Below are 72,089 nucleotides of genomic sequence, written 5' to 3'. Positions count from 1 at the left end.
TTGGTATGAAATAACTAAAATTTTGAAACAAAAAGTCAAATTAAAACATGAAACTTTTCATTTAGAAAATGTCTAAAAGTCCCATTTTGACAATTCAGAAACTTTTTTCCCCCCAAAATTGTTTCAAATCAGAACAGTCCAACCTGATCTATTTCCTTAAACCATTTCGATTTCAACAAATTGGAATTTTCCAGTGAAAAAATGTCTAGTGAGAAAACTTGGACCAGATCTGGGCCTGATGTCTGTAACTGATTAGCAAAGCACCAAGCTCTGTCTGCTTTGAAAAGCCTCCGAAACTTGCCAGCGTACTGTCCTCTCTGTTGCTGCCATGGCAACAGAGCTCAGGTTGACAACAAGGAGATGCACAACCACTGTTTAAAAAACAAAACCAAACAAGTCCCTCCCCCTACAACCTCTCCCCCTCGAACCCCGTCCCTCTTTTTCTGTCTCTTTGGGCCAAACTTTTAAGAAGCTGCATTTCATTTTGCATCTTTAATTTAGTAGGTGTAAATAACTGAAGGCATAATTGGTGTCACTTAGACAGCTAGCTAACCAACCAAGCCTGCATGTTAGGTGGGGGTGTGGGGGGTGTTTCTATACAATTGGTTTCTTGTCCTTGTGCTGTACCTTTAAATTGCTGTGTCCAGCAGCCATTTTGTTCTCCGAGTGGCTGCAGCTTATTGCAGAAGAGATGCACTCCGTGTTCTCTTTTTAAAAACGAGTTAAGGGACAAGAGGTGCCTTGGGCGCGGGAGGAGGACTGCCGCATGGTACAGAGACAGAACTCCTCCCTTCTACGTGTACAGCGTCCCTCTGCATCACCAGGATGCCTGTGGTGTGTAAAGTACAGTACTCTGGGGTCTGTCAGAGGGAAGGTGCTTCATCCATGGAAAATAGTTATATTGACCTTTCTGTGTGGGTGCAATGCAGTTACTTGCACATACAGGTATATGCATGTGCAAATATGTGGGGGGTGTCATGGCCTGGCAGGCCCCTTTAAGGGGAGCCAGGGCTCAGTCTACTTGCCACAGGCTTCTATAGGGAGAGTGAGCCCATTGTGGCCCACCTGGAAGTAATTAGCTGCCTGCATGGCTGATTGGCAGCTAATTGGCGAATGAGCACCTGGACCTGATAAGAGACCATCAGAGCAGGATTTGGGTGGGGGTAAGGAGAGGAGCTTCCAGGGAGAGTAGCCCAGATAGCGGCAGGAGGCCCTGCCTGTAAGGAGCTGTGCCCTGTTAGGGAAGCTGAGGGGACTCTGCATCAGACGCAAGCTGACAGGAAGTGGCACAAGGAGCCAGACCCTCCAGAGAGAGCCGCTCTGTGAAAGAGGCCTGGAGGCAGAGGAAGGAGCCAGTGGCCCAGGGAAGCAGCCCTTAGCTTCTCAACACAGGGTCCCTAGACCAGAGCCCAGAGTAGAGGAAGGACCTGGGGTCCCCAACTGACCCCCAAGGAAAGGGATGTAAATCCTTCCCCCACCCCCTGCAAGGAGGGACAAGGACTGTCAAGTCCAGCGTGGGGCTGAAGGCTGGGGTAAGGTCACTAGACTGCAGCTCCATTGGACTCTCCATTACTCTGGAAGGGGTGGGGTTTGTAAGCGGCCTGGCTGGAGGGCTGAGCGGTGAGACAGGGCAAAGCACCACGGGCTCGGAGGGACCGTCGAACGGGGCACCAGAGCGGAAGAGGCTGCTGCACCATGCCTGGCCACGAGGGAGTGCACTGGCCGGTGAGTGACTCCTCGGCCGTTGGGCATGTGGAACTGTTGGGCACTCGACGCCAGCACAGCATGAAGAGGGGAAGGGTGTTGTTGTGGCTAATGCCCAGGACACTGAGTCAGGATGCCTGGGTTCTTTCTATGACTATCACGGACTCTCAGTTCTTGGGAGCCCGGCCTTAGATCCTCAGGGCTTGATGATTCAGAGTCGCCGAGCACCTGCAGCTCCTATCGCCTTCAGATGGAGAGGTGGGTGCTTGGCCCTTGTGAAAATCAGGCCTTGGGTGTCTAAACATGGGCATCTGAAACTAAGACACAAATTTAGAGGCTGCTGTTGAATATTTGGGCCTTACCCCCTGAGTCTCAGTTTTCCAGCCATAAAGTGCAGATAGATATTATCTCGAAGTGTGGTGAAGCTTAATTCAGTAATGCTGGGAAAAGTACTTTGTGAGTCTCAGATGCTATAGAAATGTAAACCCTTCTTATTATTGTAGTTAGATTTACCAGCTATCTGCCCTTTTTGGATTGCTGATGGTATGGAGTATAAATATTATGAACTGAAGTTGAGGTCTGTAGTAGAAAACTATAAACTAAAAGACTTCCACTCTGCCTGTATTTGATTGTTACATAGAGAAGAGAAATACTGCAGTCTGATTGGCTAAAAACTCACTTTCAGGTACCTCCACTGAGGCCACGTTAAGCACGTTTGTCGACTCCAATGGTACCAACCATCTGTTTACACATAAGCCAGCAGGTTCAGGGCCAGAGTGATACACCCTGGGAGCTAGAGAGAACCACAGGGTGTGTCTGAGTCTCATATTCATTATGACCAAGGCCTGGCTCTTTTCCCTTGGGAGGAGCCCAGGGTCTCCCATCTCTGCTTGGTTATGTTCTTCCGTCCTTAGTTGATTGATGCTTAGAATTTGCAGAACACAGGGACTTGTCATAGTCATGGTCAACTCTTGCAGAATTCAGTATGAATGACGCTCTAGTCTAAGGAATCATGGCAGGTCCGTATGAAAAAATAATGGAAATCCGGTAAAATTTAATAGAGTGTCTATAGATACTACTCTAGGAAAGCACAACAGATCCCTGTGGGAAATGTGTTTACAGAATACTGAGGGGATCTATAAGATATTTTTAAGTACCTTAAAACCTGCTTAGTGACGTCAATACAGAGCACCTGCCTTTAACTGAGCCCATCTTTGAAAACGAAGGTAAAACAACATTGTAACAAAATAGGACATGACTTCATAGCTCTATGCTTTCTGAAAGGAAAGATGGACATGTGGTTGAATTGCTACACTGGGACACAGCAGATCTGAGTTTGAATCATAGGTCTGTGGCAGGCTTCTTGGGCAAATGGCTGAATCGCTGGACCCTTCCTCATCAGTAAAATGAAGATAATACTCCTTACTTTGTCTGTTTAGATGGTAAGCTCTTTAGGATAGAGACCATCTCAGATTGTTATCCTCTATTTTATAGCACCTAATGACTTCGAGGCCCACCCCGTAAGCACTGCACGTGGGCGCACTCATGTGTCTTTGGGGTGGCCATCTTGTAATTATTGCGCTCTTCTACATCACCCAACCGAGGGCACCACTTGGGCCTTATTGTTTGGTAACAGGCAGTGTCTGACTGAAACACCCCACCCTGGTAGCAGGTGTGGCTCTTCCCATGTAACCCTTATGTGGGTTCCACTGAGTAAGGTGACTTGTTAACCAGCCTAGATCTGAGGGAGGTGGGAAGGGATCACTGGGGAGAGAGGACCTAGGGTGTGTGCTGTGCAGTCCTGAAGGAGGAGCCCTAGGAGCAGGCAAGCCTGGGGGAGGAAGAGCGTTCAGCTCAGACTATTTTATTGAGTAAAGCCAAACCCCAGGAAGGGGGTGAGTTTGGACTCTAGACTGCGTGCTCACTTTGCTGAAGAGCAGGTTGGAAAAGAGGCCTGCTCCCAAGACATCATGATTATTATTTGGTAAATGCAGACAACGCGCTCGGTGCTGTTCAGAGCACAAACCAAAGACCATCCCCCGCCCCAAGGAGCTTACAGTCTCCACCACAGACAAGGGCGGATGCATTGCAAAGCCCAGAGTGGGAAGAACTTGGGGTGGTGGTTGGATTTTTTTTTTTTTTTTTTAAATGGAGTAAATCACTTCTTGAAGGCAATCAGGATTGAGTTTTGAGGAGGGTCACGGGACTTGGAGGAACAAGATGGGGGTGGGCACTGCAGGGAAAATGCCTCTCTGTGCAGGTGCTCATCATGGGGCCAAGACCCCATTAAGCCCCACTTACACTCCATAAGGCCTAGGCCCAGGCCCAGAGGGCTGAAGTGGAATTTAAATGGTGTCTGAGCCTCATGTTGGGGGGGGGGGGGGAGAGAGAGAATTGGGCATCAATATTTGCAGCGTTGGGAGAGCAGGCAGGATTATCCAGCGCTTGGCAAGCACTTAGGATTTGGGTTCAAGTCCTTGCTCTACCACAGACTTCTATGACCTTGGGCATGTTACTTATCCTTCCCATGCCTCTGTTTTACAGATGGGGAACAGGGAAAAATAACACTGCCCTACCTCACAGGGGTATTGCAAGGATAAATATACTAAACATTGTGAAGTGTTCAGATATGGCCGTGGTAGGGGCTAGGTAAATACCCCTGATCGATAGGGACTTTCTAAAAGACCATTTCTAAGGTGTTTATAGTTTAATAATTTGAAACCCCTGTTAAATATTAACACCAGCAAGTCATTCATTGTATTTTCTCACATGCCAGCAATGCCTCCCACAGCACAGGATCTAAAACTGTCCTTATCTACGTCTGAAATCTGCCGTCAGTCATTTCACGCCTCGATCCAAAGCAAACCGCTATGTTGCTCTCTGCTAGCTCAGTACTAACGTGCCATGCTGCCAGACAGCTAATGAATTCACTGGTCGCATCCTCCTTCTGACGCCACCTGCTAACTGCACGGCTGGACAATAACCTGTTTGGGATGGGAAATACTGCCTGACGTGGGATACGCAGGATGAGCTACGTGGGGATAATGGGGAATGGCTTTGCTTTTCCATTCAGATTATTGCAGGGTATCCTAGTGTAACCCACACACCTCCTGGGTGTGGTGGTCTGTCCCTCTAGTGGCACTGAGACCACTTTAGAGCTTAATGAGTCTGCTACAGCCTTAGCGACGAGCCATGTGGCTTTTAGCTCATGCAGTAGAGGCTCACGCATTTAGCTCCAGAGGTCCCAGGTTCGATCCCGCCCGCTGACGACTAGGATCTGTCGGTGTTACACTAGCACAGCTCAGTCAGGGCAGAAAGAGACCTAAACAGCTGCTCTCAAACTTTCAGATCTGAATGCAAATTTCCTGGTTTAGGGCTAGCACCCTAATGGGTCAGAGCTTCACTGCAGTTTGGACTTGGTGTGCTGGTCTAATTGGGATCCAAACTCTGTGGCTTAGGCCCATCCTTACGGGTTCCCCTTTTCCTTGGGAATAACAGAGCATATTTACCATACAACTGAGCATTTTCTCAATACTGGGCATATATTGCACTCAGAGGGGACCAGGATTCCATGGTCGCTACTGTGTTGCACATTGTGGCCTTTTGAAACTTCATGGCAAAGGCGGGGACAGTGCTCAGATCCCCCTGCTGCTACAAATCACAGATGCTGATGCTTGAGCCAACAGAGAATCACCACTAGCTGTCAGCAATATAGGACTTATGACACATGGGTAAGCAGTTCTGATTCCATCCAGTAGAAGGGAGTGGAATGTATAGGCCAGGGGTTCTCAAACTGGGGGTCGGGACCCCTCTGGGGATCATGAGGTTATTACATGGGGGGTCGCCAGCTGTCAGTCTCCACCCCAAGCCCTGCTTTGCCTCCAGCTTTTAAATATATAAAACTGTGTTTTTAATTTATAAGGGGGGGGTCTCACTCAGAGGCTTGCTACGTGAAAGGGGTCACCAGTACAAAAGTTTGGTATAGGCAGCACATTACTCTATGAAAATGCACCGTCAGAAGCTTCCACTTGGTCTTCAGACCTGTGACTTATAATAAGAGGAATTGCCATAACCAGACCCGACCCATGCTCCATCTAAACCGGTATCCTGTCTCTGACAGGGGCCAAGACCAGCTGCCTCAGAAGACTGGACAAGAAGCCCTTTCAGAATGATTTGCAGCAAGAGGCAGCATCTTGGAAGGATGTTGATGTGGTTAAAGAGCTGCCCTGTGACTCAGGGGACTCAGTGTGGGTACTTAGACAGGCTGCTTAACTTCTCTGGGTAAAATTTTCAAAAGCACCTAAGTCCCACCAGCATCCAAGTCCCACTGGGCAAGGAAGGATGGTCCAGGGATTAGGCCCCTGTCCTAGGCTGCTGGAGATGTGAATTCAATTCCATGGGCTGCCTGTGTGACCCTGCCTGGGCCTCAGTTCCCCATCTGTGAAATGAGGAAAATAATGGTCACAGGGTTTTGTGACGATCAATATATTAAAGACGGTGAAGCGCTTTGAGATCTACTGATGAGAAGTGCTACGTAAGAGAGAGGCATTGGTATCTGCCAATAGAACATAGACTCGATCACTTACAGGCTTTTTTCAAAATTTGACTCCGCCCACCTTTCCCGTCTGTGGAATGGAACGACAATCCGTCCTTTGCCTTTGTTTATGTCGACTGTAAGCTCTTCCGGGATGGGCTGTGTCTCACTGGGTGAACAGCTCCCAGCGCAGTGGGCCCCTGATCTCAGGTGGAGCCATTACGATATGAAGAACAGTAACACATTGTTCTGTTGTTTTGCTAATTTGCCCAGTTTCAGGATGGGGTGGGGCTGAAAATCAATGGCATTTGGATGTTTCACTCCTTTAGTTGCTATGGCAAATCCCAGTCCTTTAGGGTGACCAGATCAGAGGAAGAAAATATCGGGACACATGGGGGGGGGGTCGCCAGCGGAGCAAAAACCCCCACAAAATATTGGGACAAACCCCTAAATATTGGGACATCTGGTCACCCTACAGACCTTTCCCCAAACTGCCCCATTCTTCGGGTTATTGCCCCTCATGCTTCCATTTTCCCAAAGGCTTGGGAGCCTTCTGATGAAAAAACCAAATACAGAAGGAAGACATCAAGATGTTTCTGAAACTCTGGATTGGGACCTGCCTTCCCACCGCCCGCCTCCCCATTGCCTCCTTGATTTCCAGATAGCTGCCATTTTTCAGCAACACTATGATTACATATGGTGACAACTTCTCCTAAGCTCCCCTCCAGGTGTGCAAAGACAGACCTATTTAATGATGATAGAAAGGAGATCCTAATGTGCGTTGCAAATACTTACGGTGATTTGAAGCGTGAAGCCGCATACCGTTTTTGAGATTTGAGTTCCCAATCTGTTCGGGCTTGTTTAGACAGTTTCTGCGGTTTATTCCCTCTGTGTTTTTATCTGCTTTCTAGCACTTGGGGACTTCAGAAAGACAGGTATAAAAATAATTGTGAAAAGGTTTTGACAACTTCATTCTGTTCAGTGCACAGGAGAAAAAAAAACAACCCTTTACTAATGTCCAAAGCGCAGGTTTAGGTGAGGAGGGGAAATGGATGCGAGGGGATCCAATTAGCTCTCGGTGTGGCCACTTGTCAATCCCTTTTCTTATTTTTTCATTTATCTCTCTCATCTCGCTGGGTTTTATTGGTTCTCTTTTAAGGAGCGTGTCTCTTCCTCTGGCGTTGGATGATGTCGTTTCTGCTCATGGTGGATTCCATCCCTTCTGTGTAGTGGAAGTTTCAGTGTGAAATACAGATAGACCCAAAATAAAACCCACAGCTGTGACACCCCAGCCTCCCCCCTCCGCCACTCCACATCTCCGCTCTGCATCTGGTTCCAAACTGTAACTGTTCCCTTATCTTTAGAATGAGCCAGGATTCAAACAACCTTGAACTTTGGGAAAGATTGGCTCAAGATCTGAACTTTGCTGTTTAGGTCCATCTTTTAGGATAAAATTTGCTCCTGGGCAGAGGATCAAGCATAAATGGTGCATAGACCTAATTTGAGGGTTATATGCTGCAGAAGCCATGGGCTAATTCTGTGCACAGGAGTGAATGTCTCTTTACGTCACAGTATAGACTTCATTCCCTTCTCCCTTCTGCTGTGTAAATCAAGGGGCTCTGATCCCTGTACAGTCATTAGGTACTACTGCAGTAGAAGATAAATGGGAACCTGTACCCTCTTGTGCCACAGGAGAATTGTCCACTACAATCCAATTATTTATGAAGCTAGTCAAATTTCACCTGTATAACTTCCCCTGCTCTCCCCCTCCCGCCACCAAAGCAGTGGGGTCGCACTGGTGTTTGAGAAGGCCTCCTGTAATAGGTTGCATATGTTGGCCAGCAGCACCTTTGTTGCTGGTGATGGTGATCAAGAAAACTGCCTGGGATCTGAGAGTCAAGCTGAGGCCTTCTTCCTTTCATCTTACTTGTAAAGTGAGCACAGTAGAGTCGGAAATCATTGCGAGACCGTAAACATGGAGCCCTACTTTGTCATACTTAGAGTCACTTTTCAGGGCACAACCACAGTCTAAACCGCTAACCTTACAGAGACTGAGGTTAATGCACTGGCTGGGATCGCAGAAAATCTGGGTTCAACGAGACTGTGGTTAAAGCACTGGGCTAGCACTAAGAAAGGTTAGGCTCAATTCCCAGCTGTACCACAGACTGTGTGACCTTGGGCAAGTCACTTCCTCTTTCAGTTCCTCGGTTCTCCATCTGTAAACTGGGGATAATACGTTCATTACCCATCTTTGCTTAGCATGTAGAAGCTCAGTGAGGCAGGTGCTCTCTCTCTTACCATATGCATGTACAGCACCTAGCACAGAGAAGCCCTGATCTTGGCGAGGGCCTCTAGGCGCTACTGGAAAACAATAACAAAAGGCATTATTTTAACCCAGGCAAGGAAAGCGTGTGGTGTGTTCTTTTTTTTTTTTTTAAAGAACACGGTTTATTTTAACTTGGCAGTGTCCCTTAAACGACAACCAAAGATAGCAGAAGGAGCTGTGCTTGAGTCACTGCTCATCGTCCAGAACCCAGGCTCCGAGGCGCCAGCACCTGAGGCTCTGAGCACTGTGCCGCTTCCCGTTTGGTTCAGAATGCTGACATTCAGTGGCCTGGCAAGGAGCTGTCCTTTATGTAGCGTGAGTTCACCAACACCTCAGAAGACTCCCGGTTCCTTTTATTTGCTGCTGTTACTTCTCAGACCCCAGCTGGGGCCTATTGTGCTACACGGCTGCTTGCTAGCAAGGTTACGCTGGCGGGCGGAAGGCGGGGAGGCCAGCGTTTCAAGTCTAACGAGGGAGGACACTTTGTTTCGAGCAGAGGCTCGGCCTGCCTGGCGTAGCGCACAGAATGGAACTGCCTGTCGTCGGGAAGAATGAAGGACACTTTTACAGAGAGGCTGCCAGCCCCTTTTCTCCTCCCTAGGAAGTCCTCGAGTTCCTGCCTTTCAGCTCGTTAACTGGAGGCAGGAGGAACAGCTTGGTGGGTTTGTGTGTGTTCAGGATTAAAGCCCAAACGTCACGTCTCAAGGCATTGCTTAAAAAAAAGAAAAAAAAAATTCAAGTGGCGAGACGAGAGTGTTTCTCAGACCTCCCTGGAGTGGTTTAAAAGCCGATTCCAACTTTTGAACTCGGTGTGTTTCAGGCTAGCTCTCTGATAATGGTCTCATCTGATCTGCTAGATAGAGGAGGAGGAGAGAAGAAGGCGAGGAGTGCTAGAAACTGCTCCCATCTAACCAAAGGCAAGCAGTAGAGATGGTTGCTTCTCCCCCGTTCGCTGCTGCTACTGGGAGATTTTGCACACTAACCTGCCCACGGGTTCATTATGGCATAGGTGCCGACTCCATGGGTGCTCCAGGGCTGGAGCACCCCCGGGGGAAAAAATAGTGGGTGCTCAGCAACCACCCGCCGATTAGCTGCTCGGTGGGCCCTGCCGATCAGCTGTTCGGCGGTGGGTGGGAGGAGCAGGGGCGGAAAGAGGCTCAGCAAGGGTGGTGTTTTGGGGGTAGGGGCAGAATGGAGGCAGGGCCTTGGGGTGGGGCACCCACGCGGAAAGAAGAAAGTCAGCGGCTGTGCATTATGGTACTAGATGTACTCCTCCATATGATGACCATGCGGTCATGAGTGCCATATAAGCAGACTCCCTTCATTTATTCTAAACAATTAAGAGGCTTGACCAGCCCTCTCTCCTAAAACACGCTCTTCCACGCAGTCTGTCATTTGTGCAGCTTTGACTAGGAAAGATGGTCTGGTGATTTAAGGCATTGGACGTGGACTCAGGAGATCTGGAATCGGTTCCCAGCTGAGCCACCAACTCCTTTTGTAACTTTGGGTAAGCTGTTTGAGCTCTTCGGGCCACTATTTCCCAGCTGGCTTGATGCTTCCTTTCACTCACCCTTTGTCTTGTCTATTCAGATTGTGAGCTCTTTGGGGTAGGGGCCTCTCCCACCTTGAATTGCACTATAGACATCACGAGGGTGTGATTTGGATAGACACATTCCTGCTATCACTCCCCAAAATAGCAGCATAGATGTGGTGGCAGGGGCTTCATAGAATGTCAGGGTTGGATGGGACCTCAGGAGGTCATCTAGTCCAACCCCCTGCTCAAAGCAGGACCAATCCCCAGCCAGATTTTTTGCCCCAAATCACCCCCTCAAGGATTGAACTCACCACACTGGGTTTAGCAGGCCAATGCTCAAACCACTGAGCTATCCCTCCCCCCTTCAGGAATGGGAATATGTACTCAGGGTTGCAGGAGAGTTGGTACAGCCCATGGTGCTGTATCTAAACTGCTCTTTTAGGAGTGCTAGCATGGCTGTGTATATCCAAGCTGCACTCACCCCTTGGATTGCAGTACAGACACGCCGTAGGTTCTGTGCAGCAGATCCTGATCCGTGTGGCGGTGTCATTTTAATTTAAGTAATAATGGAGACCTGGGACTTTGCCCTGCCTCTTTAAGCCTCTGCTCAGACACTGCTTCATGTCTTTTTCTGGCTCCCGGTGCCGCTTCCCTTAGCCTAGCCACATTTCACATGGCTTCACATTCCCTCTTGTTTCTCCTACACCCTCACCTTTTTCGTCTCAGCCCAATCATAGTATTGAACCCACAAAGCTGACCCACTGGACTCCCTCACTAACCCTGACCTAGACATGCTAGCATAAATGTTTTCTCTTATACATGGGTATATATGGTAATTCATTTAGGGGAAGAGTCCTCCACACATGCACATGGGATTTTCATTGATAAAAACGGGGATGCTTTCATGAGAAAATGCCAGAGTGATTTCACTGAATGGGAAATCAATAGCACTCCAATATTAGTTAGTGTCTGCAATGGAGGTGGCCATTTACATAAAGCTGAATGAAGCTTTTCGTTGTGCGTCGGGTTTGGGATTCATCTCAGCTCATGGTGCCTCTAGCTCTCCTGTTGATGGAGGGCGGGAGGGAAGTAAAAAAAAAAGCAATCTCCCCTTTTGCAGCTACTGGTTCTTTCCCCCCCTCTCTTTCTCTGGGCGATGTGCTTTAAGGGCTCCCCTCGCTTCCAGAGAGCGCAGGCAGAAACATGCTATGTGTTGGTGAAGGTCATGCATACTGCGGGTTTAAGATTAGGTGGCCTCCTGGGAGTAAACAAAAATTAACCTTAAATTAAAAACGGTTGTAATCTTTGATTACCCAACTGGTTTCGCGATGTGCCAAAGCCCATTTCGTTTCTGGTTTCCTTGGAGATTTCATCCTCCCCGGCTACGTTCCCTTTTTTTTTTTTTTTTTTTAGCAGGTTTAAAAACAGCTATTAGCAGAGCCTGTTAATCATGTGCACCAGCCTGCTAATAGCACTCCGGCCACGGTTAATCATGGTGAGCTGGAGAGATGCTTACATCTGCTTTTAGCAGATGTAATCTCCCCCCCCAACCCCCTTTTTGGCAGGCAGTTCTCTTATATCCTGGTGGAGATCTTTAAAGGCATGATTTTTTTTTTTCTACATTGACTTCTCTTGCGATGACACCTCTATGCAATCAGGGAAGGGCTGTGCCATACAGAGCCTAATTTGCATGGCAGCTGAAAAACAACATCCCTTTTTATCTCTGGTTGTACGGTGCAGGAGAGAGAGATTCTGGCGCTTAGGCCCACGTACCTGGAAGTGGCAGGCATGTGCCCCTGAGTAAAGAATTCTCAGGAGCCTTCCTAATTCCAGGCTGAGCCTCCGAACTTTGCTTTAGTTCGTATTGCAAGAGCTTCCTTGTATTCATCGATGTTCTTTTGTTTCGGCTCTGTGTTCAATAAAGCCGCCTGCTTGCCGGGGGGCAGTCTTGAAGTAGCACTCATGTTCCTGGGCCAGATTTGTTCCCAGCGTAACGCCACCGACTTCCGTGGCATCTCTCCAGGTTCTCGCCGATGTAGGTTTAGGCAGCATTTAGCGCCAAGGCCCCAATTCAGCAAAGCACGTCAATGGGACTTAAGCCCTTCCCCCCCGTTTTTTACCATTAAAGACGCTTCAGTGCTTTGCTGAATGGGGCCTAAATGTGCAAACCGGGTGTGATTTCCATGCTAAGGGAGCAGAGGGAACTGAAGTTTGAGGAGGAAGGTTGTCTCAGTAAAAGCAACTAATTGGATCGTCCTCCTTCAAATCCCTCTTTAAAACTCTCCTTTGCCATGATGCCTGCAAAAACCTTGACAGTGGTTAGGCTAGTGGGGGCCAATGCCAATAATGAGAACATTGGTTAGTGTCAGAGGGGGAGCCGTGTTAGTCTGGATCTGTAAAAAGCAACAGAGAGTCCTGTGGCACCTTGTAGACTAACAGACATATTGGACTATAAGCTTTCGTGGGTGAATACCCACTTCGTCAGACGCATGTGGTGGAAATTTCCAGAGGCAGGTATAAATATGCAGGCAAGAATCAGTCTGGAGATAACGAGGTCAGTTCAATCAGGGAGGATGAGGCCCTCTTCTAGCAATTGAGGTGTGAATACCAAGGGAGCAGAAACTGCTTTTGTAGTTGGCTAGCCATTCACAGTCTGTTTAATCCTGAGCCGATGGTGTCAAATTTGCAAATGAACTGAAGTTCAGCAGTTTCTCTTTGGAGTCTGGTCCTGAAGTTTTTTTGCTGCAGGATGGCTACCTTTAAATCTGCTTTGTGTGTCCAGGGAGGTTGAAGTGTTCTCCTACAGGTTTTTGTATATTGCCATTCCTAATATCTGACTTGTGTCTATTAATCTTTTTACGTAGGGACTGTCCAGTTTGGCCGATGTACATAGCAGAGGGGCATTGCTGGCACATGATGGCGTATATTACATTGGTGGACGTGCAGGTGAATGACCCAGTGATGTTGTGGCTGATCTGGTTAGGTCTTGTGATGGTGTCGCTGGTGTAAATATGTGGGCAGAGTTGGCATCGAGGTTTATTTATTTATTGGTCAGCATGGTTGTCTTGTGCTTCTCCATCTGTCGGTCTGTACACGTCTCTTGTCTTATACTTCGATTGGAAGCTGATTGGGCCAGCGACCATCTTTTCGTTCTGTGTTTGTGCAACGCCGAGCCCAATGGGGTACTGGTTCATGCCTAGGACTCCTAGGTCCCATGTGTGACCCTAAGGGCATCCCTGTGCCAGAAGGCAAGAGACTGATATCCAGCAATGAGTGTCAGCTGACCTGACCCGCTCAGTGTACCCCAACTCACTATAATCTGTATCCAGGGTGGATAAAAATCAATGATTTAAAAAAAAATCTGATTTTTTTTTTATTTAAATCGGATTTTTTTTGATCAAATGCTTTTTGAGGAAAAACCCTATCTAAAGATAGTTTTAATTAAGATACATTATAGCTCAAAGATGTCTCCTCATGGAATAGGGATTATTAATTCTATAGTATGAGACAATATATTCATGTAATGTTTAAGACAAGTTTTGTAAATGAGTTCCAATAGTTCATGGATTAGGGACCCAATCTTATGGGGTTCCAGGGGCTTCTATATAGATTATTTAGGTTAATCTTTCTATCTACCCAATGGGACTCAGTGCTCAGTCTAGAAGATACCATCAGAGATGCTTAGTTTTGCAGTTCTCAAACTGTGGATTTGTGTCTCCAGAGATAACATGCTTGTTAACAGCAACAATGTTTTTAAATAAATAAAATAAATAAATAAATATATAGAGGTGAGAAATAACAGACCTCAACCCTATTGTCCCGCTGCAAATTTGTGTACACAGAGTCAATCCCACTCATTAAAAGTGCAAAGTTTCAAAAAGTTCAATGAATAGAAGATTGGTGGGGGTGGAATAGATCTGGACAAGGAGAAGAAGTCTGGAGATAAATGTGAGAAGGGAGGGACAGGCAGTAGAAACACAGGTGAAACTGTTTGAGCAGCATATTCCAGAATGCACTTTCATGTAGAAATCCATGATTAATTCGAGTCTTCCTGATTAGTGATTTAAATCAATCAATTTGATTTAAATCCGATCCACCCTGTCTGTATCTAAAAGGTGTCCTGTAATATGTCTTTGGAAAACTAATAACTCACCGATCATTGAATGCTTGCATGATGTATGCATGGTCAGTACACAAAGGTTTATACAGATATGCTGGAGTTGTGACTGAAATGTGTTTAAACCAGGCATGTCAGGGGAAGTTCATACACAGTTGTTCCTTTTTCCAGACAAAGGAATGTGGTTCCACCTGCTTGAATGTGTCTCCCATGTAAGTTGAGCAAGCTGTGACCAAAGAGAAGCATATTTGCACGTAGGGTGACCAGACAGCAAGTGTGAAAAATCAGGACAAGGGGTGGGGGGCAATAGGAGCCTATATAAGAAAAAGACCCAAAAATCGGGACTGTCCCTATAAAATCGGGACATCTGGTCACCCTATTTGCGCGCCAGGCAAACACAACCGTCAGGAGACCAAGGCCTGGTCTACATGAGGCAATTTGGTTGGTTTCTCAGGGTGCCCACACCCCTGAGCAGTGCTGCTTTTGTCATGGAAGAGGTGCCAGGGCTCAAGCAACTTTTTTTTCTTACATTCATAACTGATGCAGCAAGCCCAGAGGCGCCGGGGCTCAGGCCTTGCAATCCCTGGCACAAATTAATCATTGCCCCTGAGTGGTGCTGTTACACCGACCTGGAGTAGACAGCGCTAGGTCAACAAGAGAATGCTCCCGTCAGCTAACTACGGCCTCTTGTGGAGGGAGAGTACCTATGCCAATGGGAGACCCCCTCCCGTTGGCATAGGTAGCGTCTTCACTAAAGCACAACAGCTGCACCACTGCAGTGTTTTAAATGTAGACAAGCCCCAAGTGTGGGGGGAAGTAATCACTTAACAATCTCAATGGCGGATGATGACCGCACCTTCAGGAAGCCGCCTTGCCTCTTGAAGCAGAGGCCATGGACTTTGAGAGAGACTTTTTTTTTTTTTTTTTTCAAGGCTTTACTCAAGTATAAAGGGAGGGGCAGAGAACCACTATGTTATCCATCACCTGAGGAGCCAAAAAACCCCCAGCACCTTGGACTCTGCCGGGATCCTGAACAGTCAGCCATTGTGGAAGAGGACGACGGGGGAGGAAACTACTTTGAACAAAGACTGCAGCTTGTTAAATTAGGTCTTCCCCTTTAGAAAGGGGATTTTTACTTGTGTTTGTTTGTAACCCTTTCGATCTCTAACCCTCATACCTGAACTCAGTTAAAGCCTTTTTAATTGAACAGCCTTGTTTTACTTTTTAGCTAAACCGACCCAGTGCTCTGATGGCACTGAAGTGATTGTTAACTCCGGTCAAGATAACAAGCTGCTGTTTCTATCTCTCTAAGTGCGCTCGCTCCTTTAAAGCTTACGGGAGTGTTCCAGGGGAGGACTGCAGGGAAACCGCATTGTGGAAATTCGGGACTGGGGGTGGGTGGGTGCTGGAGTCACTCTGCAAATGGAAACTGGGCAGTGGATGCCAGAGGGTGACCTGTGTGCAGATCTGTTGACTCTTGGTGTCTGGGCGGTGAGCCACAGCATCTAAGGCACCCAGAGTTGCAGGGCAGGTGATGACACAGCCCCTCCGTGGTCTGGGTTGACCCCCAAAAGTGTCACTATGGCAATCCAAATAAATAATAATTATAAAGCAGACTCCTCCCTACTTTAACTTCTGTCACATCCTCCTCCGAGCTCCTGGTTTTAAATGCAGTTCTGGCCTAAGCCTAGTTAACTCCATGGGAATGATATTGTCCTGTTAGTCTGCGCTCACTGCATATCAAATTCTACCTATTTTGCATTCTCCCCACTGGGTAAAAAATCGGTGCAACTTACACAACTCTACCTCACTCCGTTCTCTTGCACTCCACAGGTCTGATCCTCCTCTGCCTTGCCCCTAGTGTCACTGTTTACACACCTGTGGAAGGTGAGTGCAAGCAGCTGCCAGATCTGAATTCTGTTCACTTTTACACCGGTGCTTGCATTTCCCACCCTCTTTGCACAGATGGAAATGCGGACACTGGGTGCAATTCAATGGAGCATCAACCTCAATGTGTGACTTGCGCCATCGTTTGTGTCTCTGCTGTGTTTAGCCAGAGAGCACGATTCTGCTCACACACGCTGGCGTAAATCGGGAGCCATCCATTTAAGTCAATGGAGCAACACCAGTGTAAAATCACGGTAAGTTGAAGAAATATCAGACCCTGGGTTTAACTTGTGTTGCAGGGGCTTCCTTCCTGTCCAAGGTGCTGAAATACAAGGGCGCGTTCATGGTTGTTTCATGGAGCCCAGACAGCTGCTGTGCTTATCTTGTACTCTTATATGGTGATCCCATTTAGAGGTATTTTAACAAGGCCACCCACCTGCATGTGTGTTAATTGTCGTTCTGGCTGTTATTGCTCAAATGACAGATAGGGGAGAATTCTGCTGGTTGACAATAATTGTTCTCCTAATTACAGCAATGACATTTACTGGAAAGCCGCTGCAGTCCCATTACCTTCCGATGCTCAGTTCGGTGACTTTAAAATTACATTCTCTCTCTTAGCTCTGCTCATGCTGTACCCTCCACGCAGAGGTTTACTAGATTTCTAATCAGGCACCGTAATGTACAGCACAATCGTACCCTGCGAGAGCAGACTATTCACTTGAGTTTTACGTAGGCCTGGAAGGGATCTCCTGGCTCACTGAGTCCAGTCACCGGCTACTGTAGGTGCCCCTATTTTTTTTGCTATGATCCAAATTCATAAAGCCTCATTTTCCTCTCTGATACTGGTATAAATTCAGAGTAACCCCACTCTCTGAGTTCTCACTGGTGTAAAAGCCATTGAGAAACCAGCTCAGATCTTCAGTAAGCACCATATTATTGGAGTGTGCCAGACTCTGCTCTTGTTCCGGGGTACAAAATATAGCGGAAGGACAGAAGAGGGGGGTGGAAGTGGCACTATATGTGCAAGAAAATGTAGAATCAAATGAAGTAAAAATCTTAAATGAATCCACATGTTCCATAGAATCTCTATGGATAGTAATTCCGTGTTCTAATAAGAATATAACAGTAGGGATCTATTATCAACCACCTGACCAGGACAGTAATAGTGACGATGAAATGCTAAGGGAGATTAGAGAGACTATCAAAATAAAGAACTCAATAATAGTGGGGGATTTCAATTATCCCCATATTGACTGGGTACATGTCACCTCAGGACGAAATGCAGAGACAAAATGTCTCGATACTTTAAATGACTGCTTCTTGGAGCAGCTGGTACAGGAACCTACAAGGGGAGAGGCAATTCTCGATTTAGTCCTGAGTGGAGCGCAGGATCTGGTCCAAGAGGTAACTATAACAGGACTGCTTGGAAATAGTGACCATAATATAATAACATTTAACATTCCTGTGGTGGGAAGAACACCTCAACAGCACTGTGGCATTTAATTTCAGAAAGGGGAACTATGCAAAAATGAGGAGGTTAGTTAAACAGAAATGAAAAAGGACAGTGACTAGCGTGAAATCCCTGCAAGTTGCATGGACACTTTTCAAAGACACCATAATAAAGGCCCAACTTAAATGTATACCCCAAATTAAAAAACACAGTAAAAGAACTAAAAAAGAGCTACCGTGGCTTAACAACCATGTAAAAGAAGCAGTGAGAGATAAAAAGGCATCTTTTAAAAAGTGGAAGTCAGATCCTAGTGAGGTAAATAGAAAGGAGCATAAACACTGCCAAATTAAGTGTAAAAATGTAATAAGAAAAGCCAAAAAGGAGTTTGAAGAACAGCTAGTCAAAACCTCAAAAGGTAATAAAATGTTTTTTAAGTACATCAGAAGCAGGAAGCCTGCTAAACAACCAGTGGGGCCCCTGGATGATCGAGATACAAAAGGAGCACTTAAAGATGATAAAGTCATTGTGGAGAAACTAAATGAATTCTTTGCTTCAGTCTTCACGGCTGAGGATGTTAGGGAAATTTCCAAACCTGAGCCATCCTTTGTAGGGAAATCGTGTCTTACTAATCTATTAGAGTTCTTTGAAGGGATCAACAAACATGTGGACAAGGGGATCCAGTGGACATAGTGTACTTAGATTTCCAGAAAGCCTTTGACAAGGTCCCTCACCAAAGGCTCTTACGTAAATTAAGTTGTCGTAGAATAAGAGGGAAGATCCTTTCATGGATTGAGAACTGGTTAAAAGACAGTGAACAAAGGGTAGGAATAAATGGTAAATTTTCAGAATGGAGAGAGGTAACTAGTGGTGTTCTCCAAGGGTCAGTCCTAGGACCAATCCTATTCAACTTACTCATAAATGATCTGGAGAAAGGGGTAAACAGTGAGGTGGCAAAGTTTGCAGATGATACTAAACTGCCTGAGAACGTAAGGGGGTTGGGCCTTTGGAGCTTGGGTTGGGCCTTTGGAGCTTGGCCCAAGCTTTTGTTGCTTGAAAAAGGCTTCTCATGTCATCCTGGTCTACAAAACCCTGGATCTCAGACGCCTTCTCTTGCACGTAGCCGACTTTGGCTTTAAGCAGGTGATAGGCCTCATGTTCTCATTTGTTAGAGGAATCATTTTGCCAGTTACAAAATGCATTTCTTTTCTGTTGAATTAATGTTAGGATTTCCTCGTTGTTTTCATCAATCCAGTCTTGGTGCCGATGAGTGGAATATCCTGTGGTTTCAGCACATGCATTGTGAATGGTGTTTTAAAGTTGATCCCAGTGCTCTTGAATGTCAATGATGTTGTCCGGCAGGCTAGAGAGTTTCTCCAACAAATGTTGCTGGAACGTCTCGCAGCTGGCTTGGTCTTGAAGTGCTTTGATGTTGTACCGCTTTCGCTTAGTCCTTGGGTGTTTGCGATGTGGTACAGCGAGCTGCAGGTACATGACTGATCTTACTAATCAATGGTCTGTCCAACAGTGATGGGTACCTCTCATAGCTCATGTTATACGGATGTCGGTGTAGTCTCGGGCTCTGACTATAACAGAGTCAAGGAGGTGTCCGTGTTTGGACCTAGGATGGACTTAAATTTGTTGTTCTGCCTAAAGATGGTATTTGTGATGAGCAGGTCATGCTCCACACACTTGCTGAGGAGGAGAATACCATTGGGGTTTACATTTCCCACCTCTTCGTTGCCTATTGTGCCTCTCCAGGGTTGGGAATCCCGTCTGACTCTGGCATTGAAATCTCCCAGGAGGATGAGTTTGTCTGCCTTGGGTGTGGTTGTGAGGACTGCATCGAGAGCGCTATAAAACTGCTCCTTATTGTCTTCCTCGTCATCGAGTGTTGGGGCGGATGCGCTGATGACTGTGGCATATTGGTGGTTGCTGAGCTTGAGCCGAAGAGTCTTGAGATGCTCGTTGATCCCCACGGGAAGCTCCAAAAGCCAACTGGCGACCTTATTTTTGATGGCAAAGCCAATCCCATGACTGCGTCTCTCCTCATGTGGCGTTCCTTTCCAAAAGAAGGTGTAGCCACCTCCATCCTTTTAATTGGCCCTCATTGGCCCGGCAGGTCTCACCAAGTGCTGCAATGTCAATGTTGAATCTTTCTGCCAGTTCTTCTTTCTGGGCATTCACCGTGCTGAGAGTCCATAAGGGTGCGGACTTTCCAGGTGGAGAAATTCGTTGTTTTGTAGCTCTTGTTTCGGCCGCGGAGTAGAGTGATCCCACTGGATATGGCCATCCAGTCGGAAGAGTGTGTGAGAGCCTATGTTTGGGGCACCTTTTTCTAGCCCCTTCCCCATTTGGGGTGAGCAGAGGGGATCCTGAAAAGGCCCTGCTCAGTCACAGTTGCTGCTGCCGAAATGCACTTCAGTTTCAACCAAGCCCAAGACGACCATCCCGCGGCTGCTGCCTGCGTGCAGATTTGTGACTAAAGACTCTCAGCGATCACTGCTCCTGTCTTCCCCGCCACTTGTCTGTCACCACAGGACTTTGTGGGGGTGTGAAATCATTTAACCTGAGGAAACCGGTGCGCAGGCGGTAACCACACGAAACTTGACAGGAGGAAAACCCTGACCCAGTGGCAAGGAGATCCAAGACAACCAGGGGTCTCCCTTCTGCTGCAGCCCTCATCCGCCTTCGCGGCCACAGAGCACTAGAAGGTCCTCTGTATGCGCCCGATCCACCGCTGGGGTCTTTTGAAGTTTGGACCATGGCTAGTTCGGAGCCTCGCCTCAGATCCGCTCGCCAAGGGGGACTCTACTAGGAGTATAAAAGCTCTGGACGATATAGCTCTGAGGGTCTTCACCACGACAAGGTTGCGGTCCATCAGAGGACTTCCATACTAGGGTGGCTATGGAAGATATGAGCTGATTTCTCAATGGGTTTTACACCAGTGACATCTCCTTTTGGAGACTGGAGTTACTCCAATTTCTCAACCATGTGAGAGGAGAATCAGGGCCATTGGGTTGCCAGCTGGGAACTGAGGGAACCCAGCTAACGGTAAATCCTCTAATTTCCAATCTGGCTGCCAAGGAGCACGACCTGCTGCATTTCCACTGTCTGTGCGGAAGAAGGATTGGCGAAGGCTGCAGAGGAGGGGTACACTCCCTATGCACTGTAGAACCCAGCTTTGGGCATGCCACCATGCAATGGGGATTTGTGGGAGAGGCAGGAGAGGGGCCAGTTAACACCCTGTTGTCGGGATCCCTTTTCCCTTCCTTGGCTTAAGCTGTGGCAAGTCCAGGACTCATGCTGGAGATACCGCTGTGAAATGGCTGCACTGATACTCCAAGACCTGGCTGGCATGGGGAGGAAGGAGGATCCTTTATCCATAACCTGCAGGACTTCCTCGAGTATAATTTGGCTCCTTAGGCTGCGCAGTGGGACCTAGAATTTGACCCTGGTGTTTAGCTCTGGTTAACACGTGAGGTGATGAAGGCTCCGTTTTGTGCTGATTTAAGGGCTGGATTGTGAAACCCTGATTCGTGCTGAGAAGCAGCTTACTCCGCAGAGCTTAGGTGACCAGATGTCCTGATTTTATAGGGACAGTCCCGATTTTTGGGTCTTTTTCTTATATAGGCTCCTATTACCCCCCCACCCCCCGTCCCAATTTTTCACATTTGCTCTCTGGTCACCCTAGCAGAGCTTTCGTTGATTTCATGCAGATCCAACTCAAGCTAGGGCGTCCAAACCTGGCCCTTAGTTCATGGGTGGCAACAGGGCCTTGATCCTGTCCTGGGAACTTTGGCTACGGCTGCACGGCTAAGGTGGGTGATTGGCACCTGGGTCAGCCTAGCCTGGGGGTGAGCATCTGCTGGGTTACCGAGTCCTCGCTGTTCCTGCCTCCCCTGTGTGTGCCTGGGGGCATGTCCCATGGCTCTGTGCACTAGGATTCTTTCCCTGTCAGCTCTGGGAGAATTCAGGGGAATTGTGGAGGGCACTGAGTAGTTTAGCTTGTATCCTCACTGCAAAGGGAGCAGGTCCCAGCCTGAATTAAAGCCGAGCCCGGGTCTAACCCACACCTCCAGCCAGGTAAGCGATCCTTGGCTTAAAGCACCTCCAAGGCCTTTCTGTGGACAGTAGCGGGGTTAAGGCTAGAGCCGAGGTTAACTCTGCAGTGTGGACATGAACTGTAGGTGAAATTCAGTCCTGGACAGAGGAGCAGCGTAGTAGGTCTCTGCCCCAATGAAGTCCAGCGTTGGCCCTGTTTTGAGACCTTCAGTGGTGCCCCGGCGCTCTGCACAGGAGCGAATGTCGTTGCAATAGCAACGAACAATACTAATAACACCATCTTCCAGCAGAATAATCAGGGGATTCCAGCTAACACCAGCAGAAGTTCCCCACTGCGAGATGATATTTCTCTTCCAGAGTTGTCGGTGGCCCATGCCATCCTCTGCATCCTAATATGCCCCATATAAACTAGTGGAAGGTGCCTGTGAATAATTTATTTTTCAATCCTTTAATATTTTATAAATGGTTGTAATGAGCCGACGTTCTGTTTTGTTTAGCTGTTTATGTGTTGTTAAGTTGGGAGGCTGTGAACAAGATACTTTAAGATAATGTTGCCCTCGGAAATATCTTTTAATAAATAAAAGCGCTGGCGTTCTTCTCTGGAGAGCCAGGCATTGGTTAGGCCATAAAAATGACGCCTTTCAATAGCCTCTCTTCTCCCTCCAACCCCCCGCCGCCCCTGGACATGCTTAAAACTCAACCGGCCAGAGTTAATTATTTAAAGGGGATGCTAACGAGGTGTAAATGCTCTCTCAATCCTCCTTTGAGATGGACAGCTGTGGAAAACAAGTGCAATGAGTAATAGAAACAAGAACTATGAGGAAGAACCCAGGAGACTTGGGCTTCATTCTACCCCTGACCTGCTGTCTACGCCTCCCATCTTTTGTCTATCTATTTAGATAGTCCCTGCTCTACTCGCTTGTCTCCCTTGCTACATGTTTATACAGCGCCTAACACAATTTAGGCCAGGCCTACACTACAGGCCTATATTGGTCAAAGGGGTGAAAAATCCACAGCCCTGAGTGATGCAGTTTTACCGACTGACCCCCCCCCATATGTAGACATCGCTTTGTTGATGCCAGAGCATCTCCATTGACATAGCTAGTGCAGCTGTGTTGCTGTAGTGCTGTATGTGAAGACAAGCCCTTAGACTGTAAGCTCTTTGGAGCAGGGTCTGTCCCTTTGTTCTGTGTTTGTGCAGTGTCTGACAACATGGGCTCCTGGTCCCTGATGGAACTCCTAGGCACTACAGTAATACAAATGCTCCATAATAATAATAATGGTGTGACACCTCGGCACCCCACTATTCACCACTGTCATGTAATTAGGATATGTCTTGTACAACGTATGCCTTGTGAGGTGTCATTCTAAAAGTCTTGATCTGCTAGACATTAATATCTCATTGGATTGTATGTGCTCCCAGCGTATGTGAAGTTATGAAGTTTGGCTACGTATGTGTTACTGAAACATGTTGTGAGGTTGAAAACGCCCACATGCAGCCTTTCAGGTACAACACTAACATAGGTTGGCCTTTTTAATAGCTTATTAAGGAAATGCACACAAGCACAAGGATTACCCCAGGAACTGTGTACAATAGAAACCTCTCAGAGAGAGCACTACACAATGGGAACTGTTTGACCCAGGTCACAGCAAAAGAGCTTTTCAGCAACTGGGAAGAAGATATAAAAGGAGGGAAATGATGACATGATAGTACCTCACTCTCCCTACAACAACACAGCTGGAAACACCTGAGGAACAAAGCCTGAACAAGTGGGTAGTGATGGTCCTGGATTAAGGGATTGCTAGCCTGTGAAAGAAAACCTAGGAAAGCCAAGCTGCTAAACCAAGGCGGTTTGTGCCTTAATCTGCCAGCCTGTTTATCACGCAGGGTGAGAATTTGCTAATTCATATCCTACCTATCTAGTGTGTTAAACTCAGTTTGTGGTTTTGTTTATATACTAAAGTAATCTGCTTTGATCTGTTTGCTATCACTTATAATCACTTAAAATCTACCTTTTGTAGTTAATAAACTTGTTTTTGTTTTGTCTAAAACTGGTGTGTGTAAATTATAACTTGGGGCAGAAAGCTGTTGCATCTCTTTCTCCACATTGAGGAGGGGGCGAATTTTATGAGCTTACGCTGTACAGTTCCCTGTGCAGTGCAAGATGGTACAATTTTGGGTTTATCCTCCAAAGGGGACTGCATGACTTAGGACTGGGGGGTGCCTTAGCTGTGCCCCCCTAAGCAGGGGCTTGTTGAAGAGTGTGTGTGTGTGTGTGTGTGTGTGTGGTGCTGCAGCTGGGTGTATCCCTACTTGTGTGTTTGCTGATGAAAAAACAAGTGTGGACAGCGTAGCAACTTCTCACAGCAGCATAGTGTGAGATGGAGCCCAGGCTGGTGGCTCAGGCAGGCTCAGTGGTACCCCAGTTCCAAGCGGCACCCTGAGGGGGGGAACCCATCACAGATGGGGCTCTGCTCTTGGTTGGGGTTTATAAGGGTTGGCATAATAAGGGGGTGGAGCAGGGCTACCAACAGTATAAATAATTATGGTTGGACTGTTTCTTCTCTCCCAGTGGTGACATTGGGAATAATGCCAGTGCAGTGAGAGCAATAGGGAGCCAGAAGGCTGCTCCTCGGGATGACTGGATGGAGCTAGGTGTCACACTCTGCACTCCAGTTCTTTGCAGGGCTCTGTACAGAGTAAGCTGCCCACTGCTCCCAGCAGACTTATGTCGCACACCTTGCTGTGGGAGGGCTTGGTGACGTGGCAGGTGGGGGTGTTTCACATCAGGGGGATGTAAAGATTTATTTATTTTTTTTTTTTTTTAGCAAGTGGGGGAGAAGGATCATGTCTGGGATGGGGAGTCGGAAGGGTTTCCTCTGCTAGGAGAGGGTTTGACAAACGGGAGTGGGTTAAACCCCACAGTTCCACCTTCTAGGTGGGGTTGAGGGGTCTGTAATGAGGTGCGGGCCTTTTAAGGGAGAGGCTATAGGCCAAGCGTGGCCCAAGGAATTTCTGGACAGTCTGGATTTTAGAGGGACCTGGGGAATTGTCACCCACACTGGGGTCATGTGATTGCAGGCTGGCAGCAAGGCATGCCAAGGAATATAAGGAGCAGCCCTGCTAGACGATGGACAGAGACCAAGGAGAGGCAAGACCTGGCAGTCCACTGATAGAGCCAGGAAGTAGCCCAGGACGGGCTGTGCAAAAGAGCCAGGGGGTGGCTCAAGGCCTGGCCCAAGAAATGGAAGGCCTTGGAGGAGGGATGTGGAAAAGCCAAGGAGGAAGCTGTTTGTGAAGGACCAGGGAGAAGGAAGCTTGAAGAGGCAAATGAGGCAACGTAGTTCAGGGAAGCAAAAGATGGCTCGTGAGCCCTGCGCTAAGGGATGAAGGTTGAGATCGGCAGTGAAAGCAGGAGAAGGGCTCTCTGGTCTAGCATGAGAAAACCAGTGTGGGCCTGGGGCCTGGTGTAAGTGCCTCCTCCTGTAGGGGGGGTTCCTGCCTATAGCTTCCAGATGGGGTGAGAGGAAACACTCCTCATCAAGGGGAGAGAGCACCTGGATTTTGGAAAGAGAACTGTGGGCCAGGGAGGGAAAAGGACTGTGTTTTGTTTGGACTCCCTGCTCTTCCACAAGGGTGGAGAGAAGCTTTGCCAGGGGGCTAAATCACCTAACCACCCAAGACTGAGGTAGGGAAACTGACCCACTGTGGTGGGGAAACTGAGGCACCGCCACATCCTCACACCAAAAACGGAAGAGATCTGTGATGGTTCATACCAGGTCATTGGAGGGGCGGGGGGAAGTTTGTGTCCCACCAAGAAGAAACGGGGTCTCGTGCATCTTCAGAGCCAAAAAAAGCCTGGCCTTGAGTCATTACAGAGTTTATGTTGGCTGGTGGATGATCACAAGATGGTGTCCACCAGAGAGCTCACTATGCTGCATCTAGGCTGTTCTCTTACTAGGCTAGTGGAGATCAGGATGAAGCTAAGTCTTGCCACATCTACAGCGATAGACGGCCCAGCAATGTTTGGCTACCAATAGCTAAAGGAAAGGAAGGGGTCCTGCTTCAGACAGTATTCACGGTGTGCCTGAGTTATGCAGTGAAGATGGAATTGCTCTCACTGCAGAGAGCCGGAACGACACCTATGCACCCCTGCTATTTTGAGGGCTGAATTAGGGCCTTAAAAGGTGCATAGACCTTGTGCTGGTCCTCTGTACGGGGCTGAATTTCACCAGCCTGCCTAGCTGTTCTGGCCGCATTAGAAGCGGAGAGATGGATAGAAGCTGGGGAGATGGGTTGACGGAAAGCCACTGGAGAGACAGCGTGCTTCTTTCTCCATGATTGGGAGAAGGCTTGAAGTCAAAGAAATTGGCCCATTTCCCAGAGACTGAGAGAGAAGCAGAGGCACCATCTCCTCTTTGAATTATTCTCTTACTGGAGGGAAGAGCATCTCTCTCTCTCTCTCTCCAGGACAAATGCTGGGGTGATTGTGATTATTTTTCTTTGAGAAACTGAGGCTCTCTTTTAAAACGGGTGGAGAAATAACGTCATTTTTCAGTGCGAGTCATTCTCCTCTGTACAGGGGAAAAACATGCCAAGTGCGGCTTTTGGAAAATCTAAATTGAAAGTAAATAGCAAGCGGGCAATTCTTAGTGATAAAACCTCCCATTCTGTCGATTCCTGGTACAATATTTATTTTGTCCTCTTTAGAACTACAAGGGCTGTCTCTGTATGTTATTAAAGCAATTCATTTGCTTAACCTGCACTTAAATTCCCTCCTAACCTTCCCTGATTGTACATCTCACTGCTGCATGCTCCCAGCCTGCTGGTCTCAGCTGGACAATTATATTAACTGCTTCTATTTGCAATTACTATGAATCATAAAGCAGGTCTGAATGGATTGTTTTTCTTTATTGAAAATGTTTAAACTTAATGCATTGAAAATGTCACAGCCAGGGGGCTGCTCCTTCACTCCTTGGGAAGTGACTGGGTGCCTTTGGTTGATTTCAGGGGAGAATTAAGGATGAAGGTTGCTACTTCCCTTCCCCTCGCAGCACAAAGGCGGAGTAATCAGTGCAGGGAACTCCATGAAGATCTGGGTGTGGTTGGGAGAATGATCCCCCCCCCCCCACACACACACACACTCCCAAACTGCAGGGAAGCACCGTGCGTCTGACATGGCCAATCTGCAGATGCTCATCCAGACTATGGGCTGGAATAGGGCCTGCCGTCCTTCTGCACCCCTGTGTGGGGAATTTAGCCCCCTTGGGTCTACATGAATGTTGACTTAGAAACCCTAGTGGATCCATTACATTTTGTTACATGATTATATTTTCTATGGTTAGGCTGGGTCTGGGGTCAAGCAGCATGGAGAAGAGTGAACCAGTGAACCCAGAAGCCCTTCTGTTGACCTACCCCATAGCCTGCTCCCAATGTGCCCCTCTGCACTGGTGGATCTATTGGTACTATACTTAGGACCATAATACTAACTTATTTAATGGATCCACTAAGTTGGAGAGCGAGCGGAAGTGTAGCAGCAACAGAGGTTCCTGGCTGCTCCTGTCGTCTGTTCCCGCCACAGGATTCTGCAGGTCTCCCCAACACGCAGCTGGTTCATTTGGGTTGTTTGCTGAGTGGGGATTATTTTGTCCCTTTTTTACAAAGCGCGGAGCAAATGCAGGGCCAAGAGGAGACCTGTCTGTGATGCAAACTGGTGACAGAGAAAATCCTTGGAAGAGAGTTGCGCAAAAACCATTCTCTGCAGGTTCCTTCCTCCTGGCAGTATTTCCTCCTGGGTAGGGCACTGGACCAGGGTTCAATTCCCAGCACTAGTTTGCCGGATGACTGTAGACCAGTCACTTCCCCCTCCTGTGCCTCAGTTTCCCCATCTGCGTGAGGGTGACAATGATACTGACCTCTTTTGTGAAGCACTTTGAGATCTATGGATGAAAGCCCCTGTCTATATTGGAGCTATGTATGTTTAAAACCTAGCTAGCCATGACTGCAGAGCCCTGGGAACCGTGGCCCTTTGCGCACAGAATAAGGGCGGGGCATGCTTCCATACATTGGTGGGACAATGTGCCTCCATCTTGACCTAACTTCTATAGGGGAGTGAAGTCTCTAAGTTTCCTGTTACCCCTGACTTCTCTGCTGGGCCTGCCAACAAAGAGGCCAGTAAAATGCCAATTGGGATGATGGATTTTTGTCTAGTAGAAATTGGATTGTGTCCCACCAAGCAATCTCACCCCAGTAACTCATCTTACAGCCTGCAGCTGTACCTTGCCTTTCTGAACCCAACCGGGATAGATTCTCCCCTTACACTGGCGCAATTCAGTTGTCTTCTCTGGAGTTGCGCTGGTGTAACAGGGACTTTAAATGCCATGTAGAGTCACAAGAAATGCCTCTGTTTTGTCAAATCTGTGGCTACATAGTGATGGCAAGGCAGAAAGAGAATGCAGGAAGAGCGACAGGGAAAACTCATACTGGATATTTGTGATTGGAGACAGGCAGCTTGTGTCAGTCACAGTGATTGACAGGTAGCTGCGATTGGAGAGCCTTCTAAATTAGACTAATACATTTTGATTTCTTAGTTAATTAATGTGGTTTAAATTCATTGCAAGGTGGTTTGTGCAAGTTTTATGATGTAGCTGGTGAATTTATTCAGGATGGCCCTGACCTGAAAACTGGTATCTAGGCATGCTAGAAACTCTGGAAAAGTTTGGATCTGGCTTAAGAAATCTGACTAGAGCCCATCTCTGGGCTGTGTCTTTCATTACTGTTTTTAGAGTGTACTCCTATTAATAGCGGGGCAATTTCTGTTACTTCTCCATGGATGTAACAGTCCCCTCTGGTCAGGTAGGGGCAGTGGTACTCTAAGCTCCACCCACAAAATAAGCTCCACCTCCTTGAGATACCACTATGAGACCTTACAGTAGAGTCCCTGCCAACGGGGGATGTGTAAGATAGGAGATGAGGGAGCTGCAAAGATGGTGGAAAGCCCCTCCACGGCATGGACCCAATGTCCTCCCGTTCCACAGAGGAGCATGTTAAGACTCGTGGCTGAAGTGATGACAAGCTTTGCAGCCTCTCTGTGGCAGACGGGGAAGGATTCAGAACTTGATCCTATCTATAAGTAATATAAGACTTTTGACACACTGCGAGGCTTTCACACACATGGTGGGCTTAAGTCAGGCTGGAGCATCCCCAAATTTCCCTGTTTGGATTTGCTAGGTCTGATCATACTCTTGTTTACACAGGCTTAAAGTGAGAGTAACTCCATGAAACTGGGCAGTGGACTAGGTCCAGTGTAAAACTGGTGTGAGTGAGAGCACAGAAGCAGGTCTCGCTGCCAGCGCTCTGGCTCATCCGTAGAGAGAGACCTTTGATCTGTGAAGTTCAGCTCTAGAGTTGTGCCTTAGTCCAGGTCAAACTGCTCCATCCTCTGTAGTTTATGAATCTTCAAAGGTTCCCTAATAAGATGTGTATCGCTGACTCATTCATTCTAAGACTGTTGTTAACACATCCAAAAGGGTGACACTTTGCATCCCATAATAGCTGCATTTTTGAAGAATTAGATGCTTTTTGTTTGTAAATGACTTCTCAGGTTCTGGCCGGGCCAGATAGATGGACTATAGCAACTGTATAGATGGAATCAATAGCTTGCAGAACTGATAGAAAATTACCCAGGCTTAATAAACTTCACGCCTGGCTTCCTATTGAAGCTGTATATCAAAAAGAAAACAAATATAGATGCTGCCCTGGAGAGCCAGCCACTGGAAGTTGCTGCTGTTTGAAATAAGATGTCTATTAAAAGGGTAACAGATGAGGCAGGTTTTATCTTTTCAGGTAAAGGGGACTTCTGTGGTTTTATTTTTCTTATATACTCTTATTAAGTTCCCAACTGGCAATATCGTGTGTCTAGATCTCAGCTTTGTCTTCAGAGTCCTGATAGGAATTGCTACAGTCCCTGGTATCCATTTGCCCACTTAATGTATTGCCCACTATTGCCTTTCTCTGCATACATATACTCTGGTCACACAGTGGACCAAATTCTGTTATCACAACAGAGTAGCTCCAATGACGACATCTCTGGAATTACTCCAGGTCTTATACCAGTATAATGGAGAGGAGAATTTGCCCCAAAACGTGCAGTCTGCATGGATGTAAGTGAGCAGAATTTGACCCAGAAGCTGTATTTTGCATCCATATCTGTACCAGATTCCTACCTAGCATACACCAGTTTTATACCATAGACTTCAATCTAACTATTTTACATGCTAGATTTACACCTATGTTATCCAAATTTGGCTTCTTTATGTAAACATACATATGTGAAGGCATATGCATGTGTATTTACATCCATCCATAGCTACTTACGTGCTTATTAGCAAGGAAAATACTGTGACGATTCCTGGGCGCTTCCAAAGCATTTGGTGATTCAGGATCGCAAGTCCCATTGAAAGGCAATGACAGCTGTTCTCCGAGTGACTTAGGTGCTTCTGAAAATTCCACCTACTATTTTTAAGATTGCATTAGCTTCAGCTGGGTTCCCTCTTCACTGGGGCATGTAGCCCACAAATATTCCAGTGAACAAGGCAAGAGCATTGGACAGAAACGGAACATTTTAAAGCAAATATTTGTGGAAATTCAATTTTGTATTCATTACTGAGAGTCATGGCACCGGGATCTAAGGCTCTATCTACACTGGAGAGGCAGGTGTAATTTCCAGCTCAGACAGTAAGACTAGCTCTTGTCGAGCTAGCAATACTCAAAGTAGCAGCGTGGGCAGCCGGACAGGCTAGCCGCCTGAATAAGTATCTAGCGTCGTGGGTAGGATTGTACTCAGGGTGGCTAGCTCATGCCACTTTGGCTACAGTTCTGTTTTTAGCGCTCTAGCTCAATCAGATTGACGGTAATATGCGTACATACCTGAGTTGGAAATCACACCCCCAACTCAAGCGTAGACTTATGCTAAGAGTAAGACTCATCCAGTAGGGGAAACAGGAATGATGCCGCGTGGCCTATGCATTCAATCCAAACTTACCCAGCTCGAATATTGACTATCAAATGTGCCCAATTAACTGTTTGGGTAAGTGAATAAGGGGGTCAAACTTCATTGGAAGAAATCAATTGGGGGAAAAAAACATTGAATAACAAACACATTCAAGGAAGTTGTAATTTTTCATGTGAATTATTTCTCAGTAGGAAAAGAGATGAAATTCACCGAATAAATTATTCAGCAAGAATGATTTGCTCAGATTAGTGCATGAATTTATGGACAAAATCTTTCCCTTATGTAGAGACCCACAATGGGAGAAAGTTGCTAATGGTGGTAACCATGATAGACATCTTAAGAAGGACAGACAGACGCAGATCACGTAGTATGGCTCAGGGCACCTGCAGGAAATGTATGCTGGGTACACCTTGGTACAATTTCCAAACAGGACTATGTGCTTCCCACTTAAACTTCAAACCAGGGAAACACTTGCTTAAGTGTTTTGTTGGTCCCTGTAGTTTTGTGTAGTGCATTGACTTCATTGTTTTGCAAGGTTGTAAGTGAGAGTGAACATCGCCCTGCTGGTATGTATGCAATGTGGGTATGTGTCACTTTCCGTAAGGCTGGTGGATGACTAGGAGAGCTGGCAATGGGCAGAAAGAATTATAAATGTGCTTGATATTTGATCTTGATGCCATTTCCCAGGAGATGGAAAATACAAACGCAATAAAAGGAAGTTGTTAACGTTGCTAGTGGTTGACTGGGGGTAGCCAAGACTGAGGGAAGATGTTGCAAACTGACATGCCGGAGAGCTTCTAAAACTTTGATTTGCAGCCACTGCTAAACTCTGTTACGAACTACCACCCCTGTCTGCAACATGCACACTAAGAAACAGAGGTGGAAAACCGAGGGGCAAACTGCTATATCATTCCTGCAGCCCATTCTTATATGATTCATGCTGCTGGAGTCAGTGGGGCAACCCACGTGAGGAAGGGCAGCAGGATTGCCCCCTCCCCCAAGGGAGATTTGGAGGAGATCAACATACAAAGCCAATTTAAAAAAAGAATCACAGATTGGCAGCAAAGGGAAAAAGCATAAAAAGTGGGACTCGCTTTATGGCAAGAAATGAGGCTGTAAAAACCAAGAGCAATTAGACCACAAAGACAATTACAGCGTTTTCATAAGGCTCAGTGAAATTTATTTACTTCTTACTTTTACTGGTGGGAAACAGGGCTAACAGAGGGTCTGGCAGCCGGCATTTATTTTCCCCAGACTTTCATTATGCATTTCGGTGGCTTGATTAAAGGTTGTTTCTTCACCCTGAGATGTATCCGCATCAGAAGCTTTCATTAAAGGACAGAGCGGATGGCACATAAGGTGATCAATGGCAAGGCTTTCTCCATCCTGATCCTCTGCTAGGAACTTTAGATGAGAAGACCCTGACGCTATTGCTGTAGTGATCAGTCCTTCTGCAGGGCTGTCAAAGAAATGCATTCTGGGGTAAAGGGTGACTCTCTTTTTAGTGGGGAGGCAGGCACCTCATTGGGGCATGGGGCCTGGCTTCATATCAACCCGTTGGAGACTGAGTGGCTACCAGCTGATGGCCACAACACCAGACTTCCTCCTAAGGCACATGACTGGGAGTCAGGAGATGTGGGTTTATTTCCTGGCTCTGCCACAAATTCACTACGTTGGGCAAGTCATTTAATCTTTGTCTGAGTTGTCTCTCTGTAGAATGGGGATGACGCTGCCTTATCTAACAAGGTGCTGTGGGGTTAAATCCATAAATACCTGAGGAGTGCTTAACCATTATAGTGATGGGAGCCATCTATACATATGTGCACCTAACAAATGCTTCACGCAACTGCTCTGTAAGACAGCAGAGTCTAATGGTCATGGGAGAAGTCAAAACTCCTGGCTTCTCTTCCCAGCTTTGTGACTGACTCTCTCTGTGATCCTGTGTGTCGGAGAAAAACCCAGTTCTTACTCTCTCTTTTGGGTGCAGCAAATCAGATACTTTATTCTCAAGCAATTGCATAGAGTGAGAACTTGCTCTATTTCCACATGGGTAAGTCAAGTAGGACAAGATTTTCACACCCGGGGGTTTAAAATTCAGCAACTAAATAAATATTCAGACCCCTAAATAAGTGGCCTATTTATGTTTTCAGACGTGCTAAGCATCCACAACTCCCATGAATGCCAGTAAAGGATGTAGGATGCTCATCACCTCTGGAAAATCAGGACCACACACTGAGTTACCTAAATACAGATTTAGGAGCCTAACTTCAAACATTTGAAAATGTTGGGGGGGGGAGGGGGATGTCTTGCCTCTCTGTGGGCATGTCTTTCCTCATGTATAGAATGGGTACAATGATGCCGCCTCCTTATCGTGAGGCTCAGTTATTGTTTATAGAGTGCGTTAAGAGCTTTAGTGCAGAATGCTTTATTATAATAAGATTCCCCTTTCATCTAAGTCAGACAATTGCAATGAATGTTAATGCACAATGGGCAGCATATCACCTCCTCTTTTACGGTTGTCAAAACCTGCCCTCTGCAGCACACACTTGATTTATTGACTTTGGCAACGCTTGTACACAGCGCCTTTCCTTGCTAATAAAGTTATTGAAATTGAAAATGGAGAAACTGAAAGGGGAAGAGCGTGAGCCTTTCCTGGGTGTTTTCTTAACCATACATAGAAGGCCTGATTCTCCTCTCCCTCACGCCAGTTTTACTGCGGTGTAACTCCACCAGGCCAGATTCTCAGCTAGCATAAACTGGCACAGGCCTATGCCAGGTAACCCTAGCTGAGAACCAGCCCTCTGATATTCTAGAGCTGAGCTGGTCAAATTGTTTGTGAATCCCTCCTGACTTCTCAGAAGGTTTTCATTGTTCATAAAGATTTGCCAATTAGTTTTTGAGCAGCCCATAGGCTGGAATTTAGTCTCCTATTGCTCTCTCCGGCTATTAGCTGTTCTTTTCCATGCAGTCTCACAGGTCCTCCAATCCCAAGGCATTGTTCCTGCTTCTGAACCGGATGAATGACACATTCCCTCCCGCCCCGAGCAGGAATGAATGAATGATGAACTGCTCATTTTCCAGTGCAAATTTCTGGATGATGAATCAACTGTTTGTGCTTAAAATTCACAAAACATTTAGGGCATCTACAAGGATTTTTGTGAATCCCCCGGAGCTGGCTGACTCTCAAATGACACATAGTGTGACCCTCCACTTTATTGGCCAGCATATTTGCAAATGGCTTTTTTTTGTGTGGCTTCAACCAGCCCTGCTCTGAAGCCTGGAGAAGGAAGCTCTGAAACCTTCCTGAGGTATTCTCCAGTTGTGGGGAGAGAAGTGATAAGGATATGCCCTGAAGTCCCCTGTTTCTAACTGATTGGAGATTCCACGTGCTGTCCAGGAGCCAGTTTGCTTCCCATCACCTGCTCTCTGCTGCTGCTGCTACTGGACTGAGGTGCTTGGGGCTCTTGGTAGCGATGCTGAGTTGTCACCTGCCAGCTCTTGTACTGGGATTTGTGGATCATTTCCCCATGTCTACACGTTTCCTTATTTTGCTCCCATGATGGGGCTTCTTGCTGAAAAAGTCTCAAATGGGCCTCTGGGTCTTGAGCGTCGGTGACATCCAGACGGATCAGGATAGGGTTATTAGTTCCTTGTTTCTGCACCGTTCCCATTGAAATCAGCCCCTCAGTCCAACCTTAGAGACCCATTTGTTCTGCAGCTTTCATTCACCTCGAGAAGCGCTGACTTCAGTGAGCCTTCTCATGCCAGCCACTAGCACAAAGTCAACACTACTCAACATGAGTAAAGGTTGCAGAAGAGTAGAGTTTTGTAGAGTATCTTTCAGTGATATCTCGCAGTGCTTGAGAGTCAAATAATCATAGAACTGGAAGGGACCGCGAGAGGTCATCTAGTCCAGTCCCCTGCACTCAAGGCAGGACTAAGTATTATCTAGACCATCCCCGACAGGTGTTTGGGGATTTTTAAGAGCAGGTTGGACAATGATGGAGATTCCACAACCTCCCTAATAGCAGAGGAGAGTGGAATTAAGAAGTGAAACTGTCACCTACACAAGAAGAACGTGGGTCTTTATCCCCCTCTAGTGTCTAGCTTACGTAAGAGGATAAGAGCCTACTACAGCTGGTGGATTTACACTCTTTGCTATGGTGATAGCGGCTTGTTCCTTTAGCACTGAAGGCCTGGGATTCAAGCCTCACCCCATTGATGACGCAGCCTGGGGAGTATCATTGTCTAAGCAGGTGAGAAAAGAGATGCTTTCAGAAGAGGCTTTGGAGAGATACAGGAAGGCTTGTGCCAGCTAGTAGTGGCAGTAGAGGAGAAGGTTCCTGTGCCAACCGTGATCAGATTGTAGGAGGGCACTGGAGAAAGCCCTCATCTCATCTTTTTGGAATTCCTTGGGGGAACACTTCTTCATTGCTTTCTAGGGAGAGAGCCAGTGTAAGAAGAGGGAAGGAGAAAGTGGGAAGAGAACAGGAAAGAGAGTGTAGGTAAGAAATCTTCATACCCATCAAAGGAAAGAGAGCAGTAACCTATGTATTGGGCAGATATGTAGGAAAGTGACCTATATTTCTCTGTATCCAGGTATATGTGTAGCTGTACACAGGGACAGGGATACTTGTTTCCTCTTAAATTTAAAGTGAGGATAGAGGAAAGAGACCTAGATAACTGACCTGGTTTAAGCCACTTTGTGGGTCTCTCTGGATTTAAGAAACTTCAGCTTAAGTTTTACCACTTGCAGTTCCAGCAAATTTGAACCTCACCAGGTAACTTCATTTGGTTTCTTTAATGAAGGCTTCACAGCAGGGTTAATTCTTCTTTCTATGTAAAAAGATTAAGTAGTAGTTGGGTAAAACACTTCATCACTGAAGTGATTTTCGGAATGTGCTCGCTCCGAAGGCACAGATGTAATACCTGCTTTTAAATTCAATTAGCTCTGACTCAGTTGTGTTGCCTGAATACATTACCACAGCTTGAGACAGTCAGTGTTATTCTTTAAAGCTAAAAAACTATTTGGAGATTTCCCTAAACGGGTTTTAATTCCCTCAATATGTCACGCGCCTTAACAGCTCCTGACACTCACAGCCCAGGCTTCCCCCATTCCAGGTAGGATTTCTTTTGCTTTTTGGGAACGCCAAGCCAAGCTGCTGATCAAAACAACAGAAGGTCCTGTTTGCAGCCAGCGACCAGCAGCAGCCGGGGGAGGATGAGCTGGTTTTGTTGAGGGCCACACAATGTGGGAGAACATGTTTGATCCAAAATGAAGGCTAGTGCTGTTCAGTCATGATGACACGATCCTCTGAAAGTGGTGAAGTGGGTGAAGCAGGGGACTGACTCAGGATTCTCGGGTTCTGAGTCAGAATTCTTGTTCTGTTCCCAGCTTGAGGTGGGGAGTGTGGTACTGTGGCTGAAGGAGGGGTTTGAAAGCCAGGATTCCTCTGTTCTCTTTCCAGCTCTCACTGACTTCCTGTGCGACCTTAGGAAACTCATTTAAGTCCACATATTTCAAGTAGTCACGCTTTCTGGGCTCCCTCTATTCTCTGGAGTCCCAAGGGAGACAACTAGGAGCTGATTTTCACACTGTGTGGAGCACCCAGCACCCGGACTAAGTCAATGAGCGGCATGGATGACCAGCACCTCTGAAAATCAGGACCTGTTTGTTTTCATCTTAAACTTTTCAGAGCAGGGACTGCCATGTTCCTGTGTGCTTGTACCTCCCTTAGCCCAGTGGGACCCTGATCCTAACTGAAGCCTCTGTATGCTGTTGCAATATAAATAAGATAGAGACCGTGTGTTCTGCTGGTTTGAGTAGGCAAAGCAGAATCAGGACTCCTGGCTTCTCTTTCTGACTCTGTCACTCACCTGCTGCATGACCTTGAACAGATCATTCTCTTTCCATGCTACTATCTACCTATTTGTAAAATGATTCTGCTACACAGTTACATCAGAGGGAAAGGGTTGTTAAAAGCTAAATTAATTAATGCTTGTAAAGCACTTTGAGATCCTTGGATGAAAGGTGCAATTTATTTTATAATTATTGCGCCAGCACTGAAAGACAATTAGATACCATCAGTTGAGGGTTTTTTTAAAGTTAAAGTTGAGACCGAAATAATAAAGGGTCTCTATTCCCCTGGAGTCCTTAAAAAGGCACCCCCAGAAAGAAGCAAATAGACACAGAAATGATCTATTGACCAAATGTCCCATTTTTCCCAGGATGGTCCCATTTTCCAGTGGCTTGTCATGGAGTTGGACACCTGTGTGTTTGTTCTCAGCTGCTCGCCTCATTCCTCCTCTCTAGCAGGAGGTGCTGCTGGAGGCTCTGGACCAGCCATCAAAGTGCTTCTAGGCCATGGCTGGTGGTGGTACCAGGTTGGCACTGTGACTTGGTTACTAGCATCCAACTGGCCAGATTGGTACCACCAGGCTGGTAGGAATGGGACCTGGCTGGTGATGGTTACAGACACCACCAGGCTGGTAGGAATGGGGTGGCACTAGCCCAGGAGGTGAGAACAGGGGGTGAGAGTGGGAAATGTTCTCCACTGGGAGCGGAGAGATGCCCCAGCTCTCCCCTGATCGGGGAGAGAGGTAGAAGGGGAGAGAGCGGGCCACTCCTCACTAATTGGGGAAGGGGTGGGGAGTGGGGGTGCAGTTAGAGAGAGGGCTGAACCCCTCCCCCCACTAAGGAGAAGAGGGGGTAGAAAGAGGCTCATCCCCCTCGAATGAGAAGGTATGTGGGAACTGGCCCCAGCTCCCCAAGGTGGTGTAAGGGGAAGAGGGAGGCCAATTCCTTGTGATTTATGAATGAAAAATTCTGAGCTGAAGGGGTTATTCAAACAATTTTAGGCTGTCTCTACCTTTTTTTTTTTAAAAAAAAAATCCCATTTATGGTCTGAATATTTCACTGTGACTTTTAAACCATCTGTTTTATGTTTTAAATAGGGGAAGCGTATGAATGTTGTTCTGGTTACGGTGTTTCTGGTGCGTTCATCTCATGAGACTTTTGGGGAGCCTGACTCACGAGGTTTGAACTCTTGGGATTGTCAGTAGAGGAACACAGGAATCCTGGCTCCCTGCTCTAACCACTAGCCTGCATGCACCCCCTCTGGGCAGGGCTGGGAGAGCCATACCTAAAGGAAGGGATGCAAATTAATTCTTCATGTAGTAAAAACAACCCTTCCCCTTCCCCCTGCAATGTCCTGCCTCCCAACTCTTCTGGTCGAACGACTGGCATTGGCGCCTTCGTCCATTTCCACCTTCCCAAAGGGATGCATGTACCGTGCGTGGTCATGTGGTTGCACAGCGCAACATGATGTTAGAACAAATGGGAGCTGTACAGTTCACGGCAGATTTTCATAAGTGCTCAGCACCCACAACTGGGAGCTAGATTTCTGCAAAGAACTTGGCGCATTGGGTGCTGGGCTCACCTGAAAATCTAGCCCGAGCGGTGGGTGCTGAACACATGAAAATCTGGCTCTTGGACTCCCAGATGAGCAGTCTCTTGAAATCCCAGGCCCTCAGTGCTAAAGGAACAAGCCGCTATTACCATAGCAAAGAGTGCAAATCCACCAGCTGTAGTAGGCTCTTATCCTCTTATGTGGGCTAGACACTAGAGGGGGACAAAGACCCACGTTCTTCTTGTGTAGGTGACAGTTCCACTTCTTAATTCCACTCTCCTCTGCTATTAGGGAGGTTGTGGAATCTCCATCGTTGTCCAACCTGCTCTTAAAAATCCCCAAACACCTGTGAGGGATGGTCTAGATAATACTTAGTCCGGCCTTGAGTCTCATTAGGCTGAATTTCATGCATCCGAAGAAGTGGGTTGTAGCCCACGAAAGCTTATGCTCTAATAAATTTGTTAGTCTCTAAGGTGCCACAAGTACTCCTGTTATTTTATTAGGCTGAATGAGAACCAAAGGTAAAATTCTGGGCTCACTGAAGCCAAGGGGAGATTTGCCATTGACTTCAGTGGGCCCAGGATTTCATCCTAAGTTTATTTCCCCCCCCCCCTTAAGTTTGACAGGTCCACTTGCATTTCTCTGACTTGCCCTATTTTGCTGGAACCGCTGCATGTTTGGTGCATTGTAGGGACATGGGAACTGGCGTCTGTTTACCCCAATCTGTGAGGCTGGCATTCATATCCGATTGCCAGCTGTATAGGCTCCATTCCGTGCCAGTCCTGGTCCCGGCTCATTCCCATTGAAAGCTTAGGAGCTGTCAACCCTTGGTGTCTGTCAGGTGCTGACTGACAGCTGGGGAAGCGGCTTTGGAATGACAGGTCATTCTTTCATCTCCTTGGCCGTGTTTGTATAATGATGAGTTTGTCTTCATAGGCACTGGATTGGAGCTGACAGTTAAAGTGGCTTTTAGCTCCTCAGGGACCCAATGTACCATGATTAAAGCACTGGAATTGAAAAATTATATTTCTGCATGGAGCTAATCCCACTCATCCCTCTCCCCAAAGAGCTGGCAAGCCAAAAGGGCTGCAGCGCAGAGAGGTGGGCAATTCAGGTATGTATATTCCTGATGCATTATTGATAAACGGGGAAGTTAAGGATAGGCTGCCTTATCACGATGCTGATGTAACAGGCACTCTCGGCGTAGCAGGCTTCTCCTCCCACCAGCTGTGATGTTTCAATCCTCTCTCTCTCGGTGCAGTTTTGGCAATCAAGCGCTGAGCTGCCGCTTCTCTGATCGTGATGGGGGTGGAATCGGGTGATGGATGTGAAATGAGTTCACAGGGCTGGGTGCAGTCTTTTGAGACCAATACGCTGGCCAGCAACAGGCATGTGTGCAGGGGGCCTCCCCGAGGGCTGGATCCAACTCCCGTTGAAATCAGTGGGAGTCTTTCCAGTGACTTCAATAGAAATTGGATCCTGAATGAGCCTGCGCTGCTTGGAGATTTAGACACTAACATGCCTGTCCCTCTGCATTTGAATGTGCAAATCAGGTGGTTGCACATGCAAATACCAAGTTACGTGTGTAAACGGGCACTTCCTAGCACAAGTATCTGTTTCCCACACAGATATGGTCTTTTGCAAATGCAAACAACTGTGCCCACAAATAGCACAGGGTCATTACAAGACGCTACCTTTTTGGCAGGCCGCAATACATGCAGTATTTAATTGCATATAAACTGTATACCAATGGTTCTCAAACTTTTTTTTTTTTACTGGTGACCCCTTTCACAGAGCAAGCCTCTGAGTGCGACCCCCCCTTATAAATTAAAAACATTTTTTTAATATATTTAACACCATTATAAATGCTGGAGCAAAGTGGGGTTTGGGTGGAGGTTGACAGCTCACGACCCCCCCGTAATAACCTCATGACCCCCTGAGGGGTCCCGACCCCCAGTTTGAGAACCCCTGCTATACTAACCCAGGGGGCTGAAACAATTTGTATGGGGGGGTGCTGAGAGCCATTGAACCAAACTGTAAAACCTGCATATGATGGAAACCACTTCAAGCCAGGGGGCGTGACAGTTCCAGCATCTATGTTCTAACCTGCTTTTTCAGTATTGAAACTGGCAAGACAACATCAGTATTTATGTAGGATACAGCGACTAAACACCGTTGGAGAAGGGCTGTCTGGTGGAGTGGCTAAGGGTGGAGGTGGAGCGGGCAGCAATTACCTTTTTTGAACTCAGACCTGAGGCTAGATGGGGAGTAGACGAGACAGAGAAGTACTGCAAGTGTTGGTCTCAAAGGCAGGTGCTACACTGGAGAAGGCTCTTGTACTGAAATTGGTGAGACGGTCACCAAGGAGAAGGAGACACTTTCTAAACAAATAGGTAGAAGGAGAAGCGGAGGATTGAGAGAGACCAGTTCCATGAGGCAGGCTGGGACAAGTTCAAGAAGGATTTTGAAACCATGAAAAGCTCTTCTGAAGTGGCTCCTGATGGTAACTGGGCAAACGTTAAAACAACTGCTATGAAGGGTGTGTGTGTGTGTGTGTGTGTGTGTGTGTGTACACATTTAGAATATTTATTATAGAAACATAGGGCCAGATCCTTAGCTGGTGCAAGTAGCCATGGCTCCATTGACTTACATGGAGCGATGCTGATTTGTGCCAGCTGATTTAAATGGAAGTTAGGAGCCTAAATACCTTGTGGGTCTCTGGCCTTGGTCTCTTTACTAGAGCTATTTCCCCCATGATTACCTGCAATAATCCCCCTGAGCCGTCCATTAGTTCTTCTAGGGGAACTTTCCCAGCATGCTCTTCTGTTACCTGGGCCTTTAAACCTGGGAGAGGCAGCCAGCTGAAACATTAAGGTGGCCATTTCGTATGTGACTGCTGCAGGCCCATCCAGCCGGTGCGTATTTTTAGTTCCTAGTATGTGATCTTCTGGTTTTTCCCTTTCTTTTATTCCTGAGGAGGCTGCACTCCTCACACTGGGTTATGATTTGGTGGAACTGACCCCGGTGGATGCTCTAGGGCCTGGAAATCAGTGGAATTGCTGGAGTGGGTACGAACTGGATCCTTCAAGAGGGCAAAGAAAGACCCAGTGCTACCAGTACCTCCTTAAAACTTCCTGTTAACGAAGCAAAGACAATAGTGGTTGGTGACTGTGGTTATGCAGTCTATGGTGATGGCTGTTACAATACAGCTGTGGGGTTTTTTTGAAATAGGAGTTTTCTCTGGCCATCCTTATCTCTAATCACCTGTGGACTTTGAGGAAATCTGCTTTCAGATCTGCACTTCTGAGGCTTGGTCCTCCCTCTGTTTCTGGTTGTTTACATCCCCCCCCCAGCTTTTCCTTTCAGGCAGCCTGGTCTGTGGCAGAAGAAAATATCCATTACTAATGTCAATCCTTTACATGCTCCGTCCACACAAGGGAGATAATTATCTATCACTCATTTAGCACTGACTTTGTGATTGGCATCAGACAATATGCAAATGTAATCACAGTAGCTGCCTCCGAGATGTTCTAGTCCAGACGTTCTCAAACTGGGGGGAATGGAATGTATTCTGGGCGTGTGTGAGAAGCTTTAGGGGAAAAAAAAACTTACTGTGCACATTCAGAGCTGGGCGGCCAGAGACCAGTGGCTGCTGGCCGGGCACCCAGCTCTGAAGGCAGAACTGCTGCCAGCAGCAGTGGAAAAGTAAGGGTGGCATGGCTGGCTGGCTGGAGAGTGGTGGCTGCTGGCTGGGCGCCCAGAAGGTGGTGGGGAGAGGGGAATATATTGCAGATACAAAGAAGGTGGATGCAATCAAATAAGTTTGAGAACCTCTGTTCTAGTCTAATGAACACACTGGAGAACCTTGTGACATACAGAGGAAACAAGGGGGACAGGAGGTAGGGGAAGAAAGGGCATTGTGGTTATGTCGTATCAAGTATTTAATTGTAATTGGATGGGAATCTAGTTTTCCACGTCTGCAAGAAGTGAAACACAAATAATTACTCATTAATCTGGTAGCTGTTAGTCAATCAGTTTTCAAAAGGGGAACACTAACAAAGAGTCTAGACTAGTGGCTAGTTGCATTACTGATGACCCTGTTGCCTATAGGGATCTAGGCTTGCAATAGGTCTACGGAAGATGAGCAGACTATACAATTCTAGCGGGGAAGTGGTGGTACAAAAAGATATCTGGGGCCAAAGGAAAAAGATGGAGTGTTTGGAGGAGATAAATAAGTTGAGAAGGGGATTGAAATGTGTCTGAGGCCCTTAGTAAGGGAGACTGGAGTTATGAGCAGGCTGAGGAAAAGGAGAGGAGCGGGTTACAGATTTAGGAGGCGACTCGTCTGGGGAAACTGAAAATCATAAGAGGCTAGGAGGGGATTAGGAAGCGGGACAGCAGGGAGTCACTAGGAGATGGTAAAGAAAATGAAGGCTATGGTTCAGCTGAGTGTAGTCTTTGAATTATACAGAGATTTCCTAAGGTCCCTGCTTGAGAGGCACAGTATAACATGGTGTGACTTAGCGTGGCACAGGCCAGCTTAGCACTGTATTAGCAGAGCATATATACTCCTGGGAATGCACAGCAAACTGCCCCACGGCAGGTCCATGAAATGGGAGAGGGCAGAAGGGAAGCAGCAGCCCAAGGGTGACTTCTCTCTGTCCAATCCTCCCTCCCAGCGGGGAAGGGTTCCTTTACAGGGCAGAATTTGTCTCCCTGCACTCCTGAAAGGATAAAGGAGAGGATAGGCCTTAAATCTTTCCCTCCCATGGAAGAAGAGGGTGTGTAAAGGGTTTCTCTCAGCCTTATCCTTTTCCACCAGTCCTCACCAAGAGGAAATACAGGCCGGAGCAGTTTCTCCTAATCTCACTCTCTTCTCCTCAAAGAGGAGAAACAAAGTTTCAACCCACCAGTGGAGAATCTGACAAGAGTTATTTCCTTATTATGCCCAGCAGAGGAAGTCAACGTTTTCTACCATTGAGGCTGTAGATAAGTCAGACCATGCTGCAGCTAACGGCACCAGGTAGTTCATCTTCCATCCAACCCTTTCTGATGGAGATTTTAGTAAATCTCTAACAGCTAGAGATTTTTAATACAAGTGTCCCCCTCTAACCCACCTTTCAACGCATGTCTGAATTGTGTATCTGTCTCAAAGACACAAACATCTCCCCATGGTGGTGGTATTCAAGCCCACATCTTCAAATGCACAGGCACTAATGTTGGGTGCTTCAAGTCCAAGTTCAGACATCTTGGGGGCCCAACTTTTGAAAAGTGGCCTCTGATTTTTGGTGCCCCCATTTTTATTTTATGTATTGATCCTTTTGTTTTGTTTTTTTTTTCAGTGGCTTGCTGGATATAACTTCTCAGTTTAGGGCCTGACTTCTGAGAAGTGCTGAGCACTTGTAATCCCAACGGAAGGCCCCAGGTGTCTCAAGTGCTCATTCAAAGGTCAAGGCACCAAACACGAGTGCCCACTTTTGAACGTGTTGGCCTAGAGGTATTCTGAGACGGAGTTGATGACGCACGTGGGAGGCCTAGGTGAGACTTTCAGGAAAGAATTGTTCTAGTGGGGGGGTTTTCCATTATGGTATTTGAAGGGTTTTCTGTTATGGTATTTGGGAGGGCGAAAGCTCCTTTTCATTTCCCTGCCAAAGAAGGATGGTTTAGCACTGCAGCCCTGTATGTGAAGCAGAGACTCCTTGGGACGACAGGTTAAAATCCTGGTAGTGATAACTCTGCTGCACTCTGTGACACATGAACTGAGGTCCATTATGTTTGCTTTGTGTGTGTCTTTCAAAGGAGCCCTTAAACACAGAGCTCCTGTCTTCTCTGCTGTGACTTTAAAGATTCCCTAGCTCCATTGTTTTTAGCCAAAAGTTCCCCTACCCCTTGTTGTCATGTACACTGTCAGGGCCGGCTCTAACTTTTTTGCCGCCCTAAGCAAAACAAAAAGCGCGCCGCCCCGCCCCCCCCCCCCCCCCCCCCCCCCCCCCGGCCCCGCCCAACCCCCCCCCCCCCCCAGCGCTGCGCCGCTGAAATACCCTCCCTTAGCGCCGCGCCACGCCGCTGAAACAAAAACAACCCCCACCCCCGAGCGCCACCTGGCCAAAACACAAACAAAAAACCCTCAAGCGCCACCCCGCCGAACCCCCTCCAAAAAAATACCCCGAGCGCCCCCCGCCACCCCAAGATTGGCCGTCCCTTACAAGGTGCTGCCCCAAGCACGTGCTTGGTCGGCTGGTGCCTGGAGCCGGCCCTGACACTGTCCAACCCATACCTAGAGATCGCTGCAGTCAGTGCTAGAAGGAGTTAGCTAGAGAACTGCATGCGGGAGTGCTCCAAAAGGGACACGATGAAGAATATCCTATCCATCTGAACTAACAAGGGAAATGTAGGTAGGCAGAATGTAATTACCAAAACTGGATTTGAGCCAAGAAACAGACAAGCTTCTATATTCTCATGTGAGAGATCACAAGTGGTCAGAAATTTGGTTTATGATTCATCCTAAAGTCAGCAGGTTCTGATTCTGATCTTGCTTTACACTGGTTTGACACAGGCGTGACTCCGCTGAGCCTGATTCCCCATTGCCTTGCACTTTGGACAGTCATTAACATCTGTGAAATTAGTGTAAAACGCTCCCTTTCTGAGCTGTTCGCACTCTACCGCCACTCTGTGCAGCTCTAAAGGACAGCACAAGGCAATGGAAAATCAGACCCGTTGACTTCATTGCAGTTACTTCTGATTTCCACCGATCTGGGGGCAGAACCAGACCCATAAAGGGGATTCTTTTTATTTGGGCTGCTGCTTATTCAACAGTCTCCAGCGGAAGAGTGCCACTTCCTGCGTCACCAACGTCACTTCCTTCAGCAGCCTAGGCTTCCCTTGAAGGTCTCCCATCCAAGGTAACAAAGTTGCTCTCTTTGGGGATTAACCCTGCTTAGTTAGTGAGAGATGGGCTGATCACAGCCCCAAACGGTGTAGCTAGATACCCATAACATCACCACTGACTACCACCAGATGGGCAGTGGGGGGGGAGCATGGGGGAGGGGAAACTGTGGCCCAAACACCCAGCCATTATGGGATTGTTTCTTTACAGCATGTTTAAAGGGCTTTGTTTAGATTTAATTCTTTAAGCAATAGGGCTTCCAGTACCTCCTCAGGCTCCTACATGTATAGCACCTTTGGAACAGAAGTCTTTTCATATTGTATATAGTTTATTTATTAATTAATTACAGGGACACCCAGAGGCTACAACTAGGAGCAGAAGTCTGTTGTGCTGGGTGCAGTACAAATATATACTGGGAGATTCCTTGCCCCCAAAGGGGGCATCATGTGATTTGCCCAAGGTCACAGAGGAAGCCTGTGGCAGAAGCAGCTATGGAAACCAAGTCTCCTAACCTAGAACCTCAATTGCAACAAGACCCTTTCTTCACTGTTTGGGCTTAAACTCCATGACACGAACTCTACCTACATCTGGATGGGAGGAAGTGATTGAAGAAGCCAATCTATCTCTTTTCCCATTATCACTTAATTTCTCTGGGCTCCTTCCTGCCAGAGACAGCAGGATTTCTGGCTGCTGTGTCTTGGCTGGAGGAATTCTGATTAAAACTATTTTAATAGCATGTTATTTTTGAAAGCCTTATGGGCTCTACATGCTGCATAACAGATCAGAGCAAGGGCAGGGCTTCCTGCAGTGAAAAAGGGGAGCGGCAGGGCTGGAGAGAGAGAAACTCCGTAAATCCAGCCAGAAGTGCTGCTTCTCCTAATGAGTCTCCCTGGGTTTTCTGGCTCTGAGAAACCTACAGAACTAATGACGAAGCCAGAGACCCTAGTAGCTGTGCTTATCTTAGCAGCAGGCACATTGGCTCATTGATTTAATGCAGCTTTGCTTCATAGATTTTTTTTATTTGTAGCTGGTGCAGGTCAATCAGGGGAAGCGCAAGGTAACGACGCTGTCCCGTTTGGAGAGTGAGCGAGTGGGTAAAGATGAGGGCTAAGTGCTAGTGTCAGGGGAGTAACAGATAGCGAGTCTCCATTCAGTGGGGCTAGGAGTAGTCTGGATGGATCTTTCAGGGAGGAGGGCCCCACAAACAAGGGTAGGAGTGCAGGGGAATGGGAGTTGGTCAGAAAACCATCTTCCAGGCATGTTCCCATCAGCCTTGTTGGAGAGGCTCCTTGTATGCTTCCCGTTCTCCCCTCTGAAAAGCCAGGCTCGGTGCCGTGTGCATGAGCTCTCATACCTACTTCGGGGAAACTAGTAATAAAGTATGGATGTTGGGTGGGAACATGGGGAAGCAGTGCAGGCTATGACCCCAATCCTGCCATCAGATCCACTAGAGTGGAGCTCTGGTTTGAGCATTGGCCTGCTAAACCTAGGTTGAGAGTTCAATCCTTGTGGGGGGCCATTTAGGGATCTGGGGCAAAAATCTGTCTGGGGATTGGTCCTGCTTTGAGCAGGGGGTGGGATTAGATGACCTCCTGAGGTCCCTTCCCATCCTGATATTCTAAGTCAGTGGGACTCCTCAGGGGGTTTGTGCTTAAAATCTGATTGCGGCATCAGGCCTTATAACTGGAAAGGAATAACTCAGATCATCAATAGAGTCCTAGAGGATCCAACTTTGGAACTGGGAGACTATGCATCCCAGCATTGGGATGAGATAAGAGCATCAGGTATATGGACAGGGGGCAGCTGCTGCCAATACAGGATACACACCCTTTGGGGTCTCAGTTTGCTCATACATGAGATCACCTTATTGCTGCGAAAGCTACCCACAGGAATTGCTAAATCAGTGGCTGCAACCTTCAGCCGCCACACTCCTAAATCAAGCGTTACAGTCACAGGTAGGGACTGAGTGAATGATTCAGAGAGAAATAGAGAGAAATGTAACCCCTTTCTCTGCTTGAGCAAATTGTCCAATGAGCAGCTTTTGATTGTCTCAGATATAGTCTTTATTCCCAGTTATTTGCTGATTGGAACTGTAAGGCATAGAATCATAGAAGATTAGGGTTGGAAGAGACCTCAGGAGGTCATCTAGACCAACCCCCTGCTCAAAGCAGGACCAACCCCAACTAAATCATCCCAGCCAGGGCTTTGTCAAGCCGGGCCTTAAAAACCTCTAAGGATGGAGATTCCACCACCTCCCTAGGGAACCCATTCCAGTGCTTCACCACCCTCCTAGTGAAATAGTGTTTCCTAATATCCAACCTAGACCTCCCCCACTGCAACTTGAGACCACTGCTTCTTGTTCTGTCATCTGCCACCACTGAGAACAGCCGAGCTCCATCCTCTTTGGAGCCCCCCTTCAGGTAGTTGAAGGTTGCTATCAAATCCCCCCTCACTCTTCTCTTCTGCAGACTAAATAACCCCAGTTCCCTTCTCCTCGTAAGTCATGTGCCCCAGCCCCCTATTCATTTTCGTTGCCCTCTGCTGGACTCTCTCCAATTTGTCCACATCCTTTCTGTAGTGGGGGGCCCAAAACTGGACGCAATACTCCAGGTGTGGCCTCACCAGTGCCGAATAGAGGGGAATAATCACTTCCCTCTATCTGCTGGCCATGCTCCTACTAATACAGCCCAATATGCCGTTGGCCTTCTTGGCAACAAGGGCACACCGTTGACTAAGTCCCCTAGTATTGGTCCTGTTTGCTAACTGTAGAAGCATAGCTATTAGAATTGGGCTTCTTGTGCAAATCTATTTATGTATATGGCACCCATCACTGTAGTATCTGGGTGCTTCATAAATATTAATGAATGTATCCCCACAAAACCCAGGTGAAGTATGATTTTACAGAGGGGGAAACTGAGGCACTGAAAGGTGAAGTGACTGGGCGAGAGTCACCCTGGCCATGTCTACACTGCATTTTAAAACCCGTGGCAGCGAGTCTCAGAGCCGAAGTCTGTCTGTAGACTGGGGCTCTGCACTTCGCTCAATACAGCATGGATCTACTCACGTGGACTCTGTGCCAGAGCTGAGAATGGAACCCAGACGGCCCTGTGTCCCACTCTTTGTGAATGAATATTCAATAGTCACTTGACATTTTGCATTTTAAAATTTGCATAAACCTTCCTGCCAGCCAACGCGTTTGCGAGAAGCTTGTGCAGAGAATGAACACAAAGGAGGGTGCAAACAATGCTGGGGCAAGTGGTGCTTTTCACATGAATGAGGGCTCCCAGCGGATTTGTTCTGAACGTATCACCTTCTGCATGGAGGAAGCACTCCCATGGGGATTGAAAGGAGTCCCAAGGTAGAGCAGAGAATCATGGCGGAATAGTCTCTAACTGTACAGATACTACAACATCCCCCCCCCCCCTTGTCATCTCTGACACTCAAGTAGCTGTAAAACTAGGGCACAGATCCACACGGAGCACATAATAGTAGCACGAGTCATCTTCCCCAGCCCGTCTCCTCTCTGGGACAGCTACTGTGAAGTGCTTTAGAACAGGTTTGCTTCAGTAGGCACATGCAGGTTGGGATTGTACTCCAGAAAGGAAAGCTTAGAGAAACCTTCATATAAGATATTTAACCTACGTTCAGTCAAAGCCATGCAGAGTATTTCTCCGGCTGGGAAAGTTCAGTGCAGAGCAGAATGTTGCCATGTTCGAGCTCCACGGTCGTGCCCCTTTTTCCAGGCTGGGGGTCCCCAGATGAGCTCAGAAAAGTGTGTGGGTAAAGTGGGAACAGGCTGCCGTGTGCAAGATCCTGCAAATTCACCCTTTAATAGAAGGGGGTGGGTGGGAGGCTGCTGATGTGATGGTCCAATGAGAGTTTATTTTGATGACACAATACTGCCGCCTACACATTTCATTGGTGGGGTGGGTGTTGTGACTAGTTCTCCTGCTGGGGGTGGAGTTTGCTGGGAGTTAAAACCGCTTTCTGTCCACCATGGAATCCAGTTACGCTCTTGTTAAATTTAGGGCTTTCCCCCCGTCCCTTTAACTTGCTTCCAGATTCTTAAGCTCAAATTTTCTAAAGGCGCCTCTAATATTGGGTTCCTCCAGCCCGGGGCTGGGGGAGAGAAGCTATTTATTTAGGTGGCTAAATATGGGTTGGAAAATATTGGCAGCTCCCAATGGAAGTACCCAGAACGAAAGGCCGTGGCTGGGATGTGGGCGGCAGCAGCTGTTCTGAGTAAAGCAGGCTCCTTTCTCCTTAGCCCGCCTGGGCTGAGGAGTCTGTAGAAGCCAGCCCTGGGTTTTTAATATTGATGGACTAGGGAGAGCGCTAGCTCGGCAGCCAAAAGAACGTGTCAGCTGGAGGCAAGGCCATTTGGGGAGCAAAGAATCGACCCAACCTTGTTATTACAATAATATTTTGCCCTTGTTCGGGGGCTTTCATCTGAACGCCCGTGAGGAAAACGTTAACCTTGACAACACGCCGGTGAGGCAGGCAAGTATCCGCAGAGCCTGGAGAGATGGAACACCCTGCCAAAGCTCAGCCAGCAAACAGGTGGCGGTGGTTGAGTGGAATCCAGGAGTCCTGCATCCCAGTCTCCTGCTGTAATCATTAACCGCGCTCTCCGGCTCACGCCGTCTTAGGGAGAAGGCTGCTGTCGCACGTTCTACCAAGTCCCAGGGCTTTGGGATACTCCCAGAGATGATGCCGTAATGAAGGCAGAGGTCACTTTGAAACAGGAAGTCGCCACGGACCGTGCTAAGGGAGCAGCTTGTGCCTTAACTCATTGTGTTCGAACGTTTGAACCGAGCTCCTGCCATTTTTATCTCTGATTGTGCAGTTCAGAGAGGAAAATTTTGGCCCAGTCCCTGCTGGCCAGGACTGAGTGTCCCTAAACTCTGTTCCTTACTGAGCTAATGTAGCTGTTTAAACCAAGGCAGCCGCTGCTGGAACTTCCTACAGAGGCATGTTTGATTTATAATATGAGTCAATTATGCTGCTCTGCCAAAATGCATAAAAGGTACAAGCTGATGACTCAAAGGCAGCTCTCTATTTACATAATGGATTTGTTTCCTAGAATGGGGGAGGGATGTCTCTGTTAACCTCCATGGACCGAGCAAAAGATGTCACCTCGGGGGGGAAAGGGCTGGAGTTTTAAATGCAGCGTGGGAAGCATTATACTGCTGCTGATTTTGGAGGTTCACAAATGGTACCTGTCCAAATCTGCCCCTTAAATTTCAAATGCCACCCAGGAAAATTGATGGGATGGACCGTGTGTGTGTGTGTGTGTGTGTGTGTGTGTGTGTAGCTGTGTGAAAAAGAGCATTTGGATTTTTTTATTTTTTTTTTGAAAGCAGCATGTTTAAAAACGCTGTTGGACTATGGTTTTCTGATCTAAACCGGTACCTTGGATGAACCTTCTCAGTAATTCTCTGATGCAGACCCCTTATCAATCTCTCTCTGTGTGTGTGTGTGTGTGTGTGTGTGTGTGTGTGTGTACGTGTATATATATATATATATCTCTCTCTCAATCAGTGTAGACTCTAGTAAGGTTTCATCTTCTAAAAATTAATTATTCCCCACGTTTACCCCCCCCCCCCCCGAAATAAGCATTAGCCTCCATTTTAGGTATGGGGAACCTGGGGCACAGTGGTTAGGAAGTCATTGTCAGAGTTGGTATTAGACCGCGGGAGTTCCTAATTCCAACCCCTTTGCTTGGGTCACGACACCATGTTTCTCTCTGATACTTGACATTCCTGCTCTGATGTGGTCCATGGAGTAGACGTTAAGAGGCATTAACAGACCTGGAACATTCACCTGTATCTTATAGATTCAGTTCTTGTGTTTTCAAGGGCCTAAAGTGGAGAGTCAATACAAGGCCTGTGCACCACTTCAATCCTCAAAATAGAGTTTAAGTGGGACTTTAATTTGTGCATTGGCCTATCCTGATCCTCTCCAGGGAGTGGACTTTACCCTGGGGGTGAGATGTCTGCTGGTGTCTGTCTTGCATGGCACAGGACAATATAATTTTTAGGTGGGGAGACAATACAAGATCAATCCTTGATTAGGTGTTTGAGAGTGATGATCTGTTTTCTATTTAATGCAGCATTCCAGTTCACCGATTACATCACCTCGCCAAAGACTGAAAAGTGTGAGGACCTTTGAATAACGTGACTTTGCAAAGAAGGTAAGTGTAAGTTCAGCTGGAGCAGATGTTTCTCCAGTTACGATGCACTAGGGAAATTCAGTGTATTACGCACAGCTCTGAAATACAGTGCAGGTATACATAGCTAGGGGAGTTTTAACAATGGTGCTATCATAGACACTCATGTGAAATAACCTCGCTATAATATAAAACATATGCAATTCAAAAGTGTCTGTAACAAACTGTTCTCTAGACTAGAATATGTGATGAATTAGAAGGCACTCACAAACCTGTGCTATAATATAAACCACCGTGACATCCTAATCTCTTGGAGTCTATTTATCATTTTGTATTATGGTGGTTCCTAGATTGCCCCCTCTCCCCGAAAATGAGGTTAAGGCCTTATTATGCAAATAGCTTTACTTACATATGGAGAGAGACCATCTCTGCCCTGAAGAGCTTACAATCAAGCTAGACCAAGGGGGTAGGGAGGAAATATTATCATTCCGCCCCCCCACCCAGGTTGGGAAGGTTAAGTGACTTGCCCAAGGTCACAGAAGTAGTCTGTTGCAGAGGTGGGCAACCCTCCATCTGTTCCTGTGGCAATATCCTCTCTAAGGCAGTCTACTCTCGAGCAGTAAGGTGAGGGGAAGCCTCTTTCAGGCCATACTTTGACACAGTATTCCCTAAACATGAACAGAGTTTCCTTTCAGCCTAGTGCACTCTAGGGGAGGGATAGCTCAGCAGTTTGAGCATTGGCCTGCTAAACCCAGGATTGTGAGTTCAATCCTTGAGGGGGCCACTTAGGGATCTGGGGCAAAATCAGTACTTGGTCTTGCTAGTGAAGGCAGGGGACTGGATTTGATGACCTTTCAAGCTCCCTTCTAGTTCTATGAGATAGGTATATCTCCATTTATTATTATTATATTATGCCACACAGTAGAAACATAGCCATGAACCATCTCCAATCCTGTAGCAACACAGTGATCCACCCTTATAACACAATGTGGGCTGGTATATCCCCTCCTGGATGGGTGAGGGGGAGCCTAGCAGGGCATTCGGGCTGTGCGGGGTTTTCCGGGTGTCTTCACACAGTGAGATGAATTGCAGTTTGCAGAGGGAGGACTGTTCACAGAAAGGCCTCGTTCGTGCCCCTGGAGGATACAACTGACTCCCCCTGACTGCAGTGGGAGGCACTGGGCAGAGCTGAGCCCAAGGAAGATGGAACAGAGGGGAGGAGAAAACATCACAAGGCGGTTTGGCGGTGATGTTGCAGATTCAGTCCTGGAGAAGTGTAGCAGTCACTGGGTGATGTTACGTAGACCTGGGGAGGTAGCGTGGGAAAGTTGCTTAGCCGCTGGGGACAACTAGTGAGAGCGAGAAGGTGGAACCCAGGGAGCTGCTGGACCAGCCTAGAGATGGAAGGAAACTATCACAAAAGCTCCAAGTGACTGAGCATAGTCACCATCCTGCTGCTATCCCCCTCTGGAAAGGCTCCAGGAACGTCATGTCGATTCCATTCTGATGGGCTGATACGTTTGTGTTTGTCCCATATCAGCCTCCATAGCCCAGCCCAGCTTTGTAGTCTCCAGCAGCTCTCAGCCCCTAGCCTCTCTGCAGGCTTCCAGTGTCCCCTGCTCGGACACCCTATTCATCCTCTTTGTTGTTACCACAGCAGATGCCTTCAGTCATGCGGTTTGCCACCTGGACTCTATGTAATTTTTAAAGCACGACCTGCGTCCTCATGCCCCCTGTCCTGAAATATGGATTGTTGGGATATTTGATTGAGGTGACACCCGTGATAGCGGCTTGATCTTCATGGCTCAGTATGAAGGAAGAGGCGAGATGAAGATTCTCCCCCTGTTCTCATGCTTATGACTCTAGATATGCATAGACACATGGCTTCATGGCCAAAAACCTACTACCCATTTGTGACGGGGTCCCCGGGCTGCAATCTGGACTGTGAGACTGCTGAGCCCTCTGTCCCACCAACCTGGGTTGCCTCTCACACTGTGATGCTGGTGTCAAGATACAACCCTCCAACAGGTTCTGCACTTACACAGCCATCCACAGGCAGGGACACACCCAGCTGTGTTACATGAATGATCTCCCAGCAACTCATGAACCATCAATAGGGAGGCTCCAGCCAGTTCCCCCCAGCCTTGCACCCCAGAACTGTACCGTCTTGCACTGGTCAGAAGCCTGGCCAGTGTTAGTTCGTTACTTAGTTGCCCCTCTCTTGTTGTGAAGAGGACATGCACTGGCCTTTGTAAACTGAGCTGAGATTTCCCCAGCACTTCAATCAAAACGCACTGTTTTAGGTAAATTAAAAAACAAATTTATTAACTATAGAAAGAGAGATTTTAAGTGATTATAAGTGGTAGGCACAAAGGTCAGAGCTAGTTACCTTAAGAAAATGAAAAGTAAACGCATTCTAAATCCTAAAGTTTTAGTCAAGCAAGAGTTGAATCAAACAATGTCTCACCCTGATTGATGGTACAAGCAGGTCACAGTTCCTCAATATACGGGCTGGGACTCCCTTCCAGCCTGGGACCAAACTTCCCCAGTTCAATGTCTTTGTCCTCCAGATGCTCTTCCAGATGTTGAGCTGAGGTGGGGAGAGGCCAAGTGATGATGTCACTTCCCCTTATACTTTCTTCCCGCTTGCTGGAAAGATCCTTGCTGTGAGGAGGGGATCAGGCAGTCCCCATTGGTCAAGCAGTTTCCATTGTCTACGTGCTTTCTCTAAGGAGTCTCTGGGATAGTGGATTCATTTCTTGATGGGTATTGATGAGCCTTTAACACTGCCTGGCTATTGATGGCTATTGTTGTAACTGAAAGGCTGGTTGTGGGTGTTCCCAAGTTCGCAACATATAGCAATACTTCGTAACTTCACATACAACGATAGTACATACAATCCAACAGGATATAAATGTTCAGCAGATCAAGACATTAAAGATGATACCTCACAAGGTGTACTCTGCACAAAACATATCATAATCATATCACTATGGTGAATATGGGGGGCCCATGGTGCTACTTTGAGGTACAGAGTGTCACACCATTGTGTAACTGGGAGCTGCCTCTTGAAGATCAGGACCAGAGATAAATCCAGAGGACGGGCATGGACTAAGACGAACAGTGAGGAAAAGGGTCTCACTGAGGATGCAGAAGGTGGAGATGGGACTAAAAAGAAGTTTGATGATAGGGAGGAAGATGAGGCAGAGGAACTACAATTTTGGGGATCTATGCTTTTTGGATAATGTGATCAGGGCAGATTAAGATCCAGCCAAGCTTCTTGGGGAAGCATTTAGCTTAGTGTTCACTCCCTGCTCCCCTAAACAAAAGGCATAAAATGTCTGTTGCATAGGGAACATTTCTTATGCTGGGGGAAATTTAAATGCATTTGAAATAGCAGAGTTTCTGGCAGTCTGTGCTCTGCCACCATCAACATTTTGCATGAGAGAAAAACATACATGGTTGTGATCCTCAGCTGATGTAAATCTGCCTCGCTGCATGAAGTCAATGGAGTGACACTGATTTACACCAGCTGGCGAATCAGGCTTGTGAGAGTTTGATTCTATTCTAAAATTGATGATATTATTATTAAATGATAAGTGTTGGCAATGCTGCCATTATCTTACACAGATCTGGAGTATTCAAACATCAGAAGACCGAGCAAAAACATGATTTCATCTTTATTTTAGATGAAATTTTAGGGTCAGTTTTGCGATTTCTTGAGGACTGATTCATGGTTTGGTTTTTCGTTTGGTTTTACTTTGGGGGTTGGCAAGACAGTGTCTGATAAATAGGAAAGATTTTCTGTTGTATAAAGTCTTAATGGACGGTAGATGTAATTTCCCCCAATATTTAGATTTTATGCCATTGCTTTTTTATTTCTGGGTTACAGGAACCAAAAGATTTGTGTTCCATAATCAGTGCAGGAAGGTTGAGTTGAAAGATCATCTGCAAATGAACAAAAGCATGTGTGGCTTTTCCTGGATAGGTTTTATTTCATCCATATGTCAATCAAGGCGGTTGATTCAGTAATTTTTTTTCCCCACTAGGATTGTTCTGGTGTAGCTTGGCTCATTTTCTTTAAATGTTGGGGAAGTTATTGTGCTAATGGGAATCGAATGTATTTTTTTTCCCTTTTGCTTGTCATTGGCAAAATGAGAGACCAAAGTTTTGATGGGAGAGCACAGTGTGTGTGTCTCCTCTGAAACATGCTGTATTAACTGTATTGGGGGGAGGGATAGCTCAGTGGTTTGAGCATTGGCCTGCTAAACCCAGGGTTTTGAGTGCAATCCTTGAGGGGGCCACTTAGGGATCTGGGGCAAAATCAGTACTTGGTCCTGCTAGTGAAGGTAGGGGGCTGGACTCAATGACCTTTCAAGGTCCCTTCCAGCTCTAGGAGATAGGATATCTCCATTTATTATTATTATTATTATTATAATAACTCCAGGCTGACTTCTGCTCACACACAGACAGGCTCCTTAGGAATTTAAAGCTGCAGTACAGAGAAAAATCCATAAGTTATATAGCAATGTACATTACCTTGTGGTTTGATGCAAACGTTTTTGCACAGGTCTGTTGAACCTCAGGGATGAGGCTGAATCAAAATCCCAGATCCAAATAGCTCCCAATAGTGCCCCATACCAAAAACAAATAAACAAACACCCTACAACAACTTTGTGGCGCCAACTTTGTTGTGGGGCTTGGGTTAACCTTATTGTGGTTCTTGTGCAATAGTTTGAGCCCTGGATATACGAGGGGGGGGGGGGGGGGAAAGCAAGCAAGCTCCAAGTACCAGCAAATGTTGATTTCATGTTGGGTGGGGGCAGTTTCCTGGGATCCCCTTGCTCTAATGGCCCCCAATTTGGAGAACCAACCCTCTCCCACACCCTGATGGTGCACAGGTGTTTTCAAGGCAATCGAAGTATGCATGTGGATTTCAGAGCACTTAACAAAACTGGCTGTTAATAGTAAGCTAGTCTGAACCTCTGGACTATAAGGTGGATAGATGGACTATAAGGTGGATAGAAAGCTGGCTAGATTGTCGGGCTCAACGGGTAGTGATCAACGGCTCCATGTCTAGTTGGCAGCTGGTTTCAAGTGGAGTGCCCCAGGGGTCGGTCCTGGGGCCGGTTTTGTTCAATATCTTCATTAATGATCTGGAGGATGGCGTGGACTGCACTCTCAGCAAGTTTGCAGATGACACTAAACTGGGAGGAGTGGTAGATACGCTGGAGGGTAGGGATAGGATACAGAGTGCCTAGAGCCGGCCCCGGGTACCTGATGACAGAGCAAGGAGTAATGGTCTCAAGTTGCAGTTGGAGAGGTTTAGGTTGGATATTAGGAAAAACTTTTTCACTAGGAGGGTGGTGAAGCACTGGAATGGGTTACCTAGGGAGGTGGTGGAATCTCCTTCCTTAGAGGTTTTTAAGGCCTGGCTTGACAAAGCCCTGGCTGAGATGATTTAGTTGGGAATTGGTTCTGCTTTGAGCAGGGGGTTGGACTAGATGGCCTCCTGAGGTCCCTTCCAACCCTGATATTCTATGATTGACTAGACTGGTGCCACTGACCCCCTGTAACATTGCAGACAGGGTATAGAGGCCCCGGTCAACAGGCCCCATTGTTCCAGGTGCTACATGCATATGTTGTAAAGAAGATTTCTGTTCCATAGGCATAGACTGTGGGTGCTCTGGGGTTGGAGCACCCATGGGAAAAAAAACAGTGGGTGGTCAGCACTTACTGGTGGCCCCACCAATCAGCTCCTCCCTCTTCCGCCCCCCCCCCCAGCATCTCCCGCCCACCGGTGATCAGCTGTTCAGTGGTGTGGAGGAGGCACTGGGGGAGAGCAGGAGGAGTGGGGGTAGAAGAGGTGGAGCATGGGCAGGGCACGCTCAGGGAATGGGGTGGAAAGAGGCGGGGCCTAGGGCAGAGCAGGGCTCAAGCACCCCTGGGGAAATGAGAAAGTCAATGCCTCTGTCCTGCCCCCTAAAAAGCTTTTAATGTTGGTTGAACCAAAACCTTGGCTCTAAACAAACCTGAATTTTAACAAGCCTCACTCCAGAGCAGATCTTCACAGGAAACAATTCACCCTGGGCATTGCTCCCTTCATCCCAAAGTAGGTTACAGCTTCATATGCTACCATTAAAATACAGCCACTACTGGGGAGAAGAGATTCAGCCAGCAGTAGCGGTACGTTAGCAGCACTTCAGTGGTGGACAAAGTGGCTTCCTGTATGTGTGTTGGATGCCTGACTTGACAGGAGGGGTGGGCGGAGACATTTTTTTCTCGATACAGTGTGGAAAAACATGTGGCGTGAAATCGTGGCCCCATTCAAGGGTTTTGCCAGAGGAGTTTTAATGCCAGAAAAGATTTGTTTTTTAAGCAGAGCTGGTAAGAAACAAAAAATTCTCTAAATACAAAATACAGCAGAAGTGAAAAAAAAAAAAAAAATCCATTCCAAACGGGAGCAAAAAGCCAGAATCGTCCAATTTCCAGCAGGAGGAAAGTTCCGAAACATGTGGTTTTGGAACAACTCGGGTTGTTTTAGTTACGGCAAAACGTTTTGGTTAGGCTTTTCTATTAAAATATAATAGTAAATAGAACAATGAACACAAATATCTAAATACAATATACAGCTGAAGTGAAATGTTCCAACATTATTGAAATGCAACAAGGAAGTCAAAGTGGCGTGTGTCAACGTTTCCCATAGAAAACGTTGTCGGAATCCTCTCCTTCCCCACTCCCCGTCTTGATTCCGCTGAAATTGAATTTTTCTGACAGAAAACTATTCCGTCAATTATTTTGACAGGCTCTGTTTTTAAAGTCTCCTCCGTGGTATATTTTAACCCCCCCCGTCTCTCGAAAAGATGAAGGGCCAGCTTGACCCCAGCAGAATCTACATTTGGCAGGTAGCCTGGGTCTTTCCAAGCCAATGCTTCAAATGAGCGGAGCCTACAAAGATGCTGTCAAGGGCCAAGGCCCCGAGGCCTGTAGGTTTCAGCACAGCTGCATTTCAGTTTTATTAATAAAAGGCATTCGGTGCCCTTTGCAATCCACACACAGAGCTGAGCCGTTGCACGCTGCAGCTGAGGTCGATTGTTGCTCTTTGGCGGTTTATTACCTTGCCACGGGACTAATAATTAACATCCTGCATCTCAGGCTTGGAGGCTGGGAAGCAGAAAGGGGTGTGTTTGTTGTTTAATTTTTTTCCTGCCTTTCTCCCTTTTCTCTCTCTCTCTCTTTTTTTTTTTTCTGAAAGTACAAAAAGTTCTAAGGATTTACTCCCTGGCACGGCGGGCCGAGGCCTGCAGGCAACAGCCAATCAGCAGCCAGACAAGAGTCCATTTGGAGTAATGCCATGGAAACCAGGGTGTTACTGCTCTTGTCAGAGGAATGCAGCAGCACAGCACTGCAAAGGCTTCAGCAAGGCCTTGCAGCAGAGGGAGGACCAGACCTCTGGAGCTCAGAGAGGGGGTCAGATCGCTGTGAACTTGGCCCCCTTAGCATGGATGTTCTACCCTGCAGTAGAGGATGATGTTGGATCAGCAGCAGTGACATTAGTTGCAAGTTCTACGATGGTTGGTCAGGGCCTGGCTAAAACTGTGCATCCTTCCGAGCAATATCCAGCACAAAATTTCAGTCCAGGTTAGAGGACTGGAATGATGAACCAGCCTAGCACAGGGCTATGGCGTTGCCAGCGTGTCCCAGTTTAGAAATGGGGTGTGCTAATGAGTCCTGTCCTTTATTCTGTAGTCATGACTGCCTTGTCCTCGTCAGGCGTTAGGGAGACCTTCTGTGATGACATTAGGACCTTGAGAGAGCCACAGGGTCTATCTGTGTCCAGGAGTCTCAGGAGTGAATCCCCCCTTTATAGTCATTGCAACACAGTCCTGGCTCTTTACAGAGGAGAGGTAGTATGGCCTAATGGATACAGCGTGGCCTAGCACTCCGGCTCTGGGTTCTACTCCTGCCTCTGCCACTGGCATGCTGGGTGACCTTGGGCAAGTCACTTCCCACCCCGTGCCTCAGTTTCCCCATCTAAATGAGGCTAATGGTAGTGATACTCCTTTGTAGAAGCCAGTCCATACGAGTCTGCTGTTTAGGACTGGCTCACCAACAGGGCTGGCCTTAGACCAAATGGTGCCCCCAGCGAGGAATGTCTTTAGCACCTCCCTTCCATTTGTTAAACTTCTGAATACCTTTTTTGTTTGTTTGTAGCCCATTTCATGACTTTAATATGCAGTTTGCATGCATGATTTATCCCTGTCATATAAGACAATAAATTTGCATGCTAGGATCTGTACAACAAAAACGTCACTCCCCCAAGCCCGGCACCTCAAGCTGTTGCCTGGGTCGCCTGCCCCTAAATCCAGCCCTGCTCACTAGACCAGGGACTGCCGTTTATTGGTGGATGGGATGATCCCCGTCTGCTTACCATCAAAGGCTGTATAGAAATGTACGACGCGACTGCGATTGAAGTGTTCGGCTTGCATTCTGGGAGAGCTGAGCCAGGCAGCAGGCCGGGGAAGGGTTAATGAGTGCTCGGCGTCATAATTCTCCTGGGTGAAGCTGTGCTGGAGGAAACAAGAGACATTGATTTTTTTTTTTTTTTATCTTTTGCTTAAAAAAAAAAAGAAAAGAAAACAAGCCCCCAAATAATAATATATAGATCAAAAAACCCATGGAGGGTTTAATAAATGAGAGTGCTTCCAGGAGAAAGCTGAGGGCTGTGCATTGGGCCACATGACCGCCTCTGCCACCCTTTTAGAAATGAGTCTAATTGTCAAAACTTACCTTGAGCTTTTGGCTTCTTCCAGAGGTGAGAAAGGGTCCATTTCCCAGAGCCGCACGGCCGGGTAAGATATTGAGCATCAAGCTTGTTAACACGAGAGACAGAGAGAGATGAGCCTGTATTTTTTTTTTGTATTCTCGCAGTAGATTTTGTGATTGTGCGTGTGTGTGTGCTGCCCTCAGACATCAAAAGCTGTAACTCGGAGACACTCATAAACCTGGGGGCAATGAGGAAACATCAGATCTTCCCTGCATCCTCCTCTGTTTCTCTTGCCCCCTGCGCGGCTGGCAAAACCGTGCAGCACAGCAAGGACAAGAGAGAGGGTCCCGGGACCTCTTCAGTGCTTGGAGGGAGACCTGATTAAACCATTAGGGAGAGGCAGAGAAGAGGGAGAGCGTCACTTCCCTTTCTGGGGGATGATGATTGGGCGTCTGCACTGTAGTAGCATGTAGAGACCCTAGCCAAGATCAGGGCCCTGTTGTGCAAGGTGCTGTACGGATACATCGCAATGATACAAAAAGTGATCTATCCTCTCGTCCACCCCCTCTTGCGCTGAGGCAGAACGCAAGTCCACCTAGCTCAGGGGTGGGCAAACTTTTTGGCCCGAGGGCCACATCGGGGTTGCGCAACTGTATGGAGGGCCGGGTAGGGAAGGCTGTGCCTCCCCAAACAGCCTGGACCTTGCCCCCTATCCGCCCCCTCCCACTTCCCGCCCCCTGACTCCCCCCCTCAGAACCCCCAACCCATCCAACCCCCCATGCTCCTTGTCCCCTCACCGCCCCCTCCTGGGACCCCCGCCCCCATCCAACCCCCCTGTCCCCTGACTGCCCTGACCCCTATCCACATCCCCGCCCCCTGACAGGCCCCCCCGGGACTCCCACTCCCAACCCTCCCTGTTCCCCATCCCCTGACCGCCCCCCCAGAACCTCTGCCCCATCCAACCGCCCCTCCTCCCTGACTGCCCCCTAGGATCCCCCGCTCCCCGCCCCCTTACCAGCAGCAAGAGCTCGCTGCCATGACACCCGGCCAGAGCCAGCTGCGCTCCCCATGCTGCCCAGCGGGAGCGGTGGGCCAGAGTGCGGTCCGCGCAGCGGCATGGCTGCGGGGAAGGGGGGGACAGCGGGGGAGGGGCCGGGAACTAGGCTCCCCGGCTGGGAGCTCAGGGGCCGGGCAGGACGGTCCTGTGGGCCGGCTGTGGCCCATGGGCCTTAGTTTGCCCACGGCTGACCTAGACCCTCCCTGACCGATGTTTGTCTGTGGCAACATTTCCACAAATTTCGACAGCTTCCTGATGTTGACCCTGAAGGACGATTCACCGTGGACGCATGGTGTTTATTGATTGCCAGTTGTTCTCCCAGGTGGATCGGTACCCAGTGGTTACTGCCCTGTTGTCGTGCAATGGTTAAAGTAGAGCTTTCCATTTAGTTCACATTTCAAAGGAAACCACGGGAGGAAAAGATCGACTCTCCCCCTCCCCCCCTAATTTTTTTTTAAAATAAGCTTTTAACCCGTTGTAGCCTTGGGGGCAGAAAATAAAGATTGGTCTCTTACCGCTAACCCGTGCATCATCATTACACCAGGCAAAATGTTCATCATCCAGCCAAGGACCAGAGCTATACCACATGGACTTACATGGCTGAGTGGGATGCCAGGAGAACTGGGGTCTTTCCTTAGCTCTGCCGCTGACCTACTGACAGACCTTGGGCAAGTTCCTGGACCTCTCCAAGGACCAAACAGCCGCTGAGACAGAACAATCCATTTGCCACCAGTGGGGATTCCCCCCGCCTCCCAGGGTCAGGTGCAAGGCATGTGGGCAGATGCCAGAGTCTGTGGGAAGTTTGCTCAGCTGCTGCCTGGGCTGTTCCTGTTCTATCCTCCATCCTCAACTTCCCCCTCCAATGTTCTGTGCATTCAACAGAAACTAGATCGAGAAGGCCCAGGGAGTCCCCTCTACTCTGACCTCTCCTGCCTGACATTGGTAGGTACCAGAAATAAGCATTGGGGTTGAAATCCTACCTGCCCAATGCCTGCTTCCCAGCCCTCCCTTCTAGGAAGGACTGACACATTCTCTCTCTCTGCTTCTTCCTTCCCCCTCAATCCATTTCCTTCCCCCACTGAACCTGGCTTCAAAGCCGCTCACTGTTTCCTTCCTGACCCTGCTCCAAGGCACAGCCTTCCACTCGCTCCTTCCCTTGCTTTGATCTGGCAGGCGGGCATCAGGGTAGGTGTCAGCGAGCCCACCCTTGACTCTGAGTCCCCTTCACAGCATGTGCAGCAGCAGCCCGAGCCCTGCAGTGGAGCAGGTACTGACGGGGCATTTCAGGTGAAAATTCCTCCATGTGACCAAGCCATGTACTCGGCCTCTGAAGAGACTAGTGTAAAATTAGCTCTGTGGAGTTCTGACCCGACCTGCATGTACACTGTGGGGATCTGGGCCCTGAAGGAGTCATAACTTACTACTCTTGAGCTCTGAGGCCCCCATCAGAACTGGGGCCTCATTGTGCAAGGTGCTGTACGTACACAGAGCAAGATGCTGTCCCTGCCCAAAAGAACATCCCTTCTCACCTGGAAGAGATGTGAATTCATGTCTCTGGAGGAAAGGGCTTGTGTGGGGAGAGACAAATGGTAGGAGCAGAAGGCAGACAAATATGCATGGACATGTGTATGGCTGTAAAAACTGGAGTGTAAGGGTAAGGGGGGGGTAACAAGGGCAAATGAGAAAAGAATTTGGCTTTTAGTGCTGTAAGGAATTGGCTAGTGTCTGAGTGGCATCACTGCCCTCTGTTGGATGGAATCAGAACTGCTCTGCTGTGTGCCATAAGCCATGGTCTACTAATAGACATTCTCCATGCTCAGGTGATGGTAGGGTGACCAGACAGCGAGTGTGAAAAATCGGGACGGGGGCTGGGGCGTAATAGGAGCCTATATAAGAAAAGACCCCAAAAATGGGACTAGGTGGGGGTGGAATTGCCACATGGTTCTTCTCTGTTGCAGAACCATGGTTGAAGTACGCTGGGTTTCCCTTTCATTCTGTCACGGTATATTGTGTGTATGGTGCCAGAAGACAGGCAAATTTTCCCCCCTAGTCTCTGCTGCAAGATGGAGACAGTAGCATGAACCTACCTCAGAAGACTGATGTGAGGTTTAAATGCTCTAAGATCTTTGAGTGAAAGCAGATGGGCAAAGCATTGGGGACCAGATCTGAGGTCAGTGGCTGCAGCTTTTCTGATATCAGTGGAGTTCAAAAGCTTACACTGCCTTTAAAGCTTGCCACGTTAATGTCACAATATTGTGGAGCGTCACAGAGTGTGCCGGGGCTGATGGGCAGCCGCATCTGTGCTTGTGCGTGGGCATTAGTGCGTGTTTGTGCACACCTGTGAGCGTAACTCCGCATGTGGACAAACGTACCTTGAGCACATTGCGGGGGTGTGCGCACATGTGTGCAAGTTTGCCTTGGTCGGTGTGCATGTGATTGTGTACTGAAGTAAGTGCGAATGTATGTGTGTCTCCATGTACTGTAAGTGTGGGTGTGAATGTTGATTGTGCACCTGGCTTATGGTAGGCATGTCCCTACAGACATATAAATACGATCTGTGCCCCATGCAAGGATAGGTATGGTCACAGACCTGCTTGGCTATCTGCCCATCGGTGACATTATCATTCACGTCTGGGTGACAGCATCTGTAGATTCGGGGATCTGTGTTTAGCAGCAAAATCAGACCCAGGATTTCAGAGCTCACAAGCCCACAGCTAATTTGTAAAGCAGAACAGGGAAGCAGCCCAGGTGGGACCTCTTCGATAAAACCCTGCTCATCTTAACTGGGTCACATGCAAATTTTAGTTCCGATCTGTATCCACAGTGGAGTCTGGGCCTGGGTCAATATTGTTGCCTGCCGAAGGGAAGGCAGCCTCGTCTCTGTAATTCTCATGGCTTAGGCAGTAGTTAAAGTGCGGAGGAAAGGAGATTTAGATCTTATTCACTGTCAGGATTGCTCAGTGCTGAGAAGCCATTTTCTTTTAGTGAGCTCTCAGCCATCCAAGTTACCCTGAGCTCTCTGTTCTGCTTGGTTCTCCTGGCTCTCTTTGCAAATCCCTTTCTCCCCCCGCCTCCCTCTCCAATTTAGGCAGCAGTGAGAGAGCAAAGCTTTTCCATAGGCTGTTACGTGTCAGGAGTTAACATCTTGTAGCAGCTTCAGCAGTCTCAAGTGGGACCAGATCCACAGCTGTCAGTACCTAATTAAATCTTAACAAGTAGAGCTGGAGTCATTTGTGCCAGTCTCTTGACTTCAGCCAATAGCCTGAAGATCCTTGATGAAGGGGATGTGCATGGCAATATTTAGTCTGCCATTAGCCCATGGAAAACTCAAATCCACCAGAGTGCATTCCCATTATGGGCCAAATTCTGCTCTAATTTATACCCCGTGGAATTGCACTGACTTCAAAGTGCCATAATTCAGGGCAGAATTTGGCCCTATGGGCCATATCCAGTTTGGAGTAAAACGGGCACGTAGCGTTCTCACCACAGCTTATCAGCAGGGTTTGAGCATTGGGCTTTCTGCACTGCAGCACAGACCTCTGCTGTGTGAGCTAAAGGAGTCACTCCTCTGGGGGGATCAGTAGTAGGTTGTTTTCTATATGGAATAGGTACTAGGGCCGCAGGGCGCAAACTTTACTAGGTGTATCTCTCATGGAAGTCTGAGTCGTAGTCAATAGAACTGGTTGGGAATTTTCCAACTGAATGTTTTTTGTTGGATTTAGTTGAAACTGAAACTGTTCACAGCAAAGAGTCAGTTTCAATGAATTTCCCTATTCGAAACAAAGTTGAATTTTTTTTTAATTGTTGCCATGTTCCGTTTTGATATTTTCAGAAAGAAAAGTTTCGCTTTTCAGTTCAAAGGGGCTCTTCGTTTTGCAATTTTAGTTAATTTATACTAAAAAAATCTAAAAAAACCCCAAGCTCTAAACCAAAATGTTTAGAAATTATTGAAAAGAAACATTTTGATTGACCTGATTCCAAATTGTTGTTCAGATTAACAGTTTGAGAAAATTTTTGAGATTCTGACTCTTTGGCCCGATTTGGGATGGGGCATTTTTTTTAAATCTCAAATTCTCATGGGATGGGAAACCCATTTCCTGCCTAGCTCGAACGGTCATTAAGGCCCAAGAGATGGTGCAAATGACATGTTCATGTTGCATATCCCCCAAATGTCCATCTTGTGCAAGTCGCACCCATTTATCACTCTCACAGTTTCTGACCGGTTTGGCTCTATTCAACTTGCCCTGCATCAGCTGGGGCTGGCACCAAGGGGCTGTCCTGCAGCCCTGGGGAAATTTCTTTGACTGCAGGGATCCCCTGTGTCTAGTGTAGAGCCAGACCCACCAGTGCCATGCTGCCTTTGCGGGAGCCCATAGGACTGGGTATGGGCCAGGTGCAGGAGGGGGCGTGGCCCAGGGCAGACCTGCCTCTTGGCCCATTCTGTACCTCTACAGTGGCCCATACTGGCCCCTGCAGCTTCTAAATAGCTGGGGAAAGACACAAGCCCTAGCCAGCAAAGATGCCTTCGCACTGTCTATACAGGGAATGTTTCTTGTATCGGTGGGGATCAGATCTGGATCAACCAATATATTCAGCTGGGTGACATTTTCACAGCCAAGCAGAACACGTCGGCTGGGTCCAGTGTAAAGTTCTGTGGCACAGGATGACTGTTCTATACCTGTGTAACACGTCTTGCTGGAAGATCACAAAAGCCCTTTCAACCAATAACATATAAAGTCTCGGCTAGAAGCACAGGGATTGGCAGCCTGGATCAGACCCGAGGTCCAGTAGTCTATTTTCCTGTCCCTTACAGGGCACAGCACCAGATGCTTTGGGTGAAGGTATGTAAGAACCTCACAGGAGGCAGATGTGAGATAATCTATCCCTTGCATTAGGTCTCATTTGATTCCTGATCTCTAATAGTTAGAGACTGGCTTAAGGCCTGAAGCATGAGATTGAATATCCATTACAATATGTTTGTTATAATTAATTACGTAGGCAGTGTCATTGTAGCTGTGTCAGTCCCAGGATTTTAGACCTGAAGAAGAGCTCTGTATGGTTCAAAAGCTCGTCTCTCTCACCAACAGATGTTGCTTCAATGAAACATATTACCTCACCTACCTTGTCTCTATAATTAATTTTTAACTTTGGATATACTTGATATAAATTTCCAATCCCTTTTCTTTCCTATTCTCATTCAACTTTGTTTTCATTCCGTAAATTTCACAGTTCTTTTTGCAAAATGCTACAAAGTTTCCTGTAGTTCTAATTTTTATTAAAAAAAAAAAAACTAACTTTTTCTCATGATGAAACGAAAACAAGCAAGTGAAAGAAAGCCAAGCAAAACACCCCCGGCAAAAAATGGTGAAAATCCTTAACCAACTGGGCATTCTCCTTACATGTTATGGGCCAGATTTTACTCTTACTTCTACCAGTGTGAATCCAAAGTAATGCAGCTTGCATTGCAAACATCATGAGGTAATTGAAATTTACTCCAATGTGAGTTGGATGGCGCTGCTGAAATTGAGAGCAGAATCTGTCCTGTAGATTCTGAGGTGAGGCATTCTGTGCTTGCCGGACACACTGCATTTCCAAGCCGGTGTGTTTGCTATGGACACATTTTTCTTGTTTTAAAACCAAGGCATAGAGAAATCTAACATCCACTTTCTCTCTGTTTTCCACTCCCTTTCCCCTGTAAATGGCTTATTAAACAGCCGTGAGCCGGATGGAGTGAAGATGCGTCTTATTCCTTTCCTTGCTGTCCTCATGCCTGGTTGCTCATAATAAATCACCAGCAGCCACGGGAAAGTGGGGGTTAACAATGCATGACTCTGTCTTCTATCTCCCTACCCAAGAGGGACTGAGGAGTGAGGAATGACCGAGGTTTTGCTGTTTAAAAAGGAGGTGCCCGGCCTATGACATTTAATGTATGAAATAATACAGATGCCCCAACGTTTCTGGGAAGAACTTGGTTCTGAACTAACAACCCAGAAGACTGGTGCTATTAGGAGTTAGTACCGGGATGTATGCTGAATATGAATGGATTTGTGCACAATGGGTTGCCTCATTGATGTTTTGATAGCTCCTCTGGCAAGATGATCTGAGAAAAAGAAGAGAGCAGAGACTGCACACAAATTCTAGTGAATGAGTTACCCAGAAAAGAGGTTGAGAGAACAAGAGACAATTATAGAAGGAAGCAGGGACATGATTTTCCTATGTAATTTCAGTCACCTAGAACAGTCTACCTGGCCCCATAAGAGAATCCTTTTTTGAAAAAGCTGCCTCTAACCGAGGGGATCAGATATATGTTTCTGCTGCTTTTATTATCAAAAGAGTCTGTATTAGCTCAGTTTTCACTTGGAATTCAAGAAGAAAATGTTTCCTTCCTAGCAATTTTATATATTTATCCCTTTGGCTAAGGTCTTTGATTCCAAAAAGTGCAATTAGTGAGTGTCGGATGTGCAGTTTGACTTCTAACAAGCGAAGCTCCCATTGTAAATTAAAAGTGGTGCTTTTATAAAAAGCAACATTCCCTCACCCTGTTTCTCCATAATTTATTCTGACTGATATATACATGAGCCAGTATGCAGGCACACACACGAGTATATAATATAACATTGATTTTGTCATCCATAGACCTTAAAGCACTTTACAAAGGAAAGGTAAGCGGCATGATTTATAGAACCATGGAATCACAGTTTTGCTTAAACGGGAGGCATTTATTGACCAAAACAGCTACAACTACAGACATAGACAAATGGGTTTCCACGCAGCTTGAGTTCCAACTCAGTATGGCTTAATTTACCAGCGACTAGCCTCTGTATGGAATTCAATACTGCACACAGAGAAATCTAGTGGCTGAATAATATAATTACGAGTAAACATAATTGCAGTAAGTTGTTATTCCCATTTTATAGATGGGGAAACTGAAGAACAGAGAAGGGGTGTGGCTTACACAGGCATTAGTGGCATAGCTGGAGCTAGAGCCCATGTCTCTGCCCTAACTCTTGGATATCACTACCTCTCATAAATACAAACATCCAAATGGGCTGATGTAACTATGTCCCTGCGCAGCAGCAGACGGGTAGAGATGCTACTGGAGATGGGCAAATATATAGGAGGGTTTTGGTTCTGAAAAAGACAAACTGAGCATTTTGGTTCAAATCCAAGAACACTCCAAAGTGTGAAGGGCTTTGATAATTATTCCTTTTTTGGCTTTCTCTGTGTACAACCCTGATTCTGCTCTTGGATTTCACAGTTGTAAATTCAGAATAACTCTGTGGATGTCCGTGAAATGTCTCAGGGTTTACACTGGTGTAACTGAGATCAAAACCTGGCCCTATAGCTTCAGGGGATTTCCCTAGTCCTGGTCATTCCACTGGGCAGAACAAGGGGTGGGATTCCTAGTCACCCCACTTTCTTGTTTCCTGCCCTAATTATTCATTTCTCTGGCATTGATGGAGTCATTTATCCCATTGAATGACTATGTGGTCCCGATTCATCTCTTACTCCAATGTCGAGCGGGAGTAACACCATTGAAGTCAATAGAGTCACATGGGGATAAACCCACTATAAGCAAAAGCAACATTTTGACCTCAGTGTCTCTTCCAAATGTTCTTCTCTTGTTTTAGGCAATGGGCCAGAAACTCAGTTGGTGTAAATCTGGTGTAACCCCACTGACATCAGAGGAGTTATGCTGATTTACACCAGTTGAAGATTTGGCCTATAGTCTATATCAGAGCCCTTAGACAAACAAATGCATGCAGTTGTGTTTCCGTGCATATCAGCCCATGTAGTCATAGGCAGGGGGTTGGAGGAGATCAGTCATCCTCTTGAAGCAATCCCACAATGCACTGGCACTGCTTAGGTGGTCAGTGTGGTCTACTTTTTGCACTCTTCTGCACAGGGATTAAGTTACTCACTCTGCTTTGAGCAGAGCTAGACATGGTGGTAAAAAAAGCCATTCCCCTAGCTACACTCGCGAGCCCAATGTCGCTGGTGGAGCTGCGTCAATGCTAAAACAACAGTGGGAAATTCTAAACCTAGGCTTAGTACTGACATCGCACCTTAGTGCCCCAATTAAGTAGTAGTTTGACAGTTGTACCAAGTAGGGTGTTAGATTCCTGCTGGATGATTTGCAACACAGGTCAGGCTATCTATCTATCTATCTATCTATCTATCTATCCCCATACATCCCCCTATCTATCTATCTATCTATCTATCTATCTATCCCCATACACCCCCTCTATCTATCTATCTATCTATCTACTTGTTGCTTCAAAAGGGCTAATTTCCCAAAGTCGATGGAAATTATGAGTGACATTGATTGGGTGGAAAAATTAGACAGAAAGTTGTGAATGAAAATTGGGTGTACTTTAAGAAGAGTTTATTAGATGGCCCATATCCCATGATTACACAATCAAGAAGGACAACGTTGGCTAAAAGCCTATCCTGGTTCAGTGGCAACGTGAAGGCAGCAAATAGAAATAAAAAATAACAAAATATATCAAATGGAAAAAAGGAAATAGATAGCAGCCGATGTAAATTAGAAGTTATGAAGTGTTGAAAATTGATAAGGGAAGCTAAAGACAACAGGGAAAAATCTATGGCTCACACGGCTGTGGACAATCAGAAGGAATTTTTAAAATTATATTTGTAATAAAATAAATTTTAGCAATAGTAGAGACCCATCACGAGATGGGGATGGTAAAATTGTCAGTAATGATGCAGTAAAGGGAGAAGTATTCAATAAAAATTTATTTTCTGTATTTGGAAAGAGGAAAGTACTTCATCATTCTCATGTGTACTCATATCACAGGAAGATGATTAAGTACTTTCCTGTACAGTAATAACTAAAGAGGATGTTAAACAACATCTACTAGGGATAAACATTTTTAAACCAGCAAGCCCCAATAACTTGCATCCAAGAGTCCTAAAAGAGTTGGATGAGGAAATTTATGGCCCTCTGATGTTAAATTTTAATAAAACTTGGTATATCCATGAAATTCTGGATAACAATTGGGATGGCTTAGGTAACTATAGGCTGATTAGCCTGCTATCAATCCTGGGCAAAATAATAGAAAAGTTGATATAGGCTTTAATTAATAAAGAATTAAAAGATTCGCATTAATTATATTCCTGTCAACATGACATTATGGAAAATAGGTCTTGTCAAACAAACGTGATTACATTCTTTGATAAAGGTAGCAGCATAGATGCAATATATAGAGACTTTTGTAAGGCATTTGACTTATTGCTGCACAACATTCTGATTTAAAAATTACCTCTATGCAGTGTCAATGAAGCACATGTTAAATGGGTTAAGAATTGGTTGATTGACAGATTTCAATAAGGACACGTCAGTGGGGAATTATTATCGAATAGGGGGTTTCTAGTGGGACTCTACGGGGATCAGCAGTAGACCTGATCTTGTTCAACATTTTCATCAGTCATCTGGAGGTACATATAAAATCACTGCTGATCAAATGTTCAGATGAGACACAGACGGGTGGAATAGTAAATAATGATGAGGATGGTCAAACGGTGATCTGGATCTCATGGTAAGCTGGGCCCATTCAAGCAAAATGTGTATTAATAACAGCCAAATGCAAAGTTATACATCTAGGAACAAGGAAGGTAGGCCATACCTACAGAACCGATGACTATATCCTGGAAAGCAGTGACTCTGAAAAGGGTGTAGGGGTCAGTGGACGAGCAACTGAACATGAGCTCCCCGTGCGAAGCTGTGGCAAAAAGGGCTAATGTACAAACATGGGAGTTTTGAATAGGAGCAGGGAGGTGATTTTTACCTCTATCTACAGCATTGGTGAGACAAGTACTGGAGTACTGCATACTGTCCCAGACTGATGTGTCAGTAGAGGAGGTTTTGGAAAAATTAAACAGTAATAAGTCACCATGACCAAATGGTATTCACTCACGAGTTCTGAAGGGACTCAAATATGAAATTGCAGAACTGCTAACTGTGGTATGTAACCTACCGCTCAAATCAGCCTCTGTGCCAGAAGCCTGGCAGATAGCTAGTTTTTTTTAGAAAGCTCCAGAGGCGATCCTGACAATTACAGGCCAGTAAGTCTAACTTCAGTATCAGGCAAATTGGTTGAAACTATAGTAAAGAACAGACTTATCAGACCCATAGATAAACACGATATGTTAGGGAAGAGTCAACACACTCTTGTAAAGGGAAATCATGCCTCACCAATCTATTAGAATTCTTTGAGAGTGTCAACAAACGTGTGAACAAGGGTGATCCAGTGGATATGGTGTACTTGGACTTCCAGAAAGCCTTTGACAAGGTCCCTCACCAAAGGCTCTTAAGCAAAGTAAGCTGTCATGGGATCAGTCCTCTCATGGATCAGTAACTGTTTAAAAGATAGGAAACAAAAGGTAGGAATAAATGGTCAGTTTTCACATTGGAGAGAGGTAAATAGTGGTGTTCCCCAAGGATCTGTACTGGGACCAGTGCTGTTCAACATATTCATACATTATCTGGAAAAAGGGGGTAAAGAGTAAGGTGGCAAAGTTTGCAGGTGATAAAAAATTACTCAAACATAGTTAAGTCCAAAGCAGACTGCGAAGAGTTACAAAGGGATCTCACAAAACTGCGTGACTGGGCAACAAAATGGCAGATGAAAGTAAATTTTGATAAGTGCAAAGTAATGCACAGTAGAAAACATACTCCCAACAATACATTCAAAATGATGGGGTCTAAATTAGCTGTTACCACTCAAGAAAGAGATCTTGGAGTCATCATGGATAGTTCTCTGAAAACATCTGTTCAATGTGCAGCAGCAGTCAAAGAATGTTAGGAACCATTAGGAAAGGGATAGATAATAAGACAGAAAATATCATAATGCCATATATAAATTCATGGTATCTTAAATACTGTGTGCAGTTCTGGTCAACCCATCTCAAAAAAGATATATTAGCATTGGAAAAAATACAGAAAAGGGAAACAAAAATGATTAGAGGTATGGAACAACTTCCATATGAGAAGAGATGAATAAGACGGGGACTGTTCAGCCTGGAAAAGAGACGACTAAGGGAGGATATGATAGAAGTCTATAAAATCATGAGTGGTGGGGAGAAAGTAAGTAAGTAAGTGCTACTTACTCCTTACATAACACAAGAACCAGGGGTCACCCAATTAAATTAA

The sequence above is a fragment of the Terrapene carolina genome, unplaced genomic scaffold (genome assembly GCF_002925995.2).
Source record: "Terrapene carolina triunguis isolate 2854851 unplaced genomic scaffold, T_m_triunguis-2.0 Scaffold194, whole genome shotgun sequence".
NCBI lineage: Eukaryota > Metazoa > Chordata > Testudines > Emydidae > Terrapene > Terrapene triunguis.
This window is presented reverse-complemented; position numbering follows the sequence as displayed.